Genomic DNA, 72,089 nt, shown 5'->3' with positions numbered 1-72,089 from the left:
GAACCATGCCAGAATCTATTGATACTTGAAAGATCATTGCTAATCCCTCCACAGTCTCTTCAGCCATCTCTTTTAGAGTCCTGGGGTGTAGTCCATCTGATCCTGAAGACTTATTTAAAAAGGGGTCTTCGAGAGCATTTGTCTGATGGGATCTAGTTTCGATTAACAGGTTGAGTATCATATCATTAGGGATACAGAATCAGAAAGGACAACAAATACAGTACTCAAGGTGTTGTATCTAAATGTGCGTAGTATAAGAAATAAGGTGGATGATCTTGTTGTTGTATTACAGATTACCAGGTATGAGGTTGTGGCATCACCGAATTGTGGCTAAAGGATAGCTATAGTTGGGAACTGAATGTCCAAGGTTAAATGTTATATCGGAGGGATAGGAAGGTAGGCAGAAGGGGTGGTGTGGCTCGACTGGTAAAGAATGGCACCAAATCAGTAGAAAGATGTGACATAGGATTGGAAGATGTTGAATTCTTGTGGGTTGAGTTAAGAAACTGCAAGGGTAAAAGAATATTGATGGCAATTATATACGGGCCTCCCAGCAATGGCTGGGAGTTGGATCACAGGTTGCAACAGGAAAAAGAAAAGGGGAGTCAAAGGGCAATGTTATGATAGTCATGGGAGATTTTAACATGCAGGTCGATTGGGAAAATCAGGTTGGAGATGGATCTCAAGAGAGTGAGCTTGTTGAATGCCAAAGAGATGGCTTTTTATAGCAGTTTGTTGTTGAGCCTACTAGGGGGATCAGTTGTACTGGATTGGGTGTTATGTAATGAACCAGAGACAATTAGGGAGCTTAAGGTAAAAAAAAACCCTTAGGAACCAGTGATCACAATATGATTGTGTTCAACTTGAAATTTGATAGGGAGAAAGTAAAGTCTGATGTAGCAGTATTTCAGTGGTGTACGGAAAATTACAGTGGTATGAGAGAGGAGTTGGCCAAAGTAAATTGGAAGGAGCTGCTGGCAGGGACGTCAGCAGAGCAATAATGACATGTGTTTCTGGGAAAATGAGGAAGGCGCAGGACACGTGTATTTCAAAAATAAAGGAGTACTCAGACGTTAAAATAATACAACTGTGGTTGACAAGGGAAGTCAAAGTCATTGTAAAAGCAAAAAAAAGGGCATACAACAAAGCAAAAATTAGTGGGAAGATAGAGGATTGGGAAATTTTTAAAAACCTACAGAGAGCAACTAAAAAAATCATTAGGAGGGAAAAGATGAAATATGAAAGCAAACTAGCAAATAATATCAAAGTGGATAATAAGAGTATGTTAAAAGTAAAAGAGAAATAAGAGTGGATATAGGACCGCTAGAAAATGAGGCAGGAGAAATAATAACGGGGTCAAGGAGATGGCTGATGAACTAAATGAATATTTTGCATCAGTCTTCACTGTGGAAGGCACTAGCAGTGTGCCAGATGTTGAATGGTGTGAAGGAAGAGAAGTGGGTGCAGTTACTGTTACAAGACAGAAGGTGCTCAAAAAGCTGAAAGACCTAAAGGTACATAAGTCACTCGGACCAGAGGAGCTGCACCCTAGGGTTCTGAAAGAGGTAGCATTAGAGACGGTGGTGGCATTAGAAATGATCTTTCAAAAATCATTGAACACTGGCATGGTGCCAGAGGACTGGAAAATTGCAAATGTTACTCCGCTCTTTAAGAAGGGAGGAAGGCAGCAGAAAGAAGATTATAGACCAGTTAGCCTGACCTCAGTGATTGGAAAGATATTGGAGTCAATTGTTAAGGATGAGGCGATGGAGTACTTGGTGACACAGGATAAGATAGTACAAAATCAGTATGGTTTCCTTCAGGGAAAATCCTGCCTGATGAACCTGTTGGAATTCTTTGAGGAGATTACAAATCGGATAGATAAAGGGGATGTAGCGCATGTTGTATATTTGGACTTTCAGAAGGCCTTTGGCAAGGCGCCACACATGAGGCTGCTTACCAAGTTAAGAGCCCATGGTATTATAGGAAAGTTACTAACATGGTTAAAGCATTGGCTGATTGATAGGAGGCAGTGAATGGGAATAAAAGTATCCTTTTCTGGTTGTCTACCAGTGACTAGTGGTGTTTCGCAGGGGTCGGTGTTGGGACCCCCTCTTTTTATGCAGTATATCAATGATTTAGATGATGGAGTAGATGGCTTTATTGCCAAGTTTCAAGATGATAAGAAGATTGGTGGAGGGGCAGGTAGTGTTGCTGAAACAGGTAGGATGCAGAAGGACTTAGACAGATTAGGAGAATGGGCAATAAAGTGGCAAATGAAATATAATGTTGGAAAATGCATGGTCATCCACTTTGGTAGTAGAAATAAATGTGTGGACTTATTTCTAAATGGGGAGAAAATCCAAAAATCTGAGATGCAAAGAGTCGTGGGAGTCCTTGTGCAGAACACCTTGAAGGTTAACTTGCAGCTTGAGTTGGTGGTGAGGAAGGCAAATGCAATATTAGTATCCATTTCAAGAGGTCTAGAATACAAGAGCAAGGATGTGATGCTGAGGCTTTATAAGGCACTGGTGAGGCCTCACCTTGAGTATTGTGTACAGTTTTGGGCTCCTCATCTTAGAAGAGATGTGCTGGCATTGGGGAGGGTCCGGAGCAGGTTCACAAGGATGATTCCAGGAGAGAAAGCATTATCATACGAGGAACGTTTGATGGCTCTGGGTATATACTCGCTGGAATTTAGAAGGATGAGGGGGGATCTCACTGAAACATTTCGAATGTTGAAAGGCCTAGACAGAGTAGATGTGGAAAGGATGTTTCTCATGGTGGGAGAGTCTAGGAAAAGAGGGAACAGCCTTAGGATAGATGGGTGACCATTCAAAACAGAGATGCGGAGAAATTTCTTTAGCCGGAGGGTAATGAATTTGTGAAATTTGTTGCCACATGCAGCTGTGAAGGCCAGGTCATTGAGTGTATCTAAGGCAGAGATTGCTTGGTTCTCGATTGGACATGGCATCAGAAGTTATGGGGAGAAGGCCGGGAAATGGGGTTGAGGAGGAGATAGAAAAAAAGTATCAGCCATGTTAGAAACATAGAAACATGGAAAGCCTACAGCACCATACAGGCCCTTCGGCCCACAATGCTGTGCCGAATATGTACTTAACTTTAGAAATAACCTAGCGTTACCCATAGCCCTCTATTTTTCTAAGCTCCATGTTTGAATGGCGGAGCAGATTCAATGGGCCAGATGGCCTAATTCTGCTCCTATGTCTTATAGACTTATTTACCTTCAGAGCTTTCCACTTCCCAAACACCTTCTCCCTTGTAATAGAAACTGCACTCACTTCTGCCCCTGACACTCTCAAAATACTGGCATGCTGCTCGTGTCTTCCACAATGAAGACTGTTGCAAAATACTTATTCAGTTTGTCCACCATATTCTTGTCCCCCATTTCCTACCTCTCCAGCATCAATTTCCAGTGGTCTGATATCTACTCTTGCCTTTCTGTTACTCTTAATAATATCTGAGAAAAGCTTTTTGTATCCTCTTTTACATTATTGACTAGTTTACTTACTTATTTCATCCTTACCCTACTTATGGTTTTTCAGTTGTCTTCGGTTGTTTTTAAAAGCTTCCCAATCCCCTAACTTCCCACTAATATTTACTATATTACAGGTATATGCCCTCTCTTTTGCTTTTATGTTGGCTTTGACTTCCCTTGAATAGAATACTTTTTGGGATGTATCTATACTGAGCCTTCTGAGTTGCTCCCAGCACCTCCAGTTTTTGTTGTTCTGCTGTCAAACCTGCTAGAGTCCTCTTCAAATGAACCTTGGTCAGCTCCTCTCTCAGGCTTCTGTAATTCCCTTTACTCCACTGTATTCTGATACATTTGACTAAGCTTCTCCCCAACAAATTGTAGGGTAAATTCTGTCATATTATGATCACTGTTTTCTATGGGTACCTTTACCTTAAGCTCCTTAATCAAATCTAGTTCATTACACAAAATGGAATCCAGAACAAGTGATCCCTTCGTGGGCTCAACAACAAGCTTCTCTAAAAAGGCGTCTCAGAGACATTCTACAAATTCTCTCTTGGATCCAAAACTAGCATCAACCTGCTTTTCCCAATCTTTCTGCGTGTTGAAATCCCCCCTGACTATCGTAACATTGCCCTTTTGACATGTATTTTCTACTTCCCATTGTAAATAGCAGCCCACATCCTGACTATTTTTTGGAGGACTGTATATAACTCCAACAGGATCTTTTTACCTTTGCATTTCCATAACTCTACTTACAATGGATCTGATCTTCTGATCCTATGTCAGCTCTTTCAAAGGAATTGGTTTCATTTTTTACCAACAGAGCCATGCCAGCCCCTTTCCATACCTGACTGTCCTTTCAATACAATGTGTATTCTTGGATGTTAATCTCCCAACTATAATCCTCTTTCAGCCACAGCTCAATGATGCCTACAACATCGTACATGCCAATCTCTAACCGCGCTACAAGATAATCTACCTTACTCCCTGTACTGCAAGCATTCAGATATTACACCTTTAGTGGAGTATTGATCACCCTTTTTGATTTTTGTTCCCCTGTTACACTGCAACTCATCCCACTGACTGTAGTTTTGCCCTATCATCTGCCTGCCCTTCCTCACAGTCTCACTATACACAATCTCTGCTTGTATACCAACTGCCCATCCTCAGCCTTGTCATTCAGTTTCCCATCCCCCTGCCAAATTAGTCTAAACCCTCGCCAACAGCTCTAGGAAACCTGCCCACAGGGATATTAGTTCAGGTGTAACCTGTCCCTTTTTTACAGGCCATACCTTTCCCAGAGGAGATCAAAAGGTAGAAACCAGAGATCCATGAGCAAGTCCTCATCAGGGGATTAGGAATGGAATTTCTCGGTGATATAATTTCAGAAGACCTGTCCTGGGCCCAGCACGTAAGTGCACTTATGAAGAAAGCACGGCAGGCCTCTACTTCCATTGGAGTTTGCAAATGTTCGGCATGACATCTATAATTGACCGTCACAACCATGGATTTGCAGTGCAGTAGATATGGCAATTGCACTTGTGAATTTGCACGTGTCAGGTAATTATTATCTAATGGTGATAGTATTTAACTCCTTTCTTGTCATCGTAGTGCTTCTGGAGACTTGGACAGAGCACAGCAATGATTCGCTGCTGTTTGTATTTGGCCTTCCCTGAGTTATTGGACTTTCAAAACAACTGGCTCTGAAGACTAGCAGCATTCGTTTAATGTTTTGATGTTCTTTTCAGCCGCAGTGTAGGCTTCGTTTTCCTTCGAGAGTTTTAGTTAACGGCCCTGTCTGGCCGAGCGTTTACTGTTTTATTTTCCCTTAACACTGTTCGTATTAAAGTCTGTGAACTATCGACCTTCTTCAGTGTCTCTCACTCCACACTTGGGCCATATCCGAACCGTGGTGACACTGACTAACTTCGAGAGATGTGTGATGAGCAGTATATTGACTGGCTGTGTCACAGCCTGGTATGGAAGCACTAATGCCCTTGAACAGAAAACCCTTCAAAAAGTTTTGAATATGGCCCAGTCCATCAGAGGTAAAGCTTTCACCACCAATGAGCACATCTACATGGAGTAATGCCGCAGGGAAGCACAATCCATCATCAGGGACCCCCACCACCCAGGACATGCTTCTTCTCACTGCTCCCATCAGTAAGAAGGACTCACACCACCAAGTTCAGGAACAATTATTATTACCGCTCAAACATCAGTCTCCTGAACCAGAGGGCTTAACTTCACTTGCCCCATTACTGAACTGTTCCCACAACAAATGGACTCACTTTCAAGAACTTTTCATCTCATGTTCTTGATGTTTATTGCTTACTTATTATTATTATTATTTCTTTTTCTTTCTTTTCGTATTTGCAGTTTGTTGTCTTTCGCGCACTGGTTGTCCACCCCATTGGTCTGGTCTTTCATTGATTCTACTAGGGCTATGTGATTTATTGAGTATGCCCACAAGAAAATGTATCTCTGTGGACAAAAATGCACTTTGATAAAAACTGTTCTTCGAACTTTGAGCAGGGATGTGCAGATCCTGATTGTACATTAAGTCTCTGCAGTTGGTTGCCATGCCAGAGGAACACAATACGAATCAATATCCAGTGAATAAAGATGAGCTGTGGATTAGAGATGCTACAATGAAGATTATTAACACAGCTGCTGTATTATTCCTTACAAGCTAAGTGGTAAGTATAAAGTGATTACTATGTAACCAATAGGATTAATGTCTTAAGCAATACCTTGAACTGCTGTTTGTCGAGCTTTTCGGTGTAGGAAGAGGGAGAAGTTCTTCTGGCCTTTTGAGGCTGCTTGCATTCCTAAACTGGATCCAAGTAATATTTCATAATCTTATTAGTAACCTCTACTTTCTAATCAGTATATTATTCATTTCTCCTGTGTTTAATGATACTGACTTGATCATTGAATAAAGGCATTTAAAGAGGTTCTTTAGAAATCCATCTGCACCTAAGTGGTTTATCTTTGCAGATTCCTATCTTATTGGTTGGGCTAGTTTCACAATCTTTCTTTTTGAAGTGGAGCCAATAACTTCAGTACCCATTCATTGGAAAGACATTGGCTGATCTCCCATTTCATTTGTGTCCAGGAAAACTAATGTAACTTTCACAAAACAACATGAAATTCTCCTTGAACCATTTTCAGTAGTCATTGGGATAATTTGTAAGCTTTTTAAAATTCAAGCTGAATTTGGGCTTACTTCATCTAAGTCTGAGACTACTTCTATTGGTTACTTTTCTCCCTTAAATCCTCAGGTTGAATCACTTGTCCTTTACCATATTATTTTATCTAATCATCAATCTGACATGTTTGAACATTTGTGGTATATGCTATTTGGCTCTTGAATAACCCCACCCCCCAAAAAAACATTATGTTATGGTAGTATTGTGTTTGCTGACCATGAAGTTCTAAACTCAAATGAAGACGTTAAGCCCTAGATATAGATAGCTATGGGCACACTTGCTAAAGGGAGGTTATACTTTAACCACCCCATCTTCAAAGACTAGTTCACTTCCCTGTTTATTCTCCAGTGAGTTTAGCTGCTAATACCCACTATTCGAGTAGTGAGTCTTCTCTCCCTACCAAGGAGGAAATACTTCCAGCTAACAAACACAGTCCATTTACTTACAGTGATATACGATTAAATCCAAACAACATTCTTAACACACATTTAAAACTTAGAGGATTTCTATTTTATAAATTCTTCCAAATTACAAGCCATTTCTAAAACACAAAGGATTTCCAAAACACAGATACAATTCCTACAAGCTAAAAGTCATATCAACGATGCAGATGAATGAATTGTTTGTTACAGAAATTTAAGCTAGAGGAATAGATTCTACTTCACCCCATGTTTCTTTAAACCATTATGTTCTTTAACCATTCCTAAAAAAGCCTGGACTGCACTCCATGTTTATACTGGGTTTTTTTTGCCAGTTGGGTGACTTCACACCTATTATGATATTTCCTCAAATACCCTTTTTACACAAAAAATATAAAAGCTTCTTGGAGACACTGTTCCCAAGTACCTACAATTAATACTGTGAAGCTAATTCTGAGCAACTTATTAATACATCAGCCATTTGATATGCTATGTGATGTTATCCATCTGGTCTACAAGCTTCCTTGAACTAAACAGCTTAACCAATGCTATTTGTTTTGAAACAAACCAAATTAAATAACCCATTGTCTAATACTGCACCTCTTGTCCAGGTGCTGTGACCCAACATCCTGCTTTCTAAAGACAGTGAATCTGTTTTCAACTTCAAACTGATTATTGTGTGTGACTTATATTAAAATCTGAAGACTCGCTCCCATTTATGACCAGCAGCTAAACAAAGAGTATTAGCTGGGAGTTTATTTTATTCAATAAGATCCCCTTGGTCTCCAGTAGGGCTCTGAAACCCGTGCTGACTAACTGGCAGGAGTGTTGAAGGATGCTTTCAATCTCTCACTGCTGCATTCAGAGGTCCCACCTGTTTCAAAAGGGCAACATTCATACCAGTATCCAAGAAGAGCAAGGTGAGCTATCTCAATGACTGTCACCCAGTAGTGCTGACTTGGTTCGCAGCAACAACCTTGCGCTCAATGTCAGTAAGATGAAAGAGCTGATTGTGGACTTCAGGAAGGGTAAGATGAAGAAACACATACCGATCCTCATAGAGGGACCAGAAGTGGAGAGAATGAACATTTTCAAGTTCCTGGGTGTCAAGATCTCTGAAGACCCAACCAGGTCCCAACATATCGAAGCAACTATAAAGGAGGCAAGACTGCAACTATATTAGGAGTTTGAAGAGATTTGGTATGTCAACAAAAACACTCAAAAACTTCTATAGATGTGCCTTGGAGAGCATTTTACAGGCTGCATCACTGCCTGGTAAGGGGGGGGGGGGTGCTACTGCTCAGGACCAAAAGAAGCTGCAGCAAGTCGTAAACTTAGTTGGCTCCATCTTGGGTATGAGCCTACAAAGTACCCAGGACATCTTCAAGGGGCGGTGTCTCAGAAAGGCAGTATCCATTTTTAAGGACCTCCAGCGGCTAAGGCATGCCCTTTTCTCACTGTTACCATCAGGTAGGAGGTACAGAAGCTTGAAGGAACAGCTTCTTCCCCTTTGCCATCTGACTCCTATTTGGACATTGAACCCGTGAATACTACCTCACTTTATAAATATGCATTATTTCTGTTTTTGCACGATTTTTAATCAATTCAATATACATAAATTCTAACTTATTTATTTTCTTCTTTTATATGATGTATTGCATTGAACTGCTGCTAAGTTAACAAATTTCACGACACATGCCAGTGGTAATAAACCTAACTCTGATTTATTGTGATGAAGTGCTTTGTGATGTTGGTCATTGCTAGAATTAACTCCTGCCTAAGTAAGGACAGGAACCTGCTCCAGTTTGCCTATTCCCACAATAGGTCAACAGCAGGTACAAACTCACTGGCTCCCTGCTCTACTTTGGATCACCTGGATAATAGTAATACCTATGCCAGTCTTCTGCTTATTCTTTATAGCTCAGAGTTCAACACAATCATGCACTCAGTTCTAATCAACATGCTCCAAAACCTGGGTCTCTGTACCACACAAGTGCATCCTTGGCTTCCTTACCAGAAGACCAGTCTGTGTGGATTGAAAATAACATCTTCTCCTCACTGTCAATCAACACTGGCACACTTCAAGGATGTATGCTTAGCCTACTGCTCTAATCTCTCTACACCCACGCTGTGTGGCAAGACAAAGTTCAAATGCCACTTATAAATTTGCTATGACACTAGAGCTGGAAGAATTTCAGATGGTGATAAGGAGGCGTAGAGTGAGATAGATCAGTTGGTTGAGTGGTGTTGCGGTGACAACCTTGAACTCAACGTCAGTAAAAGTAAGGAACTAATTGTGGACCAGTTTGGAGAAGTTGAAGCAACACACACCCATCCTCATTGATGGATCAACAAAATGAGCATTTTCAAGTTCCTGGGTGTCAACATCCCTGAAGATCTATCCTGGGCCCAACATATTGATGCAATTACAAAGAAGGCAAGACAATGGCTATATTTCATTAGGAGTTTGAAGATACTTGGTATGTTACTAAAGACATTCACAGGTTTGTCCAGATGTATCATGGAGAACTTTCTAACTGGTTACATCACCTCCTAGTGTGAAGCGGTCATTGCACTGGATGAGAAAAAGCTGCAGAAAGTTGTAAACTCAGCCAGCTCATTCATGAGGAAGCATCGAGGACTGCTTCAAAAGGTGATGTCTCAAAAAGGCAGCATCCCATAAAGTGCCCCACCACCCAGGACACGCCACCTTCTCATTGTTACCCTCAGGGAAGAAGTACAGAAGCCTAAAGACACATACTTATCATTTCAGGAACAGCTATTTCCCCTTTGCCATCAGATTTTTAAATGAACAATGAACCTATGAACACTACCTCACTTTTTTTTCTTGTCTCCTTTTGCACTACTTATTAAATATTTAAAATATTCTTATTATAAATTATAGTTTTTTAAATCACGTATTGCAATGTACTGCTGCTGCAAAAGAAACAAATTTCACGACATATGCCAGCGATTAATCAGTCCAAAATTTGAAGGAACATCAAACGGTACGAAGGGGGGAAATGCATTAGACATTTTGGTTTGCCGGGGTAATGGTAGCTCATTGCGACATGGATGAGATCATTCAGCTTTTCTCTACTGTTTTCAGCCCTTATTCACTGAACGAGGCTTCAAATTCAAGTTACTCGCCTTGATTCTCTGGCATCTACTTTTCAGAGCTCTGTTTAACCATTGTCTCTATATTCCCACCTTGTCTAAAGGCAATTGAACCACACCAATCTGAAGAAATACTAATAAAGATTCCACTGAACCCTGAAGAAGGCAATGGAGAAGCTGTTTTTATCCCCAATATTGCCATTACAATTTTTAAAGGGGTTCCAGCACATAATTATTAATTTAACCCAGCTAAATGCATAGCTGTAAATGTAATACATTTAAAATAATATTTTTTTTAAATATCACTTCCTTCAAATCACAAGCAATTCTCATTAATCTGCCTCTCTGGTGTTCCATGTTTCTATGCTATTGCTTCTTTTCAAGAGTGTCCCAACTAACTTTTGCTATCTACCTCTGACTTGATTTCCACTTGAATTATTGTTGTTCTTTGCTTTATATTTTGATTGAAGTGAGGAAGTGTGCATAGTGTACTTTGGGATTAAGTTCAGCTCAGCAGTGTATACGTTCTTGTCTTTCCCTTAAGCGTGAGTTTTGTCCTGAACTGTCACTTTGTCATGAAGTTTGCAAGATTTAAAGTGGAGCTGTATAGACATGCACACCCTCTTCTGCCAGTGTGTGGGGATTTTCACGTTTGCTCCTCTTTCAAACATTTGTATAGGATAAGATTAGGTTTATCTGTCACATGTGCATTGAAAAATACAGTGAAATGCGTCATTTGTGTCAACAATCTGAGAATGTGCTGGTGGGGGGTGGGGGGGGGGGTCAACCTGCAAGTGTCACCATGCTTCTAGTGCCAACATAGCATGCCCACACTTACTAAGCCTAACTCACACAGCTTTAGAACGTGGAAGGAAAACAGAACAGCCAAAGGAAAGACCATACAAAGTCTTTACAGACAGCAGCAGGAAGTGAGTTCAGGTCACTGGTGCTGTAATATCATACACACACATTGGAACATGTTAACATTCTTCCCGCTCCCCTGCTACAAAAGGAAGTGTGCAAAGCAAGACTGAACCAGCAGAGGGCTGACAAAAGTATCATGTTGAAGATTATCAAGGGGGATGGTTTGCTCATACCCATTCCTCCTCCTGGTGTTTCAGCTCTATGTCATTCTGCAAATTCATTGGCTTTACACCTTCGAGATGTTTCAAGTGTGCCCCTCTCTTCACCCTGACCACAATATTGCACCAGCATCACTCATCCAAGCTAGGACAAGAAGAGTCTCAGGAATCAGAAGAATAAGACAACAGCACATCACCACCACTGACTTGTTCAGAGCACTTCACCACATGCAGTAGAAAGTGCCCTAGCAGCAAAATCTATTACCTGTTCAGTCACTAGCTGTGTACCAGCTTAATAGTGCTGTGGCTGTACGCACTTTCACTGTGAATTCTCAGATCATCATAGCTACCAGACAGTCCACAGATGAATGTCGGTGACTGTAGAGATGGGGCCGTTTGGATATTATCTGGCCTGCCTGAGTTCCTGCCCTGGAATGCCAGTGATCCTACCACCAGTAGTCTGTGAGGTCAGCTACTGCTGCATCTTGTCATGTGGCAGTAGTTCCCTGTGACATGGAAATCTTGTCTCTTTTGGTATGACAACATTCAGTCCCATCACTATTCCAATGGTTTCCTTGCAGCTGCCATTTATGGCAGGATAACATCATCTGAAAGCAAGCCAGCTAGGCCCCAAGGTGCTGATAGGCATCTGTTAAAGCCACTAGCAACCACCTCCACTTTAAGTGAATAACCATCCACTAGCCTGACTGGGCCCACTGTGTAACAAAAGCCTGAGGTGGACACACACATTCAGTGGTTTTATTCTTTAATGCAAGTATAACTATGCTTGGTATTCGGAATTGCTCGGTTCCAGTTATTCCATCTTATTAAGAGGGGAAATAGCAATATGTGAAATGGCACTCTTCATCATCACTTTCAGGGCAATGAGCTTTGTTGGAAAGTCAGCATCTATTTGTCCCCTTATCTGTGGTGTGATGAGAAATCACTTTGATCTTCAAGTACAGCAAAAACACATCTACTTTCAGAGGTTGGTGCATAAACATGTTATGCACATCGAAGCATGCTACTTAAAGTTAAATGACACAATTGCATCACAGAAACCACGTGCTGCACGATTTCTAAGTCACTGTCCTTTTGCCTTGGTGAACTCGGATTAACTGTAGTGCAAGCAGAAGAGGTTGAAGATTTTCTTCTTTTACAGTGACCTCTGACAGTAGTTAACAGGCATAAGCTAATTGCACTGGCAACCTGATCTGTATGCAATCTATGTGATTCACTGCTACATTCACATAACTACTTATAAAATCCCTGGATTCAGCAACATTTCTTCTCAATGCCTGGACGAGTTCAAAACTTCATAATATGTTGAAATGTGAGCAAATCCAACTATTGAAGGAAAGCTTTTTGTTTTGTATGTCAGGAAAAAGTCAGAAACATGCAATCAGGCACAGAGGCTTTTGTTTTGCTTAAATAATTATATTCTTGTTTTATTTTCACAGAATTTGGGAGCCTCTTCATTGACAATATTCAGCAGCACAACTCTAATAAAGTGAAGCATTTTATTTAATAATTATTTCTATGCTTTTTTTTACAATAAGGATTAATGTGCACAACAATCTTTATAAGACAGAACATTTTAACGCCTCAAGCTACAGAAGAAAAGCAGTGCTCCAAAGAGCCAGGCATATATTTATAATTTAGTAACAAAAAAATTAAAGTATTTACAGAATATCTTAATTAGAATCTTCCTTGGCCCTACAGAACAATAATACATTTTCCAAATTTAATACATAGGAATCAACACAAATTTTTGCATGTTCTTTTTGTTAAACACCCTGAGATAGTCTAGTTCTCCCGAAGGAGACAACTGTGTTGTGTTAAGATAAAATCGACGTGGACAGATCCTCAAATCACATGTTGCACAGTGCAAAGTGTGTCTGACAAGGTCACAGGTCAGCTGCGTGAACGAGGGCCTGTTCCTTTGCCTTTCATCACAGACACTAAGATGCTTGTGAATGGATATGTTGCTATGGTGAGGCTTGGGTGCTCCACTTCTAGGGATGACCTGGGTTCCCTTGGTTTTGAAAGGGTAGAGATGAGCATCAAAGGAATTGGAATTTAGGGGATTCCTGGGAGGGAAAAAACAATACATTTTTTAATGAATTGAAGGATACCAATCGCATTGCATCAAACATCATTTCTCATATTTCATTCCCCCCCACTCCCATCTATAACAAGGGAGTCGTCCATTTGGCCCATGAAGTCCACCCCAATTCTCCAAGCATTTCCTTCAGTCCTATTTGCCCACTAATTTCCCTGCAAATTATTCTCTTTTATGCCCATCAACATTCCCCAGTTTTCCTATACTCCCCCTCCCCACACAACAAGGGACCATTGGAGGCAACCAATTAACACAGACCATGTTAATTCAGACCACTTTATATAAAAATCCATATCTTTTCCTTGAAAAACCTTCAAAGCAGATTTTAAGAACAGGTTTGATTTTGTCAATGAAAGATGCATCTTGCATGATAGAGAAGGGAAAAAAGTCAGTAAAGCAACATTGTAAATGTTATGATTATAATTTCAATGCAGAGTTTTGTTTGCTGGGAGCATTTGTTAAGAATTTGAATGAAGAGGTCAGTATGCCCCATCTGTTATGAATTAAGGTGAGCCAAATGGAATTCATTATCCAGTTTTATTTTTGTGACCTTAGGGGTAGATTTTACAAATTGTGCTTTTGGCTCTAATGTTATGAATACACTTTGCCCCGCAATCACAATACAGATATGAATAATAAAAGCCATCTTTTATTTCTGCAAATGCCATCTCATCCACCAAGGAAACAAACTATAGTTCCCCATCAAAATTATTTATTTATGGATTCTTCATGCTCAGTCACATTTCATATCTAACAAAATATATATTGATATTTATACTCAGAGCCTTATTTCTCCACCAGAGAAGGTATCTGGTTTGTGTTCATGCACTGTCCTCCTCACCACTGCATGTCCTAGCACCCAAATTTTTAAAGGGAAGTCATCACAAGACCTGCATTAAGACTCCAACTTGCTTGAAACAACAACCCACAAGCAAATATACAAGCCTAGAATTACTCAAATCACCAAGTGAAACTCAGAAAATCTCTCCAGATAGTGTGTTCTAGCTTCTAACCACTGAATAAAGAAAATTCTCTTTCATGGCTTTAAATGCAAGCTTTCACACAGTGCCAACCATGTAGCTGCTCCTCTTCTTGCACACTAGCCCAATTGTCAAATATCTGGGGCTAGAAATTGTTCTGTACCTCAAAAGACATTAAACCAATAATGTGCTATGGGACAATGTGTGGTTTATGTCTGGGCACCCAGCCACAGTACTCTATTGTACACAAGACAAAAAGGACTGTGAACAACACTATCAACCTTGCAAACTTTGTGCACACAAAGGCCTCCCCTCTGCTACTGTGATATTAGTGGAAGAATTCTCAAGGGTGATGGAAAGTTAAGCAAGATGGAAGGAGATCACAGAGAAACTAAGAATCCAGTTCTGTAGTGGGCGAGAGGTGGTGGGGAAAGAATGTTCATTCTTGGTTAGGAAAAAAAGGTAGAGGGTATAATTACTTCTGGGATGAATGGTCATGGACACAAGCAGCAGTGTCAAGAGACAGAAGGAGACCTGCAGAGAAGAATTGAAGGAAATGGCGTTAATGCTACCGACTTAAAATTTCAGAGTGGACTTCTCTGCAGGAGAGTTCATACCCTGAACTCCGTAGCTAGACAGCAGGTAAATCAGACCCTACTTAGATTACCTGAAGAACTTACAACATTTTGTGAAAATCTGCTCCTATACATTCTGGCATCTGCTGCTTGTGGATCACACGTGCAGAAGTACTTTTGGGTGAGAGAACTTCAAATGACATCTGATGCCCCAACACATATCTGGCAGCCTGCTATCATACAGTATCCGATTAGAGTTGCAGCAGAGTTTCCGATAAGTCTTTGTCAAAGTGCACAAAGTTGTTAGATTATACAAAGGAATATCTTGGACTTTGTTTGCTGTCATCTGCCCCTCTATTTATAAAGCCGTGGTGTGCACTTCCAAGCAGCCACTGAATAGTATTGCTCCATCAACATCAATTCTGGGTGTGTCAATAGCAATGCAACATTTTCCATTGGCTCAGTCAGATAAAGCAGCAAAGCATTTTTTTGGTTAACACAAGTTTTAAATTGATCATAAAAACATGCACATCCTCAAGTTTAATAGTAGACATAATAAGTTCTACTATTGAAATCTAAAAAGGACAGAATCCTTAAAGTTCTGATTGTAACATTTCTGAGGAAGGTAGAGTTAGATTTTGAGCAACACTCACAACACGCTGGAGGAACTCAGCAGGTCTGGCAGCATCCGTGGAAACGATCAGTCAACGTTTTGGGCCGGAATCCTTCGTCAGCACAAAGGGTTCCGACCCGAAACGTTGACTGATCGTTTCCACGGATGCTGCCCGACCTGCTGCCTGCTGAGTTCCTCCAGCGTGTTGTGAGTGTTGCTTTGACCCCAGTGTCTGCAGAGTATTTTGGTGTTTAGAGTTAGATTTTGACCATCACAATTTAAGCAGTGATTTTCTTACCCTCCACAAAATCTGCATTAATCTCAATTGAGAGGGTTGGGGTATCAACTCTACCTAATTACCGTGTTATCAAGAAAATGAAAACATACAACAATATGTCTGAAGTACTAGAGGTAGAAAAAAACATTAATTTTAAAATATAGTGTATTCAAGGATAGATAATCCATTGCCTTTTAAACTGATCCACATGCATGTTAAGAATGCTCCACTCAAAAGTTTCTACAACTGGCAATTTACGGATTTTACAGTAGATTCCTGTTAAAGCAGCCACTTATTTGTGACAACTCTTTAAAAACAAAAACTAATCTATAAAACTGCTGGGATTCCCTTCATTTATTTGGGATACTAGGCCACTTAATTGGGACAATATAGTGCTGCCCAATATTTTCTAACTAGCCTCAGTCGCATGCATCAGTGTGGCCGTTAGATATTACACTGTGTTTAGAGCTAACAGTTTTTGAGTAACATCAGTTGTGAGTGTTTGTGTTCAAAAAGCAGTGATCTTTGTCATTGATAGTTTGTGAGAAATAAGCATTAAGACTTTACAGAACTGTTTTGATCACTGTGGTTTCAAGTATTCAGACTTCGAGATGCCAGAAATGGCCAGGAGTGAAAATGAAACAAATTTCACTACTTCAACAAGTTAGAAACTACAAAGAATTTGAAGGCATTGACAATCATCTTGAATGTTACAATGAAAATGAAGATTTGGAGGATGTAATCATTGAAAGCATTGTATGAAGACAGTACATCTGTACTAGGTATTCACACAGTCAAAAGAACATAGCAGCAAACACTGGATGAATTCCTCTGTCAATAACTAATAGGAACCAATACTTTTTTGTAGTGGTATTGATAGTGTTCTAAATTTTATTTAAATACATAATGTTACTCAGTTAAATGGTAGTTTTTTAAAAAAAAAATACTACTTCAACTGTTTCCATAAAACTTCAGCTAATTGGGCAACTGTATAATTGAGCCAAAATGTATTGGTCCTCATGTGTTCCAATTAACTGGAATCCACTATATTCTGAAAGCTGTCAGCTCTTTCAACCGAACTGGTTCTCACCCTCAAGAACTTCTCTTTTAGTTCCTTCTACTTTCTCCAAACCCAGATGTAGCTATGAGATCCCCCCCACATAGGGCCTAGTTACAAGCCTGCCTTTTCACCGGCTACACGGAACAGTCCATGTTCAAAGCCTACAATGTTTAAGGCTCCCGAACTCACTACTTTACATCGATGACTGCATTGGTGCTGCTTCCTGCACCCATGTTGAACTCATCAATGTCATCAACTTTGCCTCCAACTGCAACCCTCCATCAAGTTTACTTGGTCCATCTCTGACACTTCTCTCCCCTTTCTCAATCTCTGTCTGCATGTGATTTTTTCCCCCTTATATAAATCTACTGACTCTCAGGTATCTTGACTATATGTCTTCCCACCCTGTCACTTGTAAAAAGGCCATTTCCTTCTCTCCATGCCCATCATATCTGTTCTCAGGATGCAGCTTTCCTCTCTGGAACATCCTCTTAAAAGAAAAAAAACAGGGTTTCTCTTCCAGCACCATTGATGCTACCCTCTTCTCCACACCCACATCTCCTCCATTTCCCACACATCCCGCCCTCACCCCTTCCACCCATTGCCATAACAGGGATAGGGTTCCCCTTGTCCTTACAGATGAGCATCTGTATCCGGCACATTTTCCACAACTCCCACCATTTTCAATGGTATCCTACAACTACGCACATCTCACACCCCTCAAGGGTCACCATCTGCATGACTCCCTTGTCCACCCCCCACTGATCCTCCCAAATCTTATCCCTGCAAACTGAACAAGTGGTACACCTGCCCCTACTCCTCCTCCCTCACCAACATTCAGGGCCTCAAACTGTCCTTACAGATGAGGCAACACCTCACCGAGAGTCTGCTGGGGACATCTACTGTATCTGGTGCTCCAGTGAGTCTCTCTCTCAACGTTGATGAAGTCCAGAGTAGATTGGAGGAGCTCTTCAATCACCTGTCCTCTGTCCACCACAAAAGGCACAATTTCCTAGTGACCACCCATTTCAATACTACTTTCCATTCCAACATGGATGTAGAGGTAGCCATGGCTGATACCATGAACCACTCTTAGGCTGGAGTAGCAACTCTTCATATTCCATCTGGGTATTCTCCATTCTGAAGGCACATACATCAATTCCTCTAATTTCCGCTAATTTCTTCCCCCTCCCTTTCTCATTTCCCCACTTTGATACCCCTCTCACCCCTTCTCTTACCCATCACCTCCTTCAAGTCTTTCTCCTTCTCTTTCTTCATGGTCCACCATCTTCTATCAGATTCCTTCTCCTTTCACCCTTTACTTCTTCCATATCACCTCCCAACTTCAAACCATCCCCCTCCCCATCCACCTTCCCCCTCATTGGTTTCACCCATCACTTGCCAATCTTCTCCTCCCCCCACCTACTTATTCTGGTTTCATGCCTTTTCCAGTTCTGCTGAAGGGTCTCAGCACAAATTGTCAACTACTTATTCCTCTCCTTAGATGCTGCCTGACCTGCTGAGTTCCTCCAGCACTTTGTACAATTTTCCGCATCAGCAGTCTCGTGCTGAGCTCTTTCTGATGTAAAACAATTAAGAAAGAAATGGAACTGCTGATGGCTTAGAATTGATTCAAAGTACGTCACCAAATAAAATCACCTCATTAAATAAAAGTAGTTTTTGATGTGACATGTGAAGTAGTCAGATTCTTGACTCTCATCCAAACAGTTTTGAAGATTCAGGCTTGCCTATACTAATCTTGACTGGTTCAATTTGTGAAGTCTGCTTGCCAATTAAGGTACTGCCTATAAGAATTTGCCTCATCTAGCAACCTGGATTAGCACTCCTTCCTGCAAATCAAATATCAGCAATCAATTTGGAAATCAGTTGACAGCAAGGTTTATGCCAAGATTAAGACAGAGGGGAAAAAACAGGACATCTGACTGTATGATTAAAAAATCAGTAGATAAACAAGTCTTTTAAGCATCGACCTGAAAGCTGAGTAATTGCTATGATTTGGTATCTTGTCTTCTTAATTCAATCTAGTATAGAACCCCCTCAGACCTACGATATATTACTTCTCAGTTCATAATTTTGAAAAAAAATGGGAACCATAATCCAATCTTTATTTGGAGGTTAGTGATTAAGTAATCTGGAAATATCTGAAAAGATTATTATAAATTTTGCAGATATTTTGCAAATAGTGCTCTGCAGTTGGCATTTATACATAGTATAAAATTAGCATTTATTACTTTAGCATTATTACATTGTCCCACATTAAGCTTACATTATAAACTAATAAGAACAAAATATTTTCTATTCTGGGTTAGGTTTGCAAAGTGAAAGAACAATAATGCAATCCTTGCATCAGGAGAGACTTACGACTACCGAGATTTGACATGAACCCCAGATTCCCCACCACCCACCACTTCCCTCTGATTCAATCTTCATCAGGGCTGGAAGGAAATGATTCTCATTGGACGATTTACCTCAAGGATTTATCAAATGGATATAATACAAGCTTCTGTTTTACAAGTTATCTGCTATTTAACAGCAATTGGAACACATCTAAGGAATGTATATATAATTAGATTTTTTTTTCCCCCCCAGAAAAAGAGTGCCAGTTCATCCATTAATTATGCCAAATTGGCAGCTGGTAGTTGTTGATCTTCGATTAGAGCAATTTGTTTAGTTCTGACCATGTTGTGATAGCTGGCATTGATACCCTCAAGTTTGATCACTGTCCAAGCCATCCCTGTGCATGGACAGCAGTGCTAGAAGCAATTACAGCTGTTGTACAATAACCTGCAATTAAGCCCATATTCCTGTGTGCTAAATGAACTACTTACCTTTTTGTCAACAGCTGTCAATTTCTCCCATTCATTTTAATAGGACTTCTGCACTTGCACGAGGTCTAATCCCGTGCAGGCACATTGGGCAGATTTCCCAGCCTAGAAGCAGGTGTCTCAGAGCAGGCTGGGAAATCTGCCCACTGAGTGGAAGGCCGCACTTCAGCCCACACTTGGGAATAGCCCAGTTGCAGGCTTAACTGCCAGCAGATCTCATCTGTTTTGGGCAGAACATTGCAGCACTGAAAGTGAAAACAGCTTTTGAAAGAGGAACTGGATACCGTAAAGATATCAAAATAGCTGTAGCGATGAACTTTGGGAAGAAAAAGCCTGATCAAAGTTATACACGAAGCTAAGAACTTGAATGAGAAGCTGTTTGCACCCCTAAAGTGCTTAATAGAAATAACATACTGTTTTCATATTTCAAAATCAGGTACAAGTGATCCATTATAAAACTGAAATGTTCAAGTAACACACGTTTGCTATATTAACTATAGAGAATTTGGTGCCAAAATCCTGCTTTTTTTTTTAAGAAAAGGTAGTGCAAATCAGACAGTGCCATGCATTTGGAATATTAGTGACAGTACAAGCAGTTGCATGTCAAATGTAAAACATTAAATTACAGCACAAACTCAAAGCACAAAAATCAGATCAACTAATACACATTAAAGAATCAATGGCTCATGAAATGGATACTACAAGAATACAAAAATCCAGCAAGATTCAAGTTTTTTCCCTCCATTACAATTTGGTAGAGTATACAAATGATTTTTCATTACAATCTTTAAAATTGAGACTTTGTCCTGAATATAATGGAGTTAGAGTCTACAATTATAATATGGGGCAAAATATCTTTCCTAAGAAACGAGAGCAGAAATAAGCCTTGAGCCCACTTTGTCATTCAACAAGTTTATGGCTGATCCTATGCTGGAAGAGCACCTTAGCATCTGCTTCTCAAGTCATCCATCTCAAATAACCATTGATCTCAGCCTCAAATATTCTCAGACATTCACAATGGCTCAAATTGAGGATATCCTGTAATTATCAACCATCTCAGAAAAAGGACGGTGCTAATGTAGGTAGATAGGATTAGTGTAGACAGGCAAAACAAAATGTAGTGGGTGAAACTCATTTCCATTTTGTATAACTCTTAAATGTTATCCCCAATAGTTCCCCTTTAAATATTTACCAGCCCTTCATGAGTCCTGCCTCTCGCTTGGAAGCAGCATCACAGTTGACAGTTGCCCTCTACTTCTCACTGAATTGCCCATTCTTCACAGGTGAGCACAGAAAGTAAGTGACAGCAGGATGCTCAGCAAGCTTAAATTGTAACTCTGCTTAAAATATGTTCTATTTACTGCATCAAGAAAATTGGTTATTTTTCTTCCCTCAGAAATGGTGAAGAAATAATAGAACCTAATTTGTTGCTTCAAGCATAAATTCATTTAGTTGAATTGTCAGTATGATCTAAAAGAATTATTAGATGGAATGGATTAGTACTAAAACAAAATTGAGCCAATAAAAAAGAAAAGGCTTGAGGCAACAGGGCATTACAGAGAGAGGGAGAAAGATGCAAATGGCTTTCACAGACCTCTGTTGCACATAACAGTTTGGCCTTTTCAAAACACCCTTATAGAAAAGAAAGGATGATGGACAGCACAGCTGTTTGTGAATCATTCTGTTAACAAGTTGCCAGAGTTGGAGACGTGTTGTTTGAAGCATATCCCTCCCACCCATGGAACTGGAAGAATTTATTTTTCATAACTATGTCATTCTGATTTGTGTTTGATTCAGTATTATCCCATGAAGATATACAGAGCTTTGGCAGCTATGTAAAAACCCATATTAGTTTAAGTTCCATGCAAATAAAACAGAAAAAACTTTGTGGTGGATTAACAAGAAATAATTCTTCACTGCAGCAAACCAAGCTGGAATAGTGCCCGTTCAAAGTTGAGCCTGCTGTTGATCTGATAATGGGGAATTACCTGTCACACAGCAAGCATTCGGCAGGCCCTCTTCAAAATCTGAAATGGGTTTAGACATGTCAGAAGCATTGTATCTTTGTACCAAAATGACTTTATATGGAAACTAGAGCATAACACTTGCACTGCTCCCAAAGTCCAAGCTCTTTGACATTTACGTTTTATTTTTATTTGTACTTAACAGTCATTAACTGAAGTTCATCCATGTACATGAGCTATTATCCTTATCAGCCTTAACTGCATGCACGTGCACATGTTCCAGTGATCTCACAAAGTCCTCAAGTTCCATAAAATATTCACCTCCAATTCATTTGTGTTCTTTGTTTTCATTAAAGCAAATTCACAGAATGCCTATAAAAATTATTTACGTGTGAAATCGAAGTTGTAAATTTTAATAATAGTGTAGCTCTGGGCCACATGACAGAAACAAAGATATTAACAATCTGTCAAAATGCATCCAAAAATACAGGAATATTAAGCCTCTAAATATATAAAAGGCCTACATCTTCTAATTCTGCTAAACATTAAAATAATAAGAGGCTTGTTCAAGTGAACCTGAACAACTACACTGATCTTCTGGGCACAATTTCTGATTTAGTCATTCATCTGGTGTTGCTTGTAGGTTCCAACTGATTCAGGCTTTTTCCTACAACAGGTGTTAGCACTTCAGAATTCACCAAGTGAAGGGCTGCAAATTCAAGAAAAATCCAAAAAAAAAAAAAACTGCAGTTGCTAGAAGCAAGTTTAATAAAACAGAAGATGTTGGAACCCCTCAGGAAATCAGGTAGAATCTGTTGAAATGGAAAGAGTTAGCGCTTTAGGTCTGAGACCAAACTTTTTCCACAGATGTTTCCCAACCTGCTGAATGTTTCCAACATTTTCTGTATACATTCCTTTTTTCCAAATTAAAAATATTTGATTTACTTTTTTCTGACAAAATAATTTCTTATAAATAATGTTCCAGTTTTGTTCAGTTTATCACATAATATTTTATTTGATTTCTCCTGAACATTGAATTTCCGAGTACCATTCACTAAAGCTCAAAATATTTAATGGTGTATTAAGTTTAAAAAGATATACATTGAGAGAATCATGCTTCCACTGCTCTGCTGGTGGAACAGCAAAATAAATTACTTTGGCCTCGATGTAATTAATGTCAACGATTAACGTGGGCAGAGAATATAGGGAAAAGAATTGCTAAGATCAACAACTGAGTGCAAGACAGACCAAAGTTGCCATGAATAGACTTTACTCTTTCTGTCCAGACAACTACTGGAGAAGCCTTTAGTTAGTGTGCTCCCTTCTCCCCTCACTGCCAGATGTCCTCATGTCTTGATAACCCAGCAGGCATGAATTTTAAACTGATCTTTCAAATTTTCTTTGTGAACTCCTATTTTATATAGATTACTGTAGACTCTGCATACCTTTTACGTCCTTTACACATGGCTGTCAAGTGCTGCAAATACACATGCAGAGCAGGATGATGTTGATCAGGCATTTGATACCCGAACCCAGTCAATGTTCCTCCATTTGTAGTGGAGTGGAAATGATAGGAATAAGAGAGATTCATTGATTGTCAGCATCCAAAGATTGACACTGACTTGCTAAAAGAGCATCTGCCAAATCTTTCAGTCCTCAAAACTAAATCCAAAGCATACAATTACTATCCAACTTGAAGGAAGGGATTAATTGCAGAATGCTCAGAGTCTAAGGTATTGGCTATGTATCAAAACATCTTTCAATCCAAAACCACAAAATTTACTGGGAAGTCAATGTTAGAATCTGTGGCGGAGCTGAATGAATCCATTAAACATACAAATAATCTGAACAGTTAGACAGTAATGAACAGAACTAAACTTTGGCTGAGCGATACCTCCATTCAAGGTGGTATTCGCAGCATTTGTGCAATTTCCTTTCTGGAGATCTCCCAATTACCATGTTGGGAGGTTTTGGTGAATAGACAAGCCAACAGTGCAGGGCAACAACAAAGATGGAAAATAAGGAGGTGCCAAATGAAGTAATAATGATTAGGTAGTGTCAAACATATATTCTAATTACCTCGTATTTTGAGGGGAGGTAGACACTCGAGCACCTGGGGAAGAATAAATTAGCACCACCCTTGAGCATAGTTGAAAAAAAATCACTGAACAACTGTCTAATAATTTCAGACTTCATGGACTGGGTTTAATTTCCTGGTCTGCTGATGGCTTGGGAGAAAGAGGGGGTGGTGGGAGGGCTAGACGTGGAACGCAGAAAACCAAGTGCAGCATATTTGTTATTTTTTTTAAAAAGCCAATTACAGTTTCAGGCAATCCTAACCAGCCAACAAATATGGCCATCATAAAGACTCGAAGCATGCAGATTGAAGCAATTGTAGCTGCCTTGCAGAGAAAAAAAACACTAATGAAGTATAAGTGATGCTCTAACTTGCTTCAGTTATGCTTCCTTGGGTGCAATGCTGGAGACCAAAATGGCTCATGTGGAAGTATCTTTTAGAACCTGTCTCCTATCCTTTGAAACATTCTAGGATAGGATAGTTGCAAAGTCAAAGCTAGATCAAAAGGGAGTCTTATTTCATTACACATTAAGCTTCACATGACAGTCTACAATGGGATAAAGATGCAAAAATGCAACAATTGAAGTTTTCAGTACAAGGGCTTCCAGGGCAGTCAGAAGTCCAGCAACTGAGGAAACCATGTTTAAACAAGTTAGGTCTGCAGGAAACCAAGTAATATGCATTTGTTTCAGCCTTTTAAAGCCTGCAACAATAAACTGGCATTTAAGCCTGACCATGAGGGATTGTGTATTTATATTTTAAAGGAAATCTTCACAAATCCTTCTTGCTGAAGGAAGTTACCCATTAGTGAACAAAGAGTATCACTGGTGTCTGCCGTCAGCAGGAATGTAGTGAAAATAAAGTGATCAAAAACAAAAGATGGCTCAATTACTCAGGTGCACAACTTTTGCAAACCATTCCTGAATTTTCAAATGCTATTTGAATTTACTTACGGAATGTGAGCAGACGTCACACAATGATGTACACTTATTACAGGATTGTGATGCTAATGCCTTTTTCTTGCCTGGAGGTTTGGTCTCATCTCACGGATAGAGATTGAATTATGTGCCAGATTTTGGTTTTTGGCTTAACAAAGACTTCAACACGCAGTGATGCTATACAATTCCACAGTGCCTTTGGAGAAAAAGATGTCTACTTTCAAAACTGACGAATCTAGTAACATAACAACCTTCAGCTTTATAAAAAGGTAACGAAAGGCTGCTGTACTGAAAACTTCAGGCTATCAGAGCCCATCAAGTTAATTGAAAATGATCTAACTTGGCATTTTTCTTATCATAATTGTACACGGTTTTGAACTAGTAGCTTTACTAGTTCCAGACCAAAAAAAGCAAAAATGTATAAATGAGGAGGAGAAAGCAAGTTATATAACCAAGAAGGAATTCATTGTGAAGGAGTAGCATAATAAAGAGAAAATATCAATAACAAAGATATAAAAGAATAGGGAAGGTGAAATATTGAGTGGATGTAGCTCACACATGAAACACAATTCTGTAAGAATAGGAGCCGAATTAGGCAATTCGGCCTACCAAATCTGCTCTGCCATTTGATCATGGTTGAGAATGAACCCATGCCTTCTCCCTGTAATATTTGGTGGCTTTTCTAATCAAGAACCTGGCAACCTCTACTAGATTCATGCGAAGAAAACTCTGGTGTGGTTTTGATGAATAGAAGTACATATTTCCATACAGTTACATCTTGCAGTGTATATCTGTAATCTTACATTCAAGTCAATATTTATTTCAGTAAGTGTTCAAAAGGAAGAAAAACCAAATTGTGTAAATGTGAGTTCAGATTTACTGCCTATGGTATGCCATGTCAGAGTTCAGGTTTCCAGTGAAAGGAAATGTGATTTGTTTGTACTGTACAAACAAGAGAAAACCTGTAACTGTAGAAATCATTTTGTGTAAATATAAATACTGAGGCAAAATACCTCATCTCAGAGGGAAAAATAAAGTTTCTTTTCCATGTACCAACAAAGAAAATGGAGGGTGGTGCAGTTTATTCAGTGTTTAAAACTAATGAGCAGTCTTTATTTAAGACAACCTTTAGACAACTTGAATGCTTAAAAAACATTTTCATCCTTTGATGGTCATGGAAACAAACGTGGCAGATTTCCTAAGGGTTTGCACAATTTTCTTGTATCCCATTAAAATTATGAATACGCATCTATTAGGGGTTTAAGTATTTAGTTTACTTCCAAAGCAATACGAATTTTATATCTTCACCCATTTTTTCTGTATCAGTTTACCATTCATGTAAATATTTATCAATTTGTCATTTGAAAGAATTTTTTTCTAGTAAGTGTCTTTCCTCAGAAAGATGATGTGTTATTTCAATTTAATGTTTAACATAACAGCACGCAGGGGGGAGAAACCTCACATCTGATCTACTGAACTAGTTGGGTTTGTATGATTGGCTCATTCCTTTCAGAGCTGGAACTGGGAACTCAAACACTCATGATACATTGGGCCCACACTTACAACAAAAAAAAGTGAAAGATTGATACTGCAAGAGAAGAATCAACAAGATCAAGGTCACAAGATTTATTTTTATATTAAAATTATATTAAAACCAAATATAGACCAACAGTCTCACTTATTCTTTGAAATCATTGAATATTAAGGGAATTTGATTTATTTCACATGGCTTTAATTTTTAATATTTTAAAACTGGAATTTAATCACATATTCAAAAAGAGATTTCCAGGTCTCTACATTAAATCTAAGACACTGCTGCTGGGATAATGTGATTACCACTGAGTAGTCCATCACCTCATCATCTTTGGATTGGAAAGCCTTTAATCTCAGTATCATGGCAATCACTGTGAGTACTTGGCAAATAATAGTCTGTAACACGAGATAACTAAGTTAGGCACCATATAGTTTAATCTGATGATTAAAACTGTTTATCTTATTGATAGCATAGCATATTGGCCACTTTTAGTTTAACTTCAAGTTAATACATTACAGATGTTATCACCAAGTATTAGATCTGACAGTATATTTTTAAGGAATAGAATATTTACATAAATATCTAATTAAGTAATTTTAGAATATGGTATTTCCCTAGTCTTATACACCCCGCATAGGGAATATATTGTTCTTGTTCAAGAAGCTTGAATTTCTTATAATGTTAAAAGACAAGTTTCAAAAGGTTTTGATTATACGAGAGAGAACTGGCAGAAACTTAAGTCACATGGTATTAAAACAAGACTTGTGGTCACTGTGCAGCCAACCCATGTAGTTAAGCAATTAAATCTTAAGGATCATGATTCTCAAGAGTTCTCCTGTGTATAGAGGCACAGTCAAATACAAAACACAATAACCTTAAATTTAATATTCAATCCTTACTTATCTGAAATCCTTAATTACCAGGAAATTATAGGCCAGTGAATCTGACATCAGCTGTGGGAGAGTTATTGAAAGGTATTCTAAGGGCCTGGTTATACAAGTATTTGGATAGACATGGAACGATTAAGGATTATCAACATAGCTTTATGTGCGGTAAATCATGTCCAATCAATCTTAAAGAGTTTTTTGAGGAAGTTGCCAGGAAAGTGGATGAAGGCAAGGTGGTGGATGCAGTCTACGTGGACTTTAGTAAGGCATTTGACAAGGGAGGCTGGTCAAGCAGGTTTAGTTGCTTGGCATTCCGGACGAGGTAGTAAATTGGATTAGACATGGGCTTTGTGGGAGAAGCCAGAGAGTGGTAGTAAAGGGCTGCCTTTCTGACTAGAGACTAGTGACTAGTGGTGCGCCGCAGGATTGGTGCTGGGTCCATTGTTGTTTGTCATCTATGTCACCAACCTGAATGATAATGTGATTAACTGGATCAGCAAATCTGTGGATGAAATCAAGATTGGGGGAGTAGTGGACAGTGAGGAAAGTTATCATGGCTTGCAGAGAGATTTGCATCAGCTGGAAAAATGGGCTGACAAATGGGATTTAATGCAGACAAGTGCGAAGGTTTGCACTTTGGTGGGACCAACCAGGGTAAGTTTTATACAGTGAACGGTAGGGCACTGAGAAGTGTGGTAGAACAAAGGGATCTGGGAATACAGGTACATAGTTCATTGAAAGTGGTGTCACAAGTAGATATGATTGTGAGATGTTATGTTGAAATTGTACAAGAAGTTGGTGAAGCCTCATTTGGAGTACTGTGCGCAGTTTGGTCACCTATACAGGAAAGACGCAAACAAGGTTGAAAGGGTGCACAGAAGATTTACAAGGATATTGCCAGGTCTGGAGGACCCAAGTTACAAGGAAAGATTGAATAGGTTATGACTGTGTTCTTTAGAATGTAGAAGATTTGATAGAGGTATACAAAATTGAGGGGTATAGATAGGATAAATGCAAGCATTCCTACTATTCACTGTTTATGATCACACGCAAAGAATGATGACTTTAAGAGTACACGAGGCTGCTTCCTGAATTGTTCCACATGCAAACTGATGTCAATGCCCAAAGAGGAAAAAAATACATAAATTGCTGAATAATAAGCAGCACCCAAGTTGAATTAGATGAAATGTCTGATCTCTGATTCAGTTGAAATGGGCCAATCTTTAGCTCAACCATTTACCAGCCTTTCACCCATTTTCTCAGGTGCCTTGGATCCTCTCATTTAGGATTATGGGTTTAGGTGCTGACACCAAAGGAATAAGAAGGAATAAACATCAAGCAGGAAAGTGGAATTAAAGTTCAGGATACTTCCACTGAAGATATCACATTGTAGTTGTACAAAACTTCTGCCAGACTGCAGAGAGGGTGTTGTGTACAGTTCTGGTCACCATACTAGAGGAAGGATGCTGTACCAATAGAAAGAGTCTAGATGTGGTTTGCCAGGATGCTGCCCAGAACAGAACTGTAGCTATGGGTTACAAGGCTCAGAAACCATTTTCTGCATCTTTTCCTTACATTTCTATACTTGTATCCAATCAAATGCATAGATTTAAAACATTTCAAGTTGCCTACATGTCCTTATAGTAAGGGAGATCAGACCCATTTCTGTCAATCAATACCACCATCTGTCCAAGTGCATCAAACTTTGTATCTGCTACTACTATTGTCAGCCAAAGCTATGAAAATCTTGCCCCTCATATCTCCTTTAAAAATTTCCCCCGCTCACCTTAATCCTATGCCTTCCAGTTTTAGATTAACTGCATGCTAGGAATAACTACCTTAATTTGATAAATTTTTTAAGGTCACCCCTCAGCTTCATCAACTCCAATGAGAATAAACCCACCCTATCCAATCTCTCCTTATAGCTACAGCACTTCAATCCAGGCAGCATCTGGTGAATCTTTTACACTAACACTACCACATCCTTTCTGAAGTGCAGCAACCTGAATTGTACACAATATTCCATATGTAACCTGACCAATATTTTGTATACAGCAACACGGTAGCTCAAATGTTATGCCTAGTGCTTCACCCTATGAAGGCAAGCATGCCAATTGCTTTCTCCACTACCCTATCCACCTGTATTGTCATTTACATGGAGCTGTAAAGTTACACTTTCTGTTCTTCAGTGCTATCAAGTTCTCTTTCATTTAAGGTACAAGTTCCATTAGTATTTGACTTCCCAAAGTGTATTAACTCAATGAAAATTAGAACAGAAAAATAGGTTGATATTTCAATCTAATATACTGAGGCAGTGCTACCTATGAAAGAGGTCTGGTTTGCCAGGTTACAGATCCAATGGCAGTACAATGACAGTAGAAGGACTCGTATCACCAGCTTCAGGAACAGTAACTACCCTTCAGCCATCAGCCTCCTGAACAAAAGAGGATAACTACACTCACTTACCCATCCATTGAGATGCTCCCACAACAATGATCTCACTTTAAGGAGTCATTATCTCATGTTCTCATTATTTATTGCTATTTATTTATATTTGCATTTGCAGTTAATTGTCTTCTGGGATCTGGTTGATCTTCCAGTGATCCTGTTATAGTTACTATTTTACAGATTTGCTGAGTAAGCCCGCAGGAAAATGAATCTCAGGGTTGTATATGGTAAGATACATGCACTTTCAAAATAAAATTTATTTTGAACTTTAAAGAACAGCAAAGTTATCTTTGTTTATTCCTCAATCAACACTCAGAAATAACAAGTTTCTCATTATCACGCTGTTGTGCACAAACTGGTTTTCCCCATTTCCTACTTTACAAAAGTAAAGCATTTTAGAACGTTCCATGTTACGAAATAGTTTCAAGTCTAAACACAAAGCCTACTTACTGGGTGTGGGGGGGGTGGTGGTGAGAAAAAATTATCTTAAGTTTTGAATAAAATGAAATTTCCTCAGTCCGGGCCAAAGGTTGTGAATGGCATCAGGTTTTTTTTTGAGCTTGAGATCATCAGGGATAGGAATGTGGGACATTGCAGTTAAATCTATAGTAATTATAATAACTAGCAGGTCATGCTAATTCCCAACTTGGGACAAGCACTTAATATTACATCTCCTCCACAATCTCCATCAGCACTGGTGCACCACAGGGCTGCATCCTTAGTTCCCTGCTCTACTCACTTTACACTTATGACAGTGTGGCTAATATCAGCTCCGATTCCATATTCAAGTTTGCTGACGACACCACTATCATAGGCCCAATCAGCAAATGGAGGGGGAGATTGAAAATCTGGCTGAGTGGTGCCACAGTAACAACCTCTAAAAATCAGCAAGACTAAGGAGTTGATTATTGACTTCAAGAGGAGGAAACCAGAGGTCCATAAGTCAGTCCTCGGAGGATCAGAGGTGGAGAGAGTCAGCGACTTTAAATTCCTCGGTGTTACATTTCAGAAGACCTGTCCTAGGCCCAGCATGCAAGTGCAATTAAAGCACAGCAGCCCCTCTACTTCTTTAGGAGTTTGCAAAAATTCGTCATGACACCCAATACATTGACAAACCTCAAAAGATGTGTTGTGGAGAATATACTGACAGGTTGCATCTCAGCCTGGTATGGGAATGCCAGTGCCCTTGAATGGAAAAATCATTAAAAAAAAAAGATAGTGGATACAGCCCAGTGTATCATGGCTAAATCCCTCCCCACCATTGAATATATCTACACAGAGTGCTGTCACAGGAAAGCAACATCCAACATCAGGCACCCTCACCACCCAGCTCATGCTCGCACCACCAGGTTCAGAAACAGTTATTCCCCTTCAATTATCAGGCTCTTGACCCAAAGGGGATACTTTCACCAACTTCTCTTGCCTCATCATTGAAATGTTTCCCCACCGACGGGCTCACTTTCAGGGTGCTTCATCTCATGTTCTCTATTTATTGCTTATTTATTTATTCTCTATTTATATTTGCAGTTTGCCATCTTTTGCACACTGGTTGAATGCCCAGTTGGTGCAGTCATTCACTGATTCTAATATGGATTTATTGAGAATGCCTACAAGAAAACCTATCACAGGGTTGTATATGGTGACATATGTACATTGATAATAAATTTACTTAGAACTTTGATACTGGAAATTCGATTCAGAGAATTAAGGATTTAGCTGCCCTTGTGTTTATCTTTCGGATATTAGATCAATTATACATATTCCACAGATTGGAATAATGTTTTCAAAGTTAAGGCTGAAAGAAAGGCAATATTGAAAGATTGTAGAACACTTAATTTAGTTTAAGTCATTCTGTGCATTGCAGTGTAGTGTGCTCATTGGAGCAGCAACTGGACATTCTACGCAAAAATTTTAGACAGCTATTATCAGATCAGTTGTCAGTCACAGACAAAAAGATTGACAACCAAACAATACATCCATATTAATGTGCAGAGCATGTGTATTTTAATATTTCAACTCTATTGTGTGCAATCCAAAGTTTTAAAGCAGCTCATTGGTGAAAGCATTTCATACTTTCTTCCTCCCACTCACCCCACCTATGACAAATACGGGATAGTACTGTGCAAAGGATTACCCATACCACATGTTGCACTGCTTTTTGCATGATTACAATGTGCTCATTAACAGCATTAATCCAAGACAGAGGACTTGTGGCAAAATTAATGATCCTTGGCCAAGTCTTGCAAAAACAAATAAATTGCTCAATCAATAAATGAAGCTCGTGTTTTATTACACTGCACCTTCCCTTACCTGACTCAGAAGGGCATGGGTCCTTTGTGAGACAGTCGGGGTCTCAGCCTCCTGTATTTCTTCAATGAAAGATGTCTTTGGCTGGGCCTTCTGCCTACTTTTTGTACATACATCCTGATGCCAACCTCATCCAGTGCTGATCCTTCTGATAGGATGGCAACTGGCCCTGGGAATTGAATAAGCAAGATTAGTCACCGTTGAGAAAGAAATGACAAATTGGAAGTGGGCAAGACCAGAATAAATTCATGCAAACTTTAAACAGTCAGAATATGTTTGGAATAATAACTGACTAGCGAAGGTCACAGATTAAGTTACAGTACTGTTCATTCCACCCAACTGAAGACCAGCAAAAGCAAAATGAATTTTGCCAACAATTGAAATTCTTGAAATTGATTATTAACCAAATTTTAGCGATACTATATGGTATGTGGTAGAACCATTTAAAAAAATTGCAAGACAAACTGCCAAACCACAAGCTTTTTAAAACCACAGGGTTAGGCTACATTCAAAGAGTAATAATTCTTCACAAGGACTAGTGACGAACACTGACTGGAAACCTACACTTCCGCTAATGCCAGCAGCATCCAGCAAAATCATTTACATTTCACATTGGAATGTTTGTCTCATTACTGCTGGGAGTAAAATGATCTTCAGTTATAATGAACTGCTTTTGGTTAAAACGTGATTTTTCTAAAATCTATGTTTATGAATTTGCTAGACAAGTCACAAAGTTTGTTTTCCATACAAAAATATTGGACTCCTCTGGCCATACAAACTGCAATATTCTTATTATATGTTAATTTGGCAGTTGACATTAAATATTTATTTTCCATTGAGTACTGTTATTCGCAACAGCTGTCTGGCTGTTCCCTATTAAATCTTAATATTCATGCTAAATTATAAAACCTTGCTGTTTGCCATCAACTTTTCTTTTTAAATTAAAAAAAAATCACTATCTTGCTCTGTCAGGAATGATCATCCCCCAAATTTCAGGTCAATACCTGCCCAGGGTGCTTCCACAGGGTGCCTGCTGCAGCTTCCCATTTTTCCACATTTAATAAAAAGCACCCCACATGAAGTTCACTGTCAGGTCTATCTCTGTCACATTTAATACACTTGGGGTCCAAGTAAAGGTTTTATTGAAATGTACAAATTACTCGTGTGTACCTAGACACATGTTGTGTCTGCGACAAATTCCTATATCACTTTGTATTGGCTTGTTATTCTGAACGTGTCACTTGTACTGATAAGGAGGAATTTAGCCCCTGGCCAGGCTATAGCCAGACTTTGGGCTAAATTTACTGTATATTCTTGAGCAGCAGTCAACAACTGCATGGCCTACTGCAGCCTGCAGGTTGGTCCATCCAACCATTTCTGGTCAACTCCAATACAGAGCTGGTCCAGCTGGTGTTCTCTTGTCAATCAATTCTGGTGACCACTGTTCTGCTAGCAACCGAATGATCTTATGCACGAAACCTAAATGTGATTATCCCCTATTCACTCAATTTTCTTGCTTATTTACCTTTACTTAAGAGGAAATTGTTCTGGTTTTTGGTGTTATTCCATTTCCTATTCTTTTAAATGATTTAAAATTGCTAGGCAAATAGATTTTGCCACAATTTCTTATTTATGAGCCCAAATTTGTTACGGGCCTCATCTTGCTCTTAGCTCAATATTGACACTAGACACTCCAGAAATAAAACGACTAAAATATTTAATCACTTTTTCCTGATCAACATCTGTTAATATACTTAAAGTTTCACCAGTTTCCTGGTTCTATACATAAACCAATCATTTTCCACTCAGAAGGTAGCAGCTGTGGGGAGGGATGGAAAATAGAGACCCAATACCAGTTACATTTAGGTACCTGCACATCAAGGCAGCAACAAACAACCTCTAATATGGCAAATGATACACCCGAAGGGTAAATGCTTAGTGTTCATGGCAGGAAATGTGGGTACCAAAGCTCATATTGCTTAAAATTGTATCCAGCCAAAACGAATTCCTGTGCTTAAAATGGCCTGTGCTTTCCCTGCAAGATTTAAATCCCACAAGTCTCGCAAACACAAGGAAATCTGCAGATGCTGGAAATTCAAGCAACATACACACACAATATGCTGGTGAACGCAGCAGGCCAGGCAGCATCTATAGGAAGAGGTACAGTCGACGTTTCAGGCCGAGACCCTTCCTCAGGACTAACTGAAAGAAGAGATAGTAAGAGATTTGAAAGTGGGAGGGGGAGGGGAGATGAAGATCTGAAATGATAGAAGACAGGAAGGGGAGGGATGGAGCTAAGAGCTAGAAAGTTGATTGGCAAAAGTGATTCCACAAGTCTGTTTTTTTTTCCTTTCATAGCATTTCACGAGGGAAAAATTGAACACAACCACATTGCCGAGTTAGTATTTGGAAGAGGAAGTGTTAGTCATTACATCATTCAGTAGCCTGCCCTGTATTGGTACATTAAAAAAGGGATAAAGTTTTCAAAACTTAGTGGGCTACAATTACTGTCTATTGCAACCCAATAGGAAACAAATGATTGGCTGGTAAAAGTCTGATATTTACATACCCTTGCCTTAATTGGATAGATGCCATCAATCTGAGAAGTTTTCTCACATTTTATGAAGCTTTAACAGTGGAGAAATTTTGATTGTCTTGTTACTCATCTTTGTCAAGTGAGTAGTTGAAAATCTATTTATATTGCAATACCTTAATCAACCTTGATAACCATATCCAAAGATCTCTCAACTTTGCCGAACATAACTTGTCTACAGCAAATCAGTTTACTGCTTTAATCCACATATTTCTATGTGATCACAACCTTATTTTAAAATATAAATTCAAAGTCTACAAATTGCATAACATATCACATGTCCACTAGGCATTGCAACTGCCATGAAAATTGGAGACTTCGGCCCAGATTGTAAAGTCTATAATTTTCATTAAAATTCATTATGCATTGGGCAATTCAAAATGTACAAACACGCAAAAGGGCTCATGCAGTCTGCAGCAGTCCAACATCAGTATCTACTACTGCAGTGGTCCCCAACCACCGGGCCGTGAGGAAACGATATGATTTGGCGATATGAGTCAGCTGCACCTTTCCTCATTCCCTGTCATGCCCTCTGTTGAGCCATTACGCGCGCAAAGTCCGTGTCAGCGCAGGAAGGAGATCAATTCCTCCAGCTTGCAAATGACGGCAGGCTGAAAAGTCTGTTTGACATCACATCTCTGCCAGCATTCTGGATCAAAGTCAAGGCGCAATATCCTGAGATAGCCACGTAAGCACTGAAAACGGTGCTTCCATTTCCAACATATCTCTGCGATGAATGTAACAAAAACTAAATTGCGAATTAGACTGGACATAAGGAACCCCCTTCGAGTATCGCTGTCTCCCATCACCCCTCGATAGGACCGTCTCGTTGCAGGAAAACAAGCCCAGGGCTCCCACTGATTCAGCGATATTGGTGTGTTGCAATGATTTTATATGTTCACATCGGGAAAATATGTGCTGTGTGTTTAATATCCACACATTACTTAAAATGTTATGATGGTATTGACTTATATAATCATATAACAATTACAGCACAGAAACAGGCGATCTCTGCCCTTCTAGTCCGTGCCGAACGCTACTCTCACCTAGTCCCACCAACCTGCACTCAGCCCATAACCCTCCATTACTTTCCTGTCCATATACCTATCCAATTTAACTTTAAATGATAATATCGAACCTGCTTCTGACACTTCTACTGGAAGTTCATTCAACACTTACTTCAAGGTCCCCTGTCCTCCCCTGATAATTGACTTATCACTATGTTCATGCGAGGGAAATATGCGCTGTGTGTATAATACTAAATTCATTATATAAAGCCTTTTAGAAATGAAATTGAGTGTACTAGCCACTTATCACAGCTATTCAGGTCGTGATTAACACCCCCCACCCCCCGAACAGAATCGCCAAAAACGATTTTGTGGAAAAGTAATCGGCAGGTGCACGCATGCGCAAATCACACATGCACACTGGTGCCTGCGCAAGGCTTCATGGTCATTGTAGTCTTTCTCTGGGTAAACGCAACGTATTTGAGTGCTACTCTTGTCCATTGGCAGCCATCCCGCACCCTCCACTCCCCTCCCCCGGTCGGCCGGGCCGCAAGAATTTTGTCAACATGAAACCGGTCCACAATGCAGAAAAGGTTGGGGACCCCTGTACTACTTATTATTTTTTGCTACTAGTCCTCAATACAACTTGTGCACTTCAGTTCTCTTTTTAATTACTTATGGAGCTACTGTTACTAACATTTTCCCTTGTAGAAATATTTAATTTGTATTTGAAGATTTCCCAATATCAATTCATTGATCTGTTTACTACCTCTTCTGCCTTTGTAGTTGAGGCCAGATCACTTATCTCAGCTAAAATTGCTCCAATACCCTTTGACTTTTCATTGTCCTTTTAATATTGAGCTCAACCATGTTGTGTTTCTGTTAACCAAAATAACTGCAAGAAAGAACAAAAGACCCTTCTCATACGTTACCTAGACTGGAACTACATAGCCATGCTTCAGCTGCAAGATCTGTTGCTATGAAAACCAGCCTCCCCTCCATGGACTCTGCCTACTCTTCTCACTGCCTCAGTAAACCAGCCAACATAATCAATGACCCCTTGCACCCCAGACAATTATCTCTTCTCCTCCCCCTCAGGCAGAGGACACAAACGCTTGAAAGAACACAGACATCCTACCTCTCCTGGAAGTTCCGGGAGTTTCCCATATATTGAGAGCAGCTCCCTGCCGCCCAGAAATTATATACAATATCCTGGAAATCGATTTTTTTTTTTTTTTGAGAGGGAGAGCAAGAGCAAGAGGGAGCATCCTGATAGGTCTACTCAGCATAAAGAGAGACCAGTTTTTTCTGTGGGTGGGCTTTACAGTCGGCCTCAAAAATAACAACAGTGTTGCTTACTGCACTGTTTGCAACGGTAACTTTTCTATTGCCCATGGTGGGTTAAGACTGTAAAAGACATGTTGAGGTGAGTTTAACAGGTGTCATTCATTCATTAGCATAGCTAATATTATTTAAACTAGCTGGCTGGCTGCTAAGGAGCTACGCTATTGATGTCTTATGTGAAAAGGCCAAACTCCCTGTAGACTTGCTTAAAGTTGTAATAGAATAAAAAAAACTGACTCCATGATAATACAAGTACGTACTTTAATGTCACATTTTCTGCATATACCCAACTTGGTTTACAGGTTAGACAAAAATCTCTAAACAAAGTATTACATACACCCTTGGAAGTCGACAGGGGGGGGAGAGAAGAGAGAGAATATGGGGTTGCAGGGGGCAGGGGTGCTACCTCCCTGAAATGAGTTTTTGCAGGGTGGGATGTCTGGATGGCTGAGAACATACCACCAAGCTGAAGGGCAGTTTGTATCCCCACTGTTACAAGACTGTTGAATGGTTCCCTAGTACGATGAGATGGATTCTTGACTTCAAAATCTACCTGATCATGGCCTAGCACCTCATTGTCTGTTTGCATTGCTGTCTGTAACAACAGCTTATTCTATATCGTTATACCTCAATTCACCTTTGTAATGAAATGACCTGTATAAATAGCATGCAGAACAAAGCTTTTCTACTGTACTTCAATAATAAACCAATTTACCAAGCTGAAAGGTTCAATATGCTGGCTTGTCTTCTTTGGACCAGTAGAGATTGAGGGCCAAAATTTAAAGTGTATGAAGTTAATGAAGGGAATGGTTAGAATCAATAAAAAAAAGACAATGCCTTTGGAGGGGAAAATATACAAAAGATAAAGGAGAAAGATCAGCAGGAACACAAGAAAAAAAAATTATCTGAAGGATATTAAGGGTCTGGAAACTGAGTGCCTGAACAAGTGACAGAAGTAGACACCCTCATACCTATAGTGATCCTAGATACATTGTCAAGAGCTGCAATTTGGATGACCACTGAAAGTGGGGTTGAGCTCTGTAGTTCTTTCTTGACTGGAATGGATCAAATGGTCTTCTGTTGTAAACTTCATTTGATACGAGGACTATCCCCATGTCTTACCACCTAAGATGATTTCCTGAACAACTACATCCAGAGTACAGTGTAGAACTTCCTTATTGGCCAGGTGCTGTTGAAAAAGGTGGCCTGCTCCTTTCAGAAATGATTCTGTCCCTTTTATTAAGCTGGCAGAAAATAACTGCACTTAATTCAAGTCATAGGCATTGTTAATCCATTAGCTGCACATCATTTAAAAGAAAACTAAAAATAGAGTGAACTACCTCTGCAGGGGAATGCTTCAAATATGTGCAGAATTCTTGGAGGACTGCAGCAACATGTCTGCATAAGAACAAGATTATAAATTAGTAATTATTTATAGCCATTTGTTTTATTCATTTCACTAATTACAAGACAGAATATTTCCATTTAGTTGCTTCTGAAAGAAATAGTGGCAACATGTCCACTTTGCCTTTCTCAATAAAGATCTACCCCATGTTTGGCTCATTCTGCTGGTGAGCAAGTCCTATTGATTGGCCCCCCAAGTATCTAGTTGGAGCTTAATTGATAATATCTTTAAAACCTCCATTCCCTCCTACCCCATCATCTCCCTGACAGTCCAGCTTAAGATAACCACTTCTCCAGTCTTAAAACTGAGAACTCACTTGGGTATCAAATTCCATGAGATGGAAAAGAAAGAAAGAAAAACATCTGCTTTTGTCTGGTATCTGAAAAGAAAGTACATTGTGAAATTAACCAAAACTGCACTGCATTCAACTTGTGCAAGTGTTTTGGAATGGCTTACTGCATCAGAACAGGCAACAGCCCTTCCACTCCTCCTGACCATTCACAAACATTCTATATCATGTGACTCATAGCCAGCATGAGGCCCTCCCCATTCAGAATAACACTAAATTTTAAAAGTTGATCAGATGTAAACTGTAAAGTACAGAAAAGCAATTTTAACCCCAAGCACTTTGCAGAAACTAGCCCACTGGGGTTTTAGTCACCTTAAAGCTTCAACTACCCATATCCTTTCTATTTTACATTTTCTGGGGGACTGTGAACAAGGTAGTCATTTAAAGTCAGTGTTGCTTGATGATACAAATCAGGATCTAATCATACATCAGACCCTGGCTGAAAATGTTTAACTAACAGACTGACAGAAGAAACCCAGTGTTCCTTTTCTTCCCACCAGACTCAAGTAAATGCGATCTGGAGGCAGACAAACAGGCATATTTATTCTATTTCCCTTAATTACCAAGGAGGCCCAGGTGTAGTCTTCTAGACGCAAGGTTTAAGGCAGCTGATCCATACACCACATCTTCTCAAACACAAGGCCTTTGCAAAACCTCTTCCTCACAATTTACCCAGTTGCTTTAGATCATTCCTTTCACCTGGTCTTTTGCCTTCAGTTACCATGTCCATTCATGTCCAGCAGAAAAGCAGTGGGGATTATGAACCAAGATCATCATACTACAAGCTCAGGCCCAGCGCATCTCATCGAGTCATTCTCCAGGATAGGCGATTGATTTTAACTCACTCACCCCTGTTGGCCCCTTGTTGCACTATTTCAATGCATTCAACACGTTCACCTTTGATCACGAGGTATAAAAATCTGATGTGGAATCTAACCTTTTTAAGGAGTTTTCTTGAGAAGCTTCCTTTGAGTTTGGCATCACCACGTTTTATTTGCAGTTTTGGAACAGACTTTTCCAAAATGCAATTTTCACTGCCTGGACTAAATGTTCTTAAACATAATACTCTGATGGTAGATTCCAGCTCATACAACCCTGTTCACCATTAATAGGCTATTTCAAGGCTCACAATTACAAGAACAAATCAAATCCTTAAACAACAGCCAGAAATACAATCAGAAGTGTGAATGGTTGCTTTTCACCCCCTGGTATTGCTCTGGCAAGAACTGTTCTGACACTGTTGCATATGTTAATCTGACCCAAAGATTTTGAACCACATTCAAAGTTCAAAGCAAAATGCCATACACTTTCTTGAGATTATTATTTTACAGGCATTTACAAAAGAAAATAGAATTTTATGAAAATCTATCTATAAAGACTGACAAATGCAAAGGAACAAAAGGCAAACTGTGCAAATAAAATACTGATAACATGAGTTGTAAATTGTCCTTGAAAGCAAGACTGTAGGTCATAGAATCAGTTCAGTGTACTGCTGAAGGAAGTTATCCACACTGGGTCTACAGCTTGATGGTTGTAGTGTACTAACTCTTCCTGAACTTGACGGTGTGGATCTAAAGCCCAATTTATATTTCTGCATCAAATGTATGCCGTAGGGTGATGTGCACCTCCCCAAAAAAATGTAACTCACGCGTCGCGGAGACGCAAACTGCAACAACTGTGATTGGTCCGCTCGGTAGCATTGCTCTTCCTCCTACACATTTCCAATTGCTTTTCTCTGCCATGTCTGTACACTGATGCGAAATAAATGGCTGGAGACTATGAACCAAATCGTCAAATCCACCTGCCGACATCTGAAAATATTTGAAATGCATTTCCTTGTCTATGTCTCTCACAAAGAAACTCAACACAGTGACATAGAAACCCCACCACCAACTAGCGTTTTGGCAGCGAATTGCAGAGCGACGCAGACACAACTACGCATGCTCGCTACGGCGTAGGGCTATGCAAAAGTATAAATCAGGCCTACTGCCTAGGCTACGGTGTAGCCCGTATGCACAAGTATAAATCAGCCTTTAGGCTCCGCTACCTCCTGCCTGATGATAGTATCAGAAGGAGGCATGGCCTTGATGATGGGGGTCTTTGATGGCACATTTTTTTGTGGTAACACTCCATGTAAATGTACTCAATGGGGAGCAGGGTTTTGCCTATGATGGATTGAGCTGCATCTTCCACTTTCTGTAGTCTTTCTTGTTCCTGGGCATTGGCGTTTCCATAGCAGGCCACAATGCAACCAGGTAGGACACACTCTACTATGCATCTATAGAAATTTGTCTAAATTTTTGGTGGCAAACTTCGAAGAAAGTAGAGGCACTGTTGTGCTTTCTTTGTGGTGACACTAATGTGCTGGTCCCAGGACAGATCCTCTCATAAGTTAATGCCAATGAATTTAAAGCTTCTGACCCTCTCCACTCCCCTCACAGGGACTGGTTCATGGACCTCCAGCTTCTTCCTCCTGTAGATGATAATCTGCTCTTTGATTTGAGCTGGTCAACAGTGATATTGTCAGCAAATTTAAATACAGAATTAGAGCTGTAATGAGCCACACAAACATAAAGTGAGTAGAGGAGGGAGCTAAGCACATAACCCTGTTGTGCATCTGTGCTGAAGTTAAGGGTGGAGGGGATGTTGTTGCCAATCCGTATCAACTGGGGTCTGCAAGTGGGAAGTTGAGAGACCATGCGGCCCCCTGCTTCAGCATATTAAACCATTGAGATGTCCCACTATGCCAATTTAATTTCCAAACACTATACAATTTTTGACATTCAAACTTTTATCAACAAATCCTAGTGTGTTTGATTTGGCTGGTACCAGCACGTTAAGGCCTGTTAACTGTACAATAGCAAAGATTACGTTTTTTGTAGTGAACCCATTATCATTGAATACACAAACTGCATGCACTCCTTGTTTAAAAATAACCTAGATATAAATGAATGATCCTCACCCTAAAGTGTTAACAAACCACACCCACAGGTTCAATGCTTAGACTTAATGAACTGCTTCCTCTAATTAGTGAGCCCTTTTCAAAGGATATGAATATGAAAGAATATGAGGAAATTAGAAGTCAAAATATACCACATATTTTAGTTAAAACAAGTATAGAACAAACCTGTCAAGCATGGTAAAAATTTTAAATGAAAAATATATATTGCTACAATTCAGAAGATTCTGCAGATAAGCCATTATTAGAAATTGAAATACAAGCATAGCTGCAAATAACTGGGGCACAGAGCTAGAGACTGAACAACATTACAACTGGAAGGATGCATCAGGCATTCGAATACGATGTCATCTACACATCTGATTTAGGAGTAGCATGAATTAAACTACAAATTGCATTAATAGTTCAAGTTTGTATAGAAAATTAGATCATCTAAATCAAAACAGTAGTAACTATTTAACTCACCTAGATACACAAATCTATTCCATATTTCCTAAATAATGAATCATTTTGCAATTGTTAGTATCAAAGTGCTCCTCAGCTGCTTGTATAATTTATGGGCTCACGGCATTTTGTGCTTTTACTACAGCAGCTCAGTTATATCAGCTAAGGCACTTTCCAGTACCTGTAATATTTACAGATACAATCATTCCTCCTTACTATATTGTCCATCTCAAAGACATAGGGGAGTATAATTATGTCTGGAACTGGGCAGCATGCAAGTTAAAACACAAGTGACTCTGGATACAACCCTCAACTCTTTGGATATCCACAAACATATGCGAATCAGGTTTCTCTTCCAATTGAGATCCCAAGGCAAATCTAACCACGTGTTTAGAGTATCTGACATAAATCTGCTGGAATATCAGTGGAGGGTCCCAAAGGTAATTACAATTCTTCCCCAGTGGTGCTAGGAGGCGAGGGATTGAACTTTTGGACCCAGTTAAGAGAAGCTTTGGCCTTCCACATCTGTTAACCCCCCCCTCCCCGCCCCCCCAAGAACTTCACCCTGTAACTTTGCTGAGTAGATGTGGGTGGGGAAGCTGGATAATATTAAGGAGATCCAGCCATTTGAATAGACTTGGTTTCTCAATGGAATTTGATGGTAAGTGCTCTTAATATTCCACAGAGCTTTGACTGGCCATCAATGTGCATCTGCCCTATGACAGCAACATTTTTGTACTGATTAGTTATCAGCTCAAACAATCTAACCTGCTGTCCTTTAATTAGTATTCATTCTCATCTAGCAGTTTTTAAAAAAAAGCAAACATAAAACAAAACATTGTGGCTCTCCTCCCCCTCAATAATTGGGAAAGATATTTTCCTTTTATATCAGAGAAGACTAAAGCAAAACAAAAGCGATTAACTTTAATTGAGCATAAATGTTGTGGGATGGATGTTAGATTTAAATAAATTCCATTCAATTGTGTTCATAAATTGTAAATGTTGTAGCTTACACAAAGGTTTCAGCAAGGAAATTAACATACCAAGATGATAAGACCACACAAGTCAAGGTTTTAGAGTTTGTTCCAAGTTTATGCAGGTCTCCTGTGAACTGTTGATGTAACTAGCTTTGGCGTAGTACCTTAAAGTTTGAATGAGCTATTCAACTGATCAGATTGGGCTGGCATATTATATGGCGTTTCTAGGTCTGCTAGCATTGAAGGAAAGAAGAAAAATTGAGATACCAAAAAAAATGTTTTCGTGTTTCAAGACTTATTGCACAATGCATTGAGAAGCCACAGGTACATTCAACAATGCACTGGCGAAGTGCATCAAAGATTTAATGGTCTACATCATCCATGTACTGTACTCATCATAAACAATAGATCTTTCATCTCTATGACGTCCTATCCAATTGTTTTGGCTTTGGATTTTAAATTATGTGATTTGAATTCATGTTCAGTTACACAATGCAAACTGGCAGCATTATTTGAAATTACTCAAGCTTACAGCAGTAGAATGTGAAGAATCAACCTGTTCTCATCAAATTAGCAAGGACAGACACAGGAGAATACAGAGTTAACATTTGATATTGATGAACTGTCAATCAAGAACATTTCTTTATTGAGATACAACATGAAATAGATTCTTAGAGCTGCACTGCCCAGCAGCCTCCAATGTAACCCTAGCCTGATCATGGGACAATTTGCAAGACCAATTAATCTACTAATTGGTAAATCTTTTAACTATATTTTGTCCTCTTTAAAAAAAAGTCACCTAATCTCATTTCCAGAAATCTCCATTTTTATTTCAGGTTTCCAGATCTGCAGTTTGTTTTTTGCTCAGACCTCAATTTGTGGTCCATGTTCATCATATCTGTGTCAGAACTAATCCAATTTGGAGTACTTGAAATCCATAATGAAGTTCTGAATTTCCACATTTGACTCCATATTCCTACTTTGATGCTGATGAGTAACTGTGATGGAAAACACTTAAAGCTCAGGAATCAGAATCCAAACTGTCCAATCTGGTCCATCCCAAGAATGAAATATTACCCCTGTATACTTAACCTCCAGTCAGAGTACCAAGTTCTTCATAAGAGGTGGCTTGTTTTAGTTTGGGCAGAATGTGTGGCCTGGGCGCATCAGCTGGAATCACCACCCACAGTCTCTCCACACCCACACTTACCAATACACAGTCATTCCTGTTGACATGAAACATCCCGCTCTCCAGCAATGTGGCAGGAGTCGTGACAAGGCCTCCAACAGCGAACAGAGGTCACACCATCAGACACTAATAGCTGCCTATGTCCCACAAACCCTGAGGGTTAATTCCCCAAATGCTACTTTAAGAAGTTGTCCATAGTCTAGCAATGCAATGTATTGACATCTGCAGTAGCATCCCTCTTCCTTAACTTGCAGATCCTAGACTTACTGCCATTTAAACTGGAAAATGTTGTGTTTCCATTTGGAGCTGTTGGTATTTGTCAAGGCCAATGAAAATACTGTAAATTAACTGGCAGACCAGCTGTGAAAGGCTGAAATAACCACAGTTGCCAATGAACAGAAAGTGTAGGTTGAGACTGAGTTTGGTATTGATAACTCTGAAAGGCAGTCTAGCACTCAAGTCAAAGAACCACACAGAACCATTGAAACTTCATTTTCAAAGAAGGTATTTCTGCCATTATGTTAATATCATTACTGTCTAGTCTCAAGCTGTTTCCTTGCATTATAATGCCCCATTGAATAAACATACAGATAAAAATAATGTTTTGTCTTGCCTTGGTACAAATCTGATGTAAGAATTGCTTTTGTTAATATTACATTGGGAGCAAGAGTGAAATGTTGACATATCACACTGAGGCAATCGCATGTAGTACTCCATTCCACAGCCAGGGAATGTCAAGGTCTGAATGGAACCATAAAATAAGCAAGTTTTTTTTTCCTTCAGAGTAAACATAGCTTTAAAAAAAAAAGACAACATTAAAAAAAAGCAATGACAAGCAATATTACAATATGACATCACGTGGGATTGGTTTAAATTACAGTATTTTCTTACTTGTGAAATTATTGAAAACAAATCACATTTTTAAATTAAATTGAACAGTCACTGTTCTCCAGGGCAGCTCCCACAGCATGATGCAGATAAACAGCTCAATGAAGTCTAGGGTTTAAGTATCACTCCATCAATCATTATGTACAATTATTTTATAACCTTTGAATTTATAATCACTGTAAATAGCAGGAATATGTAATGCATATGGGGAGTATCATCTCTATTTCCTAATTTGCTTTGGAATTAAATGCAGTTTCTGTACATCAAAGAAAATATTGAATTAAAAGTTGTACATGATTTGACGAATCATGTTATATACCATTCCTGTTTTCATTAGCTGTACTAAATGTTTAAATTATCTTCTGTTCATAATCTCTAACAGGTGTTACTTCAGAAAATTGTCATTATCGACAATGCCCCTGATTAACTTTACTCCAGTTTCTTCCAGTAAAAATTTAATACCGTAAGGTTCAAGAAAACGACTTACCTCCAGATACAAGGGTCAGAGAGACAAAGAGGACCAAGAGGACGAGTGTGTGGAACTTGACGTTCATATTCTTTCCTCTGTGTCTTCAGTATGAACTTGCAGTTGCTATAGAGTGATCAGTCGCTGCGAGAGGAGGCGTGTGTGTGTGTGCTTCAGCGCTTGCTGAATGGCTGTTCAGTTCTCAGTAGCTGGGAGTCTTTGTGGGAAGCTCTGTCTTAAATGGATAAGAGATCAGCTGATCATGTGGCTCACGTCTCATACCTCAGCACTCCGTAGGTCGAGCGGGAGGGGCTAGTTTTTTTTTCTGCTCCTCCTCACACGGAGCTGTGCAATTGTAAAACCGCCGGCCTGTCCTCTACGACAATCCAAAGGTTATTATAACGAAACAGTCAAACAAACACTTTGAGGGTTGGGATACTGCCAAGTTTGTGGTGGAAGTCATTAACCCTCGTAGTGCCGGATTTCCTGCATGTTTGTGGTGGAAGTCATTAACCTGCGTGCTGTTTGGTTTCCTGCGCAGCTGCTTTCCACCAAATTTAATCTTGGAATTTTTATTTTCCTTGGGAGTTTTTCTAGATACTTTCCGGTGAAAAGAGTGATATAACATCGTACGGCCTTTACCAGATGAAATGAAAGGCTGCCTTCAAGAAACAAGTTGTCGATGCGAACACATATTTCGAGCATGAACAGAAATCCCGCATTGTACCAAACTCCAAATTTAAAAAAAAGTACAGGAAACTAAGTGAATGGATGCTGCCGAATTGCTACCCTGTTCCCTGATTTAATAAAGCTTGTAACTGGAAAACCTGTACATGCCAAAAAATCTGTTGTGTCTTCGATAACGCGGAGATCATGGGTACTTGCATAACATTTAGAATTGGGTTAATTTTAGGAATCAAACCGAGGGAGCAGTATGTGAATATGAGTATCAAAAACCTATTGGTTTTAGGAGGGAACGTTTTTTCCCTGGGTATCGCTAGGAGACATCAGTCTGACAATAAAGTGAGAGGACGCCCAAGTGATATCAGAAAGCATATAGATTTTAAGACGACATTTACGTTATTTTTGTTCTTAATCCTCGAATTAACATTGGAAAATCCATATAAGCACATTATTTGGCCCTATTTAAGTACGAAATACTTTAAATATATCGTTTACTATTTAGAAGGAGTTGCTCTGCTTTCAAGTAAACGGTTGCACGTGTTGTCTAGTAAACGGGGACAATTTAAACAAAACTATAGAACGTCCTGCTGTTCAAACACGGACATAAAACAGATTCAGTATAGTGCTATACTTTACTTAAGTTCCTATCACACTCTGTGCTACGAAGTCGGAAAGTATTTCCAAATTATTAAATAAGTGTTTTTCTAATTTCTTCTTGTAAAGCCCAATACGCCATTGATTTAGCATTGTAAACGTTAAATAGAAATAAACTGGAGAGTGAAATACTGCATTGAATAGAACAGGTAAAACCGCGATCTGGTGTGAGACTGGAATCGTCGGTCACGAATAATTCCATTTAACTCGTAAATTTAGCTCAGCACAAAAGACATGTCACAGTGACAGGAATCTGCTGCTAAGAATATTTGTTTGACAGCACTGAATTCATTGGAACTGTTTAGCGCAGATGCTAAAGCATCCCTGGCTGAGAGGACTGCAACCGCTTTTGCATTAGACTGCAGGGTTTTCACCAGATTCTGGGTGGCTGCCACTGCATGGGGACTTTGGGGACTGCAGCAGAATTTCTGCACTAAGGAAAAAACACAACAGTATTGGAAATTGTTCCGTTTATGAAAGAAATACGCAAACGACGGAGGTCAGTGATGGATTTTCGCCACTACTGCAGCTTCTAACTTAAAATCAGTAACATCTTGTGTTGCTTGGGAGTACTAACGAAAGCTAGTACTTCGGGATTAGAATTCCTAACAATACAAGTTGGCTTTATATTGACAGTTTCCACGTAGTAACTGTTAAATGTGTGCTGTTAAATTAATAAATAAGCACTGAGACTTGTTACTGAGATTATTAAACAAATTCCCCCCCCCCCCACCTCCTCACACTGGTTAGTCTTGAGGAGACATCATGCTGAGACCGATCAAGCAGGTTCTCTTTAGGAAATCTAATTGCAAATGCTGGTCAACGAAATAATCTGAATACGGGTCTTCCAGTTTAAAAATAGGTATCATACTGTAGTGTGAACACCAGGCCTCATCCTCAGTTACAGATTCTAGAAAATGTGCTTTGAAGGCCACTTCATTGAACAGATTTCTCCAACACAGAAGCTGACTTTTACCTTCCTCTCTCTCTACCCTCTCCCCGAGGCTCACATGAGCCTCTGCTGATCTGCTGTGTAACCAGAGTCCACAACATGCAGCATCATACCAAGGGTGACTCCTCTTTCATTTTCCCTTATACCCCATGTTGATTCAACTATGATTGGAATTCAATACTCAACAAATGACATCTGCCAAACAGATAACTTCCTTTGTGCCAAGCAACTTGATGGCACTAATCTTTGTATCAATCTTTTTGATATGGTCATTCAGTAAAACAATATGCAGCAAGCAAGTTCTTGAGAATTAAGTTAAATAAATCTAAAATCTGTTCCATTCTCTATTTTTGAAGCACTGATTTAATTTTTATAATTTACTCCTTAGTACCTGAATTCTGAACTACTTCCTGTGAGGAAGATTGAGCCAGTAATGGTTTCCTTGTTGCTTCATTTATTAACCCAGCTATGAATGTAATAATTATTTTAAAAATCATGATTTCTATTATTTTTAAACTATTGTTCAGAAGGAAAACCAACTTCCTTCTTCATCTTTTGGACTTGGCAACCTTTTGTGAAGCATAGCATTTACCATGAGAAAACCTGAAATGGTGAATGCACATGGCAATGCACATTGATGTACTGAAGGGATATCTGATATGTTGGAAGGCACGGGTGTCATGATCTACAAGTGACAAACTGCCAGGGTAGAAACTTGATATCGGTCACCATCAACTGCCCTTAATACCTATCTTCTGTTACTTCCTTCCTTTGAAGTTAATGGAACTAAGGGGAACACTAGAATTCTAGTGTATATTTAACAAATGTCTATTATGGCCCAGTTTTCAAGCCATTATATATGGGGGGGGTGGGGGGAGGAGCTGAAAACAGAGGTGGAATGGCCATCACTGAGAGAGCTGGAAACCAACGAGCAGAATAGCCAACCGTCATAAAACAAGACGAAGAAGAAGAACCAGCAGAATACTCACACTTGTGCTTAATTAACTCTCAATAGTGGTAACTTGCATTTATGTTCCCTCTTTCATGCCCAAAGTGCTTCACATCCGATGAACCATGCAAAGCTGGGTCTTTTTTGTAATGTAGAAAGCACAGCAGCTTTTTTTTTGCCAGGAACAAAGTCCCACAAACTGAAATAGAAGGATCAGCCAGATTTTTATAGTAATATTGGTCATGATATTGGGAGAAATATATTGGTCTCCTTCAAACAATGCTGTGATTTTTTTATATATATATAAACAAGGCAAGTGAGGCCTTGGTTTTATATCTTATGAGAAAAGAGCCACCTCCAACAATGCGGAAATTATTCAGTGATTAATTGTGCACCAGAGTCTCGGGTGGAGCCTGAAGAGACAACCTTCTGACAATGAAGCAAGAACACTGCAACTTACATTTTGTATAAAATGTCTTAATTCATTAGAATTAGTAAATATTATTAAAATTTATTCTGGACATCCCATGACTGAAACAAGAATATTTAAAAAATATTATTTTTAAGCGACAGAATCAATATTTGAATGGAGAGGGTATTAAAATTAGAAGATATTTTGAGAAGGGGAATCAATAAAACAGGATTGTGCTCAGAATATATTATGGACTTTGGTTTAGAAATAGATGTAGGCGGTGAAAAATTTAACAAAGTGACTGGAAGCTTTGGGAACAGAGGAATGGCAACAGGTTAATATCTGAAATGGCTCAGGGTGAGGCCATGTTGGTTGCCAGCAACAGCTTCAGAACCTTAAAATCGATGGTTTCTTGTTGAATACCGCTTTTACTTCCTTGACATTTAGCTCTGTTGCTTAACATCCCTTTTGTTTTGCCTCAAACATTCCTTTTGAACTCACTACATTTGTAATGGTTACCATTTGCTGTAGAACACAATCATCTGCCCACATAATATTATAATCAGAGTTTTGCTAAAATTTGTTGTTCACTTGAGGCTATTGTTCTTCCTTTCAAACCTGTTGTGCGATTGCTAAACTCTCTTAAATCAATATTTTTTTTGTAATAGCAAAACAGCACATGCCCAGAACATGCCAAACCACCTGCTTGTAAAGCCTGCCAAAACTTAATAGATTTTTGAAAACAAAAGCTTTAATTGCATTCTCGGAGTTAATAAAAAATTATAACCCATCACAATATTGCATTGGCTGACAACAGTGCACTTCTATAGATGTTATTGAATATGCAGAGTTAGAAAAGACAACAGAAATGTGTGTTGAGTATCAGAACCAGAAACTGATAGCCTGAGTATTTTTGGTGCAGTCATGAAATTGAAAGGGAACATCAAAAGATTAATAGGATGAATACAACAAATGATGGCCAATTAAAAAAATAAACATTTTTTAGATTTGATTGAAAAGAGGATAATAAAGGGAAGATAAACTTCTAATGGAATAATCCATGCATTGATGCAGAACTCGTGTATATTTGTAGAGTCCGTTTTCATAGAAGTGGTGGAATCATACAGTAGGCAAAATTAAACAGAAAGACTATAAAGCATAGGAAGTGATAAGCAGAGAGAATGCATCAGACCAGCATTTTTAAATGTGGTAAATCACGTGGCATTGAGAAAATGTGGCCCAGGTCTCAAAAGAAATAGTGGCGGAAGATCTGCCAGTGATTTTCCAATTCTCTCTGGTTGTATGGATATTTTAAAAGGGCTGGAAGACTGCTAATGTCCGACAGTTGTTTAACAAAAAATGAAAGGCATGGACCAATAACCACAGATCCCATCATCTAATGTTGATAGTGGGCAAATTGTTGGTAAAAATTCTGAGGTAATGTAGCAATGAGAAAGGCATGCTTTAATCAAGGGTATCTAACAGTTTATTAAAGGAGAATCATAATCTGAATGATGATTAAAGAACTAACAAAGGCCAAAGGATAAAAAAAATCATTTGAAGACACAGGAAACTGCAGGTCCTGTAATCTGCACCAAAAAAAATAACAAACTTCTGGAGGAATTCAGTATTTTATTTATTTATTGAGACACAGCATGGATAAGGCCATTCTGGCCCTTCAAATCACACTTCCCAGCAACCCCTGATTTAACTCTAGCCTAATCACAGAATAATTTCTAATGACCAATTAACCTACCAATTGTCACACCTTTGGACTGTGGAAGGAAACTGGAGCACCTGGACTAAACCCACGTGGTCATAGGGAGAACATACAAATTCCTTACAGACAGCAGCAGGAAGTAGCATCTCAGGAGGCAAAGGGATGATTGATATTTCAGTTCAAGACCCTTTATCTGACTGAGAATGTTGAAGCAAGGTATAGAGCATAAAGAGGTGAGAGGGAAGGTGAGACAGGGCTTGATAGGTGATAGGTAGAATTCAGTGAGGTGGGAGATGGAGCCAGGTGGAGAAACTTTGAGCAGAGACAGGTGAGTGATAAGTGGAAACAAATAAGGAAAAAGAAGTGGACAGAAAGAGCCAGGTGGAGACAGAGACTGGAGGAGGCTAAATGGAACTAGAGAGGGGAGGTGATAAGTAGAACCAAATGGAGATGGGATGGTAAGGATACAAGGGAGAAAAGAAACAAATAGAAAGTTGTGTATGTGTGTGCTGGGCAGATCAAATTAGGTCTAAGAGGGTAAGAGATGCAGGTAATGGGGAGTAGGGGAGAATGGAAACAGTCAAAAAAAAAGGAGAGTGAACCTGGTTAGACCAGTAGGAAAGGGAAAGGAAAAGGAACACAGCTGGTGTGGGTTACCTGAAAATAGGGAAAAAAAAATGTTCATGTCATTGGGTAGGCTACCCAACTGGAAAAAGAGGTGTTTTTCTTCTAGTTTGCATTTGGCCTCGTCATAGTGGTGGTAAACGTCACATTAGAACCATAGAACACTACAGCACAGAAAACAGACCATTCGGTCCTTCTAGTCTGTGCTAAAGCTTTATTCTGCTAGTCCCATTGACCTGCACCCAGTCCATAACCCTCTAGACCTCTCCCATCCATGTATCTATCCAATTTATTCTTAAAACTTAAGAGTAAGCCTGCATTTACCATGTCAGATGGCAGCTCATTCCACACTCCCACCACTGAGTGAAGTTCCCCCTAAACCTTTCACCCAAAGCCATGTCCTCTCATATTTATCTCTCCTAATCTAAGTGGAAAGAGCCTATTTGCATTTACTGTCTATACCCCTCAACTTTGTAAACCTCTATCAAATCTCCCCTCATTCTTCTATGCTCCAAGGAATAAAGTCCTAACCTGTTCAATCTTTCCCTGGAACTCAACTCCTGAAGACCCAACAACATCCTAGTAAATCTTCTCTGCACTCTTTCAATCTTACTGATATCTTTCCTATAGTTAGGTGACCGGAACTGCACACAATACTCCAAATTTGGCCTCACCAATGTCTTGTACAACCTCACCATAACATCCAAACTCTTATACTAATACTTTGCAGAGTTACAGAATCAGAGGAGCCTTATATCTAGTAGTATAATGGTCTAGTTTACATTATCACCATGGATTTTAACAAGGCATTTGATGAAGTTCCTCATGGCAGATTGATCAGGAAAGTAGAAGTCCAAAAAAATCTAACAGAAAATGGGAATTTTAGTAACTGAAGAGTTGTAACCAAAGGCATTTTGCATTACTCTGTACTAGGGTTGTGTAAGCACATGGCCAAGTGGTTAAGGCATTGGACTAGCGACCTGAAGGTCATGAGTTCGAGCCCCAGCCGTGGCAATGTGCGTTGTGTCCTTGAGCAAGGCACTTAATCACACATTGCTCTGCAACAACACTGGTGCCAAGCTGTATGGGTCCTAATGCCCTTCCCTTGGCCAACATTGGTGTCATGGAGAGTGGAGACTTGCAGCATGGGCAACTGCTGGTCTTCCGTACAACCTTGCCCAGGCCTGCACCCTGAAGGGTGAAGACTTACCAGGCGCAGATCCATGGTCTCGCAAGACTAACGGATGTACGGATTTTTTATGATACAGTATATCCATTTTTAGCTATGGTGATGTAGAGTAAATTTCAATGATTCTTTGGATCCATGGAAGTAAAAGTCTATCATCTGCTTTGAATTTAGTGAAACCACAATGGACAAATTTGGGGGTTTCTGTGAATAGTACAGTGCTCAAGGAAGAAGCAGAGGGTAGGGTGTGACTTTACTACAAAAACTTAAGGTACAAACACAATATTTTCCTAAACACTGATATCTAGATTCAGAGGTAACAGTCTCAAAATAAGACCTTAGACATACTGAACAAATGAGGAGAAATTTCTTTGCCCTGAGAATGATGAATCTTTGGAATTCTCTATCAAGTTGGTTGGGAAAGTTCAATCACTCAATATATTCAAAAGAGAGATTGATGAATCTTTAGTTGGTAATAATTGTGTCACAATGGGGGTGTTGGGAACGGGCCCAAATGCAAGACACAGACACTGAAGTACAAGGAACAGGACTTGACTAGAGTAGGGACATGACAGGATACAGACAAGGAGCAGGGACAAGAACACAGACTTGGGCTTGGGCCCCAAGCCAGAGACTGGACAAGGACCCAGAACCTGGGTCTTGCCTCAGGCTCAGGCCCCAGAACCAGGCATGGACATGACATGACTGCAGGACAGGACGTGGCTGGAGTCTAGAGGCTTGAGGCTGGGGTCTTGGTCTTGAGACTGGAGACAGGCTGGGGTCTTGAAGGCCAGATGAGGACATGACAGGGCAAGGGTATTTCAAGATGACTCCTGGGCAGGATGCAGGACTCTTACCCAACGGATGCAAGGGACAGGGAGGGACAGAACCAACCGCAGGATAACAGGAAATGGCCTGGCTTACCCAGCGGAGGCAAGGGACAGGGAGGGACAGAACCAACAGCAGGGTAACAGCAAATGGCCTGGCTTACCCAGCGGAGGCAAGGGACAGGGAGGGACAGAACCAACAGCAGGGTAACAGCAAATGGCCTGGCTTACCCAGCGGAGGCAAGGGACAGAACCAACCATAGGGTAATGGTAAACAGCCTGGTTTACCCAGCAGAGGCAAGGGACAGAACCAACCGCAGGGTAACAGCAAACAGCCTGGCTTACCCAGCGGAGGCAAGGGACAGGGAGGGACAGAACCAACAGCAGGGTAACAGCAAATGGCCTGGCTTACCCAGCGGAGGCAAGGGACAGAACCAACCATAGGGTAATGGTAAACAGCCTGGTTTACCCAGCAGAGGCAAGGGACAGAACCAACCGCAGGGTAACAGCAAACAGCCTGACTTACCCAATGGAGGCAAGGGACAGGGAGGGACAGAACCAACCGCAGGGTAACGGCAAACAGCCTGGCTTATCCGACAGAGGCAAGGGACAGGAAGGGAGCTGGTTCCGGGGTGACTCCAAGACTCAAGGCGGCCAGTAAGAGCAGGCTACAGAACAGCCAAATCCATATCTTGAAGACTGCACTAGCCTTCCACCGGTGGGTTGCTCCAAGGCAAGACTGACAAGGTGCAAGGAAAGGTCACAGGCAAGGGGAGGGGACAGAAGGGATGGGATTCAGGCAGGAACAATCTAGCAACCAAGCCCTGTCTGTATCTTGATTTACGGCAGTTGGCATCCAGCTTAATGGTGCATTACCGCCACCCTCTGCTCCAGAATGCGCACTAGACATACATTCTAAATCCCTTCACCCAATCTCTCACACATTTTTTATAATATATATATTAATATATATATATATATACACACACACACACATTTCACCCTCCCATCTTTGACCATCCTAGTATCCTATTCCTGTTTATTCATCATATTCTGTAAAAAACCCCTATACCCCTTAAAAACACTAAAAATACTCAGACTTGTGCTCTCTCACCCATGCCCAGCAATCCTTTTAATGTGAATTCCTGCATCTCCAACTCCCTTAATTTATTTCTCATCATCTCTCTCTGTATCCCATACTTCCTGCAACTCAGAACTACATGTTCTACTGACTCCTCTTCCTGACATTCCTCACACAATCCTGTCTGGTGTTTCCCTATCATTTTCAATTTTTTGTTTAATGCACAATGCCCCAGCCTTAACCTAGTCCACACAATTTCCTCTCTTCTGTTTCCATTACCTACCCTAGTAACTGCAACACTCTTTTGTATTTGATATAAATGCCTCCCTTTCCCCTCCCTGTCCCATCTTTCTTGCCACATTTGGTTGACTTTTTCCCCAGATTACACACTTAACCTCTGCTTTACTGATACTAATGTGCATTTCCACATTTTCTTTCTTTAACACCCTCTTTGCCAACTCATCCACCCTCTCATTCCCCTTCACCCCTACATGTGCTGGAACCCATAGAAATTTTACCTGACCTCCCTGATTTGCAATTCTTGTAACTAACTGAAGGACTTCATAAAGTACATCTTGCCGACTGTTTGTGTGAAAAGACCTTAAACTTGCTAGAACTGAGGATGAATCTGAACATATCAATGCTTTGGCTTGTCTGGCTTTCTGCACCCATTGCAACGCAACCAACACTGCCAGCATCTCCACTGTAAACACCCCTAACTTATTAGATGTTCTTCTGCTGATTCCAATTTCTTTTGCTGGTATTACCACCCCAAACCCTGTCACTCCTGTTTCAGGTTCCTTCGCACCATCCGTATAAATGTGAGTATAATCACTATACTTTTCCATCACATGACAGTTAATGCATTTACCAAATCTGTTTTATATCTTTCTTTCCCTTTTACCTCTAACAAATGCCAGTCTATGTCAGGCCATACAAGCTTCCATGGAGCTACAACCAGATAAACTACTGAAGGACTTAACCTCAGATCAAATACTTCACATTCTTTTGCAATATCATTCCCTACCCGACTAAAGGTATCCCTCTGAAACCTCCCATTTTCCCAGCACTCCTGCAACACTCCTTTAGTAGGGTGAGAATCATTGTGCCCCTGCAAGTTAGCCCAGTAGTTTGCCATCAGTTGCATCCTTCTTAGTTTCAAAGGCATTATTCCCCTTTCTACCTGTAGTGCTGACACTGGTGATGTTTTAAAAGCCCCACTGCACACTCTCAAGGCCTGAGCCTGAATCACATCCAGTTTCCTTATAAGAGACCTAGCTGCTGATCCCTATACTATATTTCCATAATCCAATACAGATCTCACTAAGGCCACATACATTCTCTTCAAAGCTGAACAACTTGCTCCCCATTCCCTACCAGTCAAACATCTCATCACATTTATTACTTTACATTTCTCCTTAACTTTCCTGATATGGTCTGCCCATGTTAATCGTGAATCAAATATAACTCCCAGAAATTTAAGTGATGCAACCCTTTCTAATTCAACCCCATACATCCTTAACTTCTTCCCTACCTCGACTCTTTTCCTAGTAAGAAATACAGTTTGAGTTTTATCTACTGAAAATCTATATCCCCAATCATAACCCCACTCCACCACTTAATCAATTGCTTCTTGTAGTTTCCTGATTATATGGTCCATGTTCCTGCCTCTTTTCCACAAGGCCCCATCATCCGCAAACAATGACCTACCTATATCCACTGGTACCTTAGTGAAGACATCATTGATCATAATCAGGCTAATCACACTACCTTGAGGTGTGCCATTTTCCACTATGTACTGTTTTGATAATTCTGATCCAATCCGAACTTGAATTTTTCTACCAAACAAAAAATCTTTAATCCAATTAAAAACTCTCTCACCAACCCCCATCTTGTGCAGTTTAATTAATAATCCTTCCTTCCACATCATATCATAGGCTTTTTCAATGTCAAAGAACACTGCCACTACAGACACTCTATTTGCCTGGGCCTTCCTTATTTCAGTCTCTAATATAATCACTGAGTCCATGGAATTCCTTCCCTTTCTAAAACCACTCTGATAACTTGCCAGCATTCCCCTTTTCTCAAGCTCACATGATAACCTTTCTGTTATCATCCTTTCCATTATCTTACATATACTTGATGTTAATACAATTGGTCTGTAGCTAGTGGGTTTTGACAGATCCTTGCCAGGCTTCCTTATTGGAATTACTACTGCTTCTTTCCATGCACTTGGTAATCTTCCCTCCTCCCACAGTTATAAAAATGCAGCAACTTCAAGAGCACTCCTTCTCCTAGATTTTTTAGCATCACAGAGCATATTAGATCTTTCCCTGGGGAGGTTGGTCTCAATCTCTTTATTGCTCTCACCATTTCTGCTAATGTAAATAGATCATCAATTATATCATCTGTTCCTTCCCTCCTGCTTAACACACCTGGGTGTTGGCTCATTATTCTTTCCCTTCTTCTCCCTTCTTCAGACAAATTTTCTGAACTGTGTATCAGTACAAATGATTTGGCCATGACCTCAGCCTTATCCCTACTGGAGACTGCAGTTTCCTCCTCAGATATCATTACTAGATATTCCCATTCCCTTCTATCTCCTCCCATCCACTTAATCATTCCCCATATCTCTCCCACAGGTGTTGTTCTTCCTACCTTGTCACAAAAACTCCTCCAACTTGCCCTTTTAGCTTGACATATAGTTCTTCTCACCACTGCCTGTGCTTTCTTATATTGAACTAAATGCTGCATATTATGGGTTCTTTTAACTAGCCTGAATGCTCTATTTCTGTTTTTTACAGCCTGACAACATTCCTCTGTCCACCATGGTACCAGTTTTCTATTCATCCTATTTTTACTCCTAGGTATAGATCCCTCTGCTGCCATGATAATTACTGAAGTCACCTGACTGTTTAATTCATCTACATTTCCAGAAATATCAATCTTTATTAACCCTTCTTCACTCAACTTCTGGAACTTACCCCAATCAGCTTTTTCAAACACCCACTTTGGGGTTCCAACCAACCCCTGCTCTCTGGAGGTATTTATGAGTCCACCCAAACTAGAATCATGCGGCGCAATTGAAACGGGGTAAACTGGAAAACCTGGAACAAGGGTTAATGGACCGGACCGCGAACCGGAATGCGGACGTAACAGACCGGACCGGACCGGACCATGACAAATTGGGAATATTTTGATCTCTCTTTGCACTATTTTTTTTTGTTATATTTTTGAATGTAACCTATCAGATTTTTTTCAATGTATTGTAATGTACTGCTTCCACAAAACAACAAATGTTGTGACTTCCTGTATATCAAACCTGACTCTGATTCTGGAAAGGGTGTTGTGCGTTTGGTATTGGAAAAATATCAGATGGATTGATGAAAATTGACTATTGATTGTGACTAGTGGTGTCCCACAAGGATCTGTTCTGGGACCTCTACTTTTCGTGATTTTTATTAACAACCTGGATGTTGGGGTAGAGGTGTGGGTTGGCAAGTTTGCAGACGACACAAAGGTTGGTGGTGTTGTAGATAGTGTAGAGGATTGTCAAAGGTTGCAGGGAGACATTGATAGGATGCAGAAGTGGGCTGAGAAGTGGCAGATGGAGTTCAACCCAGAGAAGTGTGAGGTGGTACACTTTGGAAGGACAAACTCCAAGGCAGAGTACGAAGTAAATGGCAGGATACTTGGTAGTGTGGAGGAGCAGAGGGATCTCGGGGTACATGTCCAGAGATCCCTGAAAGTTGCCTCACAGGTGAATAGGGTAGTTAAGAAAGCTTATGGGGTGTTAGCTTTCATAAGTCAAGGGATAGAGTTTAAGAGTCGTGATGTAATGATGCAGCTCTATAAAACTCTGGTTAGGCCACACTTGGAGTACTGTGTCCAGTTCTGGTCACCTCACTATAGGAAGGATGTGGAAGCATTGGAAAGGGTACAGAGGAGATTTACCAGGATGCTGCCTGGTTTAGAAAGTATGCATTATGATCAGAGATTAAGGGAGCTAGGGCTTTACTCTTTGGAGAGAAGGAGGATGAGAGGAGACATGATAGAGATGTACAAGATAATAAGAGGAATAGATAGAGTGGATAGCCAGCGCCTCTTCCCCGGGGCACCACTGCTCAATACAAGAGGACATGGCTTTAAGGTAAGGGGTGGGAAGTTCAAGCGGGATATTAGAGGAAGGTTTTTTACTCAGAGAGTGGTTGGTGCGTGGAATGCACTGCCTGAGTCAGTGGTGGAGGCAGATACACTAGTGAGGTTTAAGAGACTACTAGACAGGTATATGGAGGAATTTAAGGTGGGGGCTTATATGGGAGGCAGGGTTTGAGGGTCGGCACAACATTGTGGGCTGAAGGGCCTGTACTGTGCTGTACTATTCTATGTAAAGTAGTGCAGGTCAGTGCCTAGTCTAATATCACCTAAGAGTGATGGTTAACAGGGTCTAACTTGCTGGTTATGTATTATTTGCCAATTAAAATAAACTATATTAACCAATTCTATATCTTGGTATTAATGTGTTTATGTTGTATCATTTTGATTAGTTTCAGGATAGGAATTTAGATCAAGAATATATTGTCATATTTATCTTACAGTTTGATTATAACTAAGATAAATCAAAGTCGAAGATCTTCTAACACCAGGCCCAGCCGGGTTCAGGCCAGGCCGCTCTTGCTGCAGTCAAGTCCTGTACTTAACCCAGTATATTGAGGACGGCTTTGAAATGCGACAAGTTACAGGGGCAGTATTCATTGACTTAAGCAGCATACGACACTGTGAATCGCAGAGGCCTTCTACTGAAATTATCTAAAATGTTAAAGAATGAAACCACAGTCAAAGTAATGAGAAGCCTCCTAGAAAATCACAGATTTTATGTAAAAATGAATGGAATTAAGAGTAGGTGGCATCCACAAAAGAACGGACTACAACAGGGATCAGTCCTGGCACCTCTACTCTTTAATGCTTACACAAACGACCTACCAACCTTTCCTAACACACGCAGATTTATCTATGCAGACGACCTATGCATAGCAACACAAGCTAACTCCTTCCGAGAAGTTGAAGTACGATTTACAGCGGTCCTCGAAGCAATGAAACAGTATTATGAAAAATGGTCGGGTCTCTGAACCCAAATCCATCAAAAACTCAAGTGTGTGCATTCCACCTGAGAAATCGAGAAGCAGCTTGGAAGCTCAAGATCTTCTGGTGTGGGAAGGAGCTCGAACACCATTCGACTCCAATTTACCTGGGCGTGACACTGGATAGGATGCTCTCACTTGCCACCCACATCCAAAAACACCGAGGGAAAGTTGCTCTTGCAATTCCCTTGAAATAATTAGCAGGCACTAAATGGGGAGCTAATGCTCACACACTTAGATCAACTGCCCTAGCACTCTGCTATGCACCTGCAGATACTGTGCACCTGTGTGGGGCAGATCAGCCCATGCGAAGAAAATAGACCCATTGCTTAACAAAGCCAGCCAAATAATTACAGGCACACTGCGTTCCACACCCACTAACATCATTTACAGACTTGCAGGCATTGTTCCCTCAGAGATCTGAAGACACACTACAACAAAAATTGAAAAAGGTAAACAGAACTCGGATCCACGGCACCCACTACACCGTGATGTGCCAGTTCCCAACCACCTAAAATCGAGGAAAAGCTTTGCTACAGTGGAGGAACTACGGCACGGGACATCCCCCCAAACACACAGGATTGACCTCTGGCAACAAACAGAAGTCAGAACCCCACCAAACAATACAGTGCAAGACCCCACAGAAATGTTGCCAGACGGGGCACTGCTTGACAGACGGAAGTGGTGCACTCTCCACACAGTGGGAGCAGGAGTTTGTAGGCCGGGAGACAATATGGTGAAGTGGGGTTTATGGACCAGCGAATCCTGTGAGTGTGGCGAAAGGGTGCAGGACATTGAACACGTTCTGCGCAACTGCCCACTCTCACCTGATTTAGCTGACACTGACCTGCTCAGCATCAAGCAAACAACACTAGAGTGGCTGGCTGTCTGCTGTGACAAGCTATGATGATGATCACATCAAATGCACCAAAAAAGTAGGACAGATAACTAAACTGAAATAAAGGAACAGAATTCTGAAGTAAGTGCCAGAAATAAAAACTTATTTTAAGACAAAGAGCAATAAACACACAAGTACAATGCTCAAAAGCAAAGAATATAGATTTAATAACCATTTGGACTTATTTCAAGTTGCAATTAGTTGCTGTAATGATACAGTAAATGCGGGAGAGCAAAAGCTTCAGTGGATTGAATGATCTTTTCTTCTCAACGTCTCTATGTTTTACAGGAGGCTTTGCAGGAGACAAACTAGAAAATTTTACTTAGACTAACAGTTAAGAGAGGAATGAGAGCTATACTATACTTTTGACCAACTCTAATTCATATCCAACACCATCCCTTCACTTGGCAACATCTTAAACCCAAATTATACAAGATCATTATTGCAAGTCCATATTATGTTAATCAACTGAGTTCTCAATACAACCTACTTGAAAAGAAAAGTTTAGTCTTCCTGCTGCCAAAGCTAGTAATCAGTATCACACGCACATTTTCCATTATTATGTGTTTGTCAGTAAAGCCCTTTTTGTTGTCTGTCAATATTAGATACAGTCACAAATGCCAAAAATGTTCAAAACAAAGCCTCTGGACCAGTGTGGTCCATAAGCTTCTTTGGTCCAGCCTGAAAGCCCCCTATTAATTCCACGTATTAAACTGACTCCAGCAGACTTAGACTTCTGCTTTTTCATTTTACTCATCTGAAGCCTTGGAAAAGGCTAAAGTCTGTATGGTAGATTTTGATCAATCAGCGAGCAGCCTTATAGCTCTCTGTGCCTGGGACATGTTGAAAAGCTGAATATTTTAGCAATATGATTTTGTAGAGCAAATGGAAATGATAACATAAAAGCTTTGCTGCACTAAAATGGAATGTAGAATCTAGCTTTTTGGTTGTATGGTCTCTAATTACCTCAAAAATCCATGTGCAATAATCACTGGTTTAAAAAATGACTATCCTGTCCTAGAGGTCAAGTACGACTTCATTTGGAGTCATCATGCACTGAATGTGCACTTAAGTGCTGTTAACACTATATTCTGCATTCTGTATTGCTTTTCCCTTTGTACTACCTCGAGGTATTTATATTTGGAAAGTTCTGTCTGGATGGCAAGCTTTTCACTGTATCTAGGTACATGTGCCAGTAACAAATCAATTACTAATTGTCAAGTTCAATAAGAAATAATGTAGGATTAATGGATATTGATTGGTTGTCATATTGAGAGCATTTCTCCCTATTAGCTCTGTTGCACCCGACATAGAATTGCAGTAGGCTGACAAAAACAGCAAACTGTTTAATCTCACAGATTAATGCCCCCCAAAAAAATTAAACTAGGGTTCATAAAAATCAGAATTTCATGATAATTTTGCAGCACTTACAATCAGGTGCTGCTTACTGCACTTCCCTGTCTGAAAGACTATATGAAGTTCAAAAGCTGGAATTATTTATGCTTCAGATAATGCTATCAAAAAAATTATAACTGTACACAAACATGTTATCCGCTGAATTCAATGTATGATAAGTAAAAATAATAATAGTAGTGTGGGCACGTGGCCAAGTTGTTAAGGCACCTGAAGGTCGTGAGTTCGAGCCCCAGTCGAGGCAATGTGTTGTGTCCTTGAGCAAGGCATTTAATTACACATTGCTCTGCGACGACACTGGTGCCAAGCTGTATGGGTCCTAATGCCCTTCCCTTGGACAACATTGGTGTCATGGAGAGGGGAGACTTGCAGCATGGGCAACTGCTGGTCTTCCATACAACCTTGCCCAGGCCTGCGCCCTGGAGAGTGAAGACTTTCCAGGCGCAGATCCATGGTCTCGCAAGACTAACGGATGCCTTTAAGTAGCAGTATTAATAATACTAATTATAAAAATAGTAACACTCTAATTTACTGAATTGGACGAAAATTGGGTATCAGATCAGAAAAAACAAAATGAGCTATACCTTAACATACCTTCTATATATAGATAATTTGAAATTACATGCTCCTTTATCAGTTAAGCTAAAGGAATTAATTCAAATATTTTTGCAAGTTATAAACATGAACTTTGGACTGGATAAATGTAGAACATTAAACATAAAGAAAGGTGCAATAAGGTTTATAGAATACAAAACAGAGCAGCAGGATACAATACAGCCGATGGATGGATATGAAATATAAAAGTATCTGAGGTATCAATAAACAAAGAAAATAAATCATACTGGGAAAAAGGAAAGGCTTTTGACAGAATTTACTTCAAGGCTTCAGAGAATCGGCCAAACAGAGCTCAATAGTAAAAATATAACAAAGGCAATGAACTCTTTTACTATACCTATAATAATGTATTCTTTAGGCATAATATCTACCTCCAGAACTAATCTGGAAAATTTACAAAGAAAAATAAGAACTGAAATGTCAAATTTCAGAAAACATTATGTACATTTGAATGCGCTTAGAATAACAACACCTGGAACAGACGGGGGAAGAGGAATAACAGACATTAAAAATCTACACAACAGTCAGATAAAACTTCTAAGGATATATCTTCATCAACAAAAACAGGATTCGGACCTCCACCAAACATATGCAATTCTGATAAGAAGTACACATCACTAAACTTAAATGAGAGCACAACCCAGAAAAATAGTCATAGTTATAGTCATAGTCATACTTTATTGATCCCGGGGGAAACTGGTTTTCATTACAGTTGCACCATAATAATAAATAGTAATAGAACCATAAATAGTTAAATAGTAGTATGTAAATTATGCCAGTAAATGATGAAGTAAGTCCAGGACCAGCCTATTGGCTCAGGGAGTCTGACCCTCCAAGGGAGCAGTTGTAAAGTTTGATGGCCACAGGCAGGAATGACTTCCTATGACGCTCTGTGTTGCATCTCGGTGGAATGAGTCTCTGGCTGAATGTATGTGCCCAACCAGTCCATTATGTAGTGGATGGGAGACATCGTCCAAGATGGCATGCAACTTGGACAGCACCCTCTTTTCAGACACCACCGTCAGAGAGTCCAATTCCATCCCCACAACATCCCCATTGGCCTTACAAATGAGTTTGTTAATTCTGTTGGTGTCTGCTACTCTCAGCCTGCTGCCCCAGCACACAACAGCAAACATGATAGCACTGGCCACCACAGACTTGTAGAACATCCTCAGCATCGTCCGGCAGATGTTAAAGGACCTCAGTCTCCTCAGGAAATAGAGATGGCTCTGACCCTTCTTGTAGACAGCCTCAGTGTTCCTTGACCAGTCCAGTTTATTGTCAATTCGTATCCCCAGGTATTTGTAATCCTCCACCATGTCCACACTGACCCCCTGGATGGAAACAGCGGTCACCGATACTTTAGCTCTCCTCAGGTCTACCACCAGCTCCTTATGAAGAAAATGAAGAAAATGAAGAAATTATAACTATTGAAAAGTTAACCAAAGGAAGAGCATAACCCTCCATGGAAGACACGGTCTGAGCAGACTAGATGTTGATAAGGAAGTGTCAAACACCTGGCTCGGATTTGGAGATCTCTTCCCAGAAACAGAAGGGTTCCTTGTGGCAATACAGGACCCGGTGTTTAACACAAAAATGATCAAAAATACATAATAAAAGACCATCAAATTCAAGATGATAAATGTAGAAAATGCCAAGGAAAAAAGCAGAAACAGTTCAACACACTACAGGATCCTGTAGATATTTAACACTGGTCGGCTGGTGGCGCAGTGAGATCAGCGCTGGGCTTGAGGACAGAGATTCCCGAGTTCGATCCAGTGATAGACCGCTCCCGAGTGCACTCTCCACCCGTGCTGGGTTGATGTTGAGCTCGCAGCTCAACCTCGTAAAAAAAAAAACACTGCCACCTCCAGTTTAAATTCCCACGCAGAATATTGTGGAGGATCAAATACCCAAACCCAAACCCAAACACAATCTGATTATTTACACAGGCACAATCAGCTTGAGATGAGAAAAAAAATTAAAAAATAATGATTTCCTATAAATTATATTACAAATGATCCATTATTACAGATAGGGCAATCCATAATAACTATCTGGACATAATATTGCAGAATAAACAAGTAAAAACAACTTGCTTAATAGATATAGCCATCCCAAACACACACAACATACAGAAATCAGTAAGTGAAAAACACCAGAAATATGCTGAATTAAAAGAGGAAATTGAAAGACTATAGAACATTAACAGGGTATATACTGTCCCAATAGTAATATCCACAACTGGTATCATCCCAAAGTCATTATATAATAGCATTAAACAATTAGGCCCACACAGCCTGGTAGAGCTCTGAAGACCAGTACCAACTGACAGGCAGGTGTGTTCAAGGACATTATAGTCGGAACTTCCCACCTGCTTCAAAAAGTCAACAACCATACCAGAACCAAAACAAAGCAGGGTGATGTGCCTTAAAGACCATCGTATAGTACCACTCACAACTGCACTGATGACATGCTTTGACAGGTTAGTCATGGCTAGAATCAACTTCTGCAAAGCAAGGACCTGGACCCACTGTAATTTGCCTATCGCCACAGTAGGATGTGATCTCATTGGCTCTTCACGCAGCCTTGGATAACCTGGACAATACTAATACCTACTTCAGGCTGCTGTTTATTGACTACAGCTCAGCATTCAACACAATTACTCCTACCGTTCTGATCAGAAAACTTCAAAACCTGGGCTGCTGTACCACCCTCTACAATTGGATCTTCCACTTCCTCACTGGAAGACCATAGTCTGTACAGATCAGAAATAACATCTCCACCTCACTGATAATCAACACTGTCACACTTCTCTACTGCTCTTAACCCACTGCTCTACTCTCTCTGCACCCATGACTGTGTGGATAAGCACAGCTCAAATGCCATCTGAAAATTTGATGACAACGCAACTACTGTTGGCAGAATTTCAGATGGTGGTGAAAAGGTATACAGGAGGGAGATTGATTAGCTGGTTGAGTGATGTACAGCAACAACTTTGCACTCAATGTCACTCCACAGTCCCAAAGTAAGCTGCAGAAAGTTGTAACTCAGTCGGCTCTCTCATCGGCACTAGCCTCCCCCGCATCCAGGCCACTTTCAAAAAGGTGGCATCCTTCATTAAGGATGCCCATCACCCAGGACATGCCCTCTTCTCATTGCTACCATCAAGGAGGAGGGTACAGGATCCTGAAGGCACACACTCATTGATTCAGGAAAGGACATTGAACCCATGAACACTACCTCACAACTTTTTATTTCTTTTTGCACCACTTATTTAGTTTAACTTTTTAAATATAGATATATACTTCTTACTGTAATTTATAGTTTTAATCATTATGCATTGCAATGTGTACATTTCTCTGACATTAAATGTACCTTTGAAACCTTACTGCGGCCACTTAACAACACATTTCAGGATATATTAAACCTAATTCTGATTCTGATAATAAAAGACCAATAAATTCAAGATGATAAATCAGAAAATGCCGAGAGAAATCAGAAACAATCCAACACATTACAGGATTCTGCATCAGTTTATTCAATCTGATTGTTTTTACACAATCAAATGGCAAACATCAAAATGCTGCTTTAAAAACAAACTCATAAAAGCCACCAACCCTTACTATAAATGTAAGTCTGATCCACCCTTAGAGTCAGAGTCTTACAAATTATATTACCACCAAACCATTATTACACATTTTATATAGGCATCCGTTAGTCTCATGAGACGATGGATTTGCGCTTTGGAAAGTTTCCAGGGGGCAGACCTGGGCAAGGTCGTATGGAAGACCAGCAGTTGCCCATGCTGCAAGTCTCCCCTCTCCACGCCACTGATGTTGTCCAAGGGAAGGGCATTAGGACCCATACAGCTTGGCATCGCAGAGCAATGTGTGGTTAAGTGCCTTACTCAAGGACACACACACTGCCTCAGCCAAGGCTCGAACTAGCGACCTTCAAATCACTAGACGAATGCCTTAACCACTTGGCCACGCGCCAACACTATCATACATAGGGCAATCCATAATAACCGTCGGGACACAATACTATAGAAGAACGAAGGGCAACCCAGTGAGAAGAGGGCATGTCCTGGGTGACCTACCTAATATTAAAAGGCCTTGATAGAGTGGATGTGTCCTATGGTTGGACAGTGTAAGACCAGAGGACACAGCCTCAGAATAGTGGAGCATCCTTCTAGAATGGAAATGAGGAGGAATTTCTTTAGCCGGAGAGTGGTGAATCTGTCCCATAGGCAGCTGTAGAGGCCAAGTCTTTGTGCATATATAAGGCAGAGGTTGATAGATTCTTGATTGGTCAAGGCATGAAGGGATACAGAGGGGAAGGCAGAAGATGAGGGCTGAGAGGAAAAATGGATCAGCCATGATGAAATGCTGTAGCTGACTCGATGGGCCAAATGACCTAATTCTGCTCCTATATCTTATGGTCTTATTATTACACGATAAACAAGCAACAACAACTTACTTAATAGATACAGCTATTCCAAACAAACATAACATACAGAAATCTCTCAGTGAAAAACACCAGAAATTTGCTGAATTAAAGGAGAAAATTAAAGGACTATGGAACTGAACAAGGTATACATTGTCCCAATGGTAATATCTGCAACTAGAATCATCAAAGTTGAAAGTAATATTTATTATGAATACATATATGTCACCACACACAGCCCTGTGATCCTTTCTCCTACGGGCATACTCAGCATCTCTAGGGAATAGCAACTATAAGCAGAACCAAAGAAAGAACAACTAGAGCATAGAAGACAACCAACTGAGCAAATGCAGATATAAATAAATAGCAGTAAATAACAAGAGCATGAAATAACAAGATAAAGAGCCCTTAGAGTGAGATCATTGGTTGTAGTAACATCTCAATAGAATGAATGTAGTTATCCTGTTTTGTTCAAGAGCTTGATGGTTGAGGAGTAGTTACTGTTCTTGAACCTGGTGGGACGAGTCCTGAGGTACCTATACCTTCTTCCTGGTGGCAGCTGTGAGAAAAGAGGATGGCCTGGATGGTGGGGATCTTTGATGCTGGATGCTGCAATGACAGTGACAGTGTTTCATATAGATGTGTTTAATGGTTTGGAGAGTTTTACCCTTGAAGTACTGGACCAAATTCATTACCTTTAGTAGGATTTTCCATTCAGAGACATTGATGTTCCCATATTAGGCCAATCAAGACACTTTCAACTACACACTTATAGAAGTTTGTCAAAGTTTTTGATCTCATGCTGAATCTCCACAGATTCCTGAGGAAGTAGAGGCACTGTCATGTTCACTTTGCAGTTATATTTATATGATGGGTCCAGGACAGGTCTTCTGAAATAGTAACACTCAGAAAGTTAAGTTACTGGCCCTCTCCACCTCAGATCATCTGATGAGGTCTGGCTCATAGACCTCTGGTTTCCCTCTCCTGACGTCTACGATCAGTTCCTTGGTCTTGATGACATTTAGTGAGAGGTTGTTGTTATAACACTAGTCAGCTTAATTTTCAATCTCCCTCCTGTACGCTGATTCATCACCACCTTTGATATAGCCCACAAAAGTGGTGTCATCGGCAAACTTGAATATGGTGTTGGAGCTATACTTAGCCATACAGTCACAGGTGCAAAGAGAGTACAGCAGGGAACTAAGCGTACTATAGAGCATCTATGCTGATGGAGATTGTGAAGGAGATGTCTTCACCAATCTGAACTGACTGGGGTCTGCGAGTGAAGAAATCCAGGATCCAATTGCACAAGGGGGTATTGAGGCCCAGGTCTTGGAATTTACTGATTAGTTTTGAGGGGATGATGTTATTAAATACTAAGCTGTAATCGATAAAAAGCATCCTGATGTATGCATCTTTGCTGTCCAGATGTTCCAGGGTTGTGTGGAGAGCCAATGAGATGGCATCTGCTGCAGACCTGTTGCTCCGGCAGGCAAGTTGGAGTAGATCCAAGTCACCACTCAGACAGGAGCTGATATGTTTTATCACCAGCCTCTCAAAACGCTTAATCACTGTGGATGTAAGAGTCACTGGGTGATAGAGGAAGGTTACCACGCTCTTCTTGGGCACCAAAACCAAAAACTAAAACCTGCCTGAAGTAGGTGGGTACCACACAGGTTGAAGATATCCGTGAATATGCCAGCTAGTTGGTTAGCACAGGTCTTTAGTACTCACCCAAGTACTCCATCCAGACTAGATGCTTTCCTCAGATTCATTCTCTTGAAGGCAACCCACACATCATCTTCAGATACTGAGACCAAAGGATCATTAGGAGATGTGGGGGTGTGCGATGGTTCCTCCATGTTCTAATGGTCAAAGCGAGCATAGAAGGCATTGAGTTCATCTGGAAGTGAAGCTCTAATGTCCCTCATGTCACTTGATTTAACTTTGCAGGCGGTTATGGCACTCAAACGCTGCCACAGCTGTGAGCATCCCTCGTTGATTCCAGTCTAGTCCGGAATCTCCACTTTGCCGTGAGATGGGTTTCCGGAGATCATATCTGTACCTCGTGTAGTATTCTTGATCTCCAGACTTGAGTGACTCTGATCTGACCCACAGCAAATTCTGGATTTCATGGTTCATCCAGGGCTTCTGATTGAGGAAGACTCTGAACAATTTCGTGGAGACACATTTATCTGTAGCTGTTTTAATAAAGTCTGTTACAACCCTGGGGTAGTCATTCAGATCCTCAGATGAGTGCTTGAACATGAATCAGTCTATTGACTGAAAGTAATCCTGTAATTGTTCCTCTGCCTCCATTGACCACCTCTTAGTTGTCTTAACCTCTGGAGCCTCACCTTTTAGGCTGTATCTCCAAGCATGTAGTAGGAGGATAGCAAAAATGATCTAATTTGCCAAAATGCAGTCTAGGCAACAAACACTAGGCATTCCTTATCATAGTGTAGCTGTGGTCTAGTGTGTTAAGTCCTCTGGTGCTACAGGTAATATGCTAGTGACAATTGGGCAAGGTTTTCTTCATACAGGGCTGGATGAAGTCTCTGACTATAAATGCGTCAGGATAGACTGTTTCTTTTCTACAGACGGCATTGTGTAGCGTCACGAGTCTTTTCTTAGAGCTGGCCACTGGTGGTATATAATGTGCAGTCAGAATCACAGATGAGAAATCCCAATGTAAATAGAATTGTTTGTATTTGATCGATAGTTGTTTCAAGCCAGGGGAACATGACTTCAACATAACCTCCACGTTGGTACATCAAAGAGAATAGACCAAAAAGCACATGCCACAACTCTTTTCCCTAACCAGAGCTTATGGTTCAATCCAACCTGAAAATCGCAAGTCCTTCTGGTCCGACCGCTGCGTCCGGTGTGCCAGCTGATAGCCAAGTCTGGGTACGGCAAACAATTGAGATCTGCCTCTGACACAGCTGCCTTGCCCTTTGATTATCAGCTTCATTTTCCAGCGAATGCACATTCGCTGCCAAGATGCTGGGTAGAGGAGGCCTCATGCCTCTGAGCTTCAGCCTGACCTGGATCCCTGCATTTCTTCTATACCTCCAGCCATGGCAATGACGCTTAAAGGCGCTGTACTTAACCCCTCCATCGTGAGATCTGAAGGCCACTGATGTAATTTTGGAGTCTATTGTTAAGAGGAAATTTGCATGCTGCATATTGTAGTGAAAGTAATTCAAAAGAGGTATATTTAAGAGGAAATCTGGAACAATTTTCTGTAGCCCGCAGAAAGTTGCCAATGATCCCATAGACACTACACATTAGCATTCAACAATTAGGCCTACACAGGAATATTTAAGTAAATCTTCAGAAAGCCAAGGTACTAAACACCACTAGAATAGTCTGAAAGTTCCTAGCAATTGAAAAATGCGTGTACTTGGCAACGTCTGTATCTTAGGTTTTACCAGCTTGAGCTGAGAAAAAATAAAGATAATAATAACAACAATTTTCATAAAAATCCTGATAAAAGTGGCCGTAATTTTGACGGAAGGTAAAACATATCTCTTACCTATAGGAGAAATCACAAACGACCCATCAATGAAATTACAGCAGCTCCAAAATAGAGGTACTCATTAATAGAAACACTAAACAGAGTAATGATGAGAACACCAAAATGGCAGTAGAGATTAAGAAACAGAATTGAAACCTTAAGAACTGAAAAAGCCTGCCTAATGGAGTATAAAATGGATAACCTGAACAAGAAAGTTAACAGGAAATCTAAGGAAACACTAAGGAAATATAAGGTCCATACAAGATACAATTAACCTAACAAAAGCATTGTAGAATTTATAGATACATTTAAATAAAAGCCTGGTGCATACAATGCCAGACAAAATAGATCCATTAAATGCGCGAGATGAAGAAAACAGTTATCAGTTTAGGAACAGTGAAGAAGCTTTATACAGAACATTGAAACTAAATTTGATGCACCAAAGTGTCACCAACCCAAGCACAGAATTGCCAACATTTGGTCTAATATCTGGTGAAACGGTCCAACACACAAGAAGAAGCAAACTGGATTAGGAAGGAAAAAGAAAGCACTCACACAAATATGGACATGCAAACACCTGAAGTTACAATAGATATGCTAAAAGCATTTATGAAAAATACCCATAACTGGAAAAATACCAGCAGCGATCATATTAATAACTATTAGTATAAAAAATACTTGCCTTCATACATTCCTATTAATACATATCAACAATTTTCTTAAAATCCTGAAAAAAATGCCTGAGTTTTTGACAGAAGGTAAAACATATCTCTTACCCAAGGAGAAAACACAATTGACCCATCAAAATATTGTCCTATTACTTGTTTACTAGCTATATATAAAATTGTAGCATCATGCATCTTGCAACTAATCACCTCTCAGTTAGATACCCACAATAAACTTACAGAAGAGCAGGAGGAATACTCTAAGGGTATGAAAGGATATACAGAACAAATAATAATAGATTCTGCAATTCTAAATCATGCCCAGCAGAGAAGCAGAAATCCATTTGATTCTGCATTTGATTCTGTCCCACAGTCATGATTAATAGAAGTTCTTAATATCTATATATCCTGGCACCCAATACGTAAAATTCCTACAACATTGATGTATTATAATTGAAGTACTATTAACAACCAAAAAAGAACAACCATAGAACATTGACAGATTAGCAGGAGGCAATGAGAGGGAATAAAGGAAGCCTTTTCTGATTGGGTGCCAGTGTTCCCCAGGGGTCTGAGTTAGAACCACTCCTTTTTACGTTGAATGACAATGATTTAGATGCCTGTATTGACGGCTTTGTGGCCAAGTTTGGAGATGATACAAAGTTAGGTAGAAGGACAGGTAGAGTTGAGGAATCAGGAGGCTGCAGAAGGACTTAGACCA

The 72,089-nt window shown here is 40.0% G+C and overlaps 1 long non-coding RNA gene across 1 annotated transcript; it reads right to left on the bottom strand.

Annotated features, from left to right (window-relative positions):
• Positions 1-32,090: 32,090 nt before the first annotated feature.
• LOC140204561 (uncharacterized) lies at positions 32,091-45,948 on the bottom strand. The gene is made up of 3 exons (XR_011887670.1): positions 45,600-45,948; positions 38,242-38,299; positions 32,091-32,126 (listed from the first exon to the last, which is right to left on the bottom strand). It is a non-coding gene; the product is annotated as an uncharacterized lncRNA (long non-coding RNA).
• Between the last annotated feature and the right edge of the window lie 26,141 nt (positions 45,949-72,089).

Source organism: Mobula birostris, chromosome 10 (genome assembly GCF_030028105.1).
Source record: "Mobula birostris isolate sMobBir1 chromosome 10, sMobBir1.hap1, whole genome shotgun sequence".
Classification (NCBI taxonomy): Eukaryota; Metazoa; Chordata; class Chondrichthyes; order Myliobatiformes; family Myliobatidae; genus Mobula; species Mobula birostris.
Note: the sequence above shows the minus strand (reverse complement) of the source record. Positions and strands in the feature narration are given on the sequence as shown.